The sequence below is a fragment of the Mizuhopecten yessoensis genome, unplaced genomic scaffold (assembly GCF_002113885.1).
Source record: "Mizuhopecten yessoensis strain PY_sf001 unplaced genomic scaffold, ASM211388v2 scaffold6169, whole genome shotgun sequence".
NCBI lineage: Eukaryota > Metazoa > Mollusca > Bivalvia > Pectinida > Pectinidae > Mizuhopecten > Mizuhopecten yessoensis.
The window spans coordinates 1710791-1766598 of record NW_018406415.1 but is presented as its reverse complement, the minus strand read 5'-3'; the positions used below and the strand labels follow the sequence as shown (position 1 = coordinate 1766598).

The 55808-nt window shown below is 35.3% G+C and overlaps 5 protein-coding genes across 7 annotated transcripts; 4 read left to right on the top strand and 1 right to left on the bottom strand.

The window, feature by feature from the left end:
• Nucleotides 1-4503: 4503 nt before the first annotated feature.
• On the top strand, nucleotides 4504-16444 carry LOC110451755 (synaptic vesicular amine transporter-like). The gene is made up of 15 exons (XM_021499926.1): nucleotides 4504-4534; nucleotides 4863-5072; nucleotides 7852-7935; nucleotides 8366-8458; nucleotides 9167-9256; nucleotides 10659-10699; nucleotides 11022-11085; nucleotides 11505-11600; nucleotides 12298-12376; nucleotides 12949-13000; nucleotides 13458-13521; nucleotides 13990-14109; nucleotides 14781-14826; nucleotides 15177-15264; nucleotides 16240-16444. Exons 1-15 carry the CDS (start codon nucleotides 4504-4506, stop codon nucleotides 16294-16296), a joined length of 1215 nt encoding a protein of 404 aa, XP_021355601.1. The 3' UTR covers nucleotides 16297-16444.
• A 3113-nt stretch (nucleotides 16445-19557) lies between these two features.
• On the top strand, nucleotides 19558-26400 carry LOC110451723 (peptidoglycan recognition protein 1-like). Of its 2 annotated transcripts, none has more exons than XM_021499873.1 (4): nucleotides 19558-19643; nucleotides 19987-20082; nucleotides 21722-21892; nucleotides 25177-26397. In XM_021499873.1, exons 2-4 carry the CDS (start codon nucleotides 20064-20066, stop codon nucleotides 25509-25511), a joined length of 525 nt encoding a protein of 174 aa, XP_021355548.1. In that variant the 5' UTR covers nucleotides 19558-19643; nucleotides 19987-20063; the 3' UTR covers nucleotides 25512-26397. The 2 variants fall into 2 exon arrangements, with proteins under 2 accessions (XP_021355548.1, XP_021355549.1); XM_021499874.1 differs by having other exon boundaries at nucleotides 19603-19643; nucleotides 20020-20082; nucleotides 25177-26400.
• Nucleotides 26401-27698: 1298 nt separating this feature from the next.
• Nucleotides 27699-34089, top strand: LOC110451722 (peptidoglycan recognition protein 1-like). Of its 2 annotated transcripts, none has more exons than XM_021499872.1 (4): nucleotides 27699-27777; nucleotides 28683-28778; nucleotides 30219-30389; nucleotides 33075-34089. In XM_021499872.1, exons 2-4 carry the CDS (start codon nucleotides 28760-28762, stop codon nucleotides 33413-33415), a joined length of 531 nt encoding a protein of 176 aa, XP_021355547.1. In that variant the 5' UTR covers nucleotides 27699-27777; nucleotides 28683-28759; the 3' UTR covers nucleotides 33416-34089. The 2 variants fall into 2 exon arrangements, with proteins under 2 accessions (XP_021355547.1, XP_021355546.1); XM_021499871.1 differs by lacking the exon at nucleotides 27699-27777 and adding an exon at nucleotides 28215-28339 and having other exon boundaries at nucleotides 33075-34088.
• A 1372-nt stretch (nucleotides 34090-35461) lies between these two features.
• On the bottom strand, nucleotides 35462-39083 carry LOC110451709 (purpurin-like). Its single transcript, XM_021499849.1, has 2 exons — nucleotides 38772-39083; nucleotides 35462-36080 (listed from the first exon to the last, which is right to left on the bottom strand). The coding sequence occupies exons 1-2, from the start codon at nucleotides 39028-39030 to the stop codon at nucleotides 35662-35664; spliced, it is 678 nt and encodes a 225-aa protein (XP_021355524.1). The 5' UTR covers nucleotides 39031-39083; the 3' UTR covers nucleotides 35462-35661.
• Nucleotides 39084-42076: 2993 nt separating this feature from the next.
• On the top strand, nucleotides 42077-49564 carry LOC110451765 (protein shisa-4-like). The gene is made up of 4 exons (XM_021499934.1): nucleotides 42077-42349; nucleotides 46252-46378; nucleotides 47398-47558; nucleotides 48253-49564. The coding sequence occupies exons 1-4, from the start codon at nucleotides 42307-42309 to the stop codon at nucleotides 48441-48443; spliced, it is 522 nt and encodes a 173-aa protein (XP_021355609.1). The 5' UTR covers nucleotides 42077-42306; the 3' UTR covers nucleotides 48444-49564.
• The last annotated feature ends 6244 nt before the right edge of the window (nucleotides 49565-55808 follow it).

Genomic DNA, 55808 nt, shown 5'->3' with positions numbered 1-55808 from the left:
ATGAACATAGCAAATATTTACATGGGCAGTAAGACCAGGTGTTCCGGAAGGGTAAGCGTCTTCTGCTTCATCGACGACACCCACCATGTCAGCTCCAAGTACTGTCACATCAGCACAAATCATGATTCAACTGTAAACATCTATCTGTAGAAGGATATACTTTATGTAAGCTATTCACGTTTTTTGTTGTTTTGCAGTAAACACAAGCATTCTGTTAGATGTTAATGTGAAATAGAAACGACACAAACATACCACTCACACAATTAACTTGTAGATAGGTTCATGTCATTTGCCTTTAGCAGCTGCCATTGTTTTAATTGGCATATTTGCAAATATAAGATCAAGTAACGTACATATTTTTTTCTTAAGGGTTGTTTTTTCTATATGACTCAAATCACGTGAAAAAGTTTGTCGTATATTATTGTTTTTATAGCCGACATTGATTTCGGAGGTTTGTGCAATTTACAACCAAAGAAAGTATCCATACAAAGGAAAAAGATTTATTTATTTACTGAAGTCAAGAAAACCTTACTTCAATCTGCTCAGGAAAGCTACACTAGTTCCGACTATACTTTCATTTCGTTGGATTTATTTCATAATATCCCCATCAAGATGAAGCCAACAATCGACCCCCTTCCTTGTCAGGACGGCCGTGCCGCTCGGAAGAGACACTGTGTCCTGCCGGTGATGCGTTTGACGGTTTCCTGAATTATTTCTGCATTAAGTCAATCCGATACTTTCTATCATGTCGGCTTTACACCACACTGCACACTGATATTAGTATCGACGTTGATATTTCGATATATATAAAACCCAATCAATGTCACGTCTAAATCGAAAAATTCTTAGACTAGTTTCATAAATCTCCTATAAAATTGAAAATCATGTAAAATCATATATATCGCATATTGTTCACAGTTTAATCCTTATATATATACCTTATACGCGTTATGGCAAAGCATATTACAAACTTAATTGAGTTTAAGTATATATATTAATTCTGCCTGTAAAAAGGTGTTGCTCAGTGTTAAGATTATATTTAGTAACATCAGTATTCATCAACGACACTTTTGTCTTATTATACCTTATTTACCTAAACATGCGCGCTGATGTTTTTTATAATTCGTAGAAAAGTATAAAAAGAGTTTTTTTTGTAAATACTATCATATATATATTACATCTAAAAGAAAAGATAAAAAAATATTGGCCTTTCAATAAAGAAAGTTACAGGCAGAGAATAGTTTACTGACCGAGAAACATGACAAACACAATTAACGGTAATGTATTTTTGTTCAATCATTACATTGAGAGTAGTAACAGTTGTCCTGAAACGGTTACAGGCGTATCCTGAACTATATTCCATTTTCAGAATTGCAGTTATAAAAATTGACTCGCCCAATAAACCAAATCATATTCCAATAATCTCGATAAACAACCTAAATGTTTATTCTCCCAAAAATAGGAAGGCGTCGCATACCAAAGTTCCATGTCTAATTGCCTACTAGATTGATTACAAATATAACACGTTCCAAAAATATCTCATCAGATCTGGAAATAAGCATGGATATTGAACAGTTACATTGCAAGTGAATTAACAATAACAATGGAATTATTATTCGTCGCGTATGTAGGTCATTATAAATCGCTGGATGTTTATTCCTTATCAACAGGTACTGATTCAGAATCAATATTATGATAAAAAGTTATGAACAAGACTTTTTTTTTTCGATTTTTTTTAATCTGTAGTAAACAAAAATTGATCAAATCATGGCATCATTGAATTCGAATGTTTTACTTGACTTGTCATCCAGCTGATGAGGCATGAAACAACAGATTGTTGTATTTAAAAAAACACGCCTACAAACATACTGGAATTAAAACCATTTTTTAACAAAAAACAGATTTTAAGTTTGCCTCAATGTGTCATATATATTACCTAGAACAGGGCTATACTTATATAGCTATATAATCCGGCACGTAAATTACCCATAATAAAATGATAATTATCTTATCAAAATGACGTCCAATGTGTCGATGGTCAAACTCTGCCTAATAAAAATTCTTAATGATATGAAATAAAGATAATCAGGTTAGCATACTTACATTGTATATGTGAGATATTAACTATCACATTCAATAAATCCTGATGAATCGTTTACTTTCAATACAGCTTGACGGGGATTTAACACTACCCTAACATGACGAAAAACATTTCAATTGATGGACATCAAGCTGACTGTCCTTTTAATAGCATCTATTCAATAAGGCACACTCTTATGTTACCTTGAAACTAATATAAAAGCACTGTAAGCTTACATGTACATATTTTAAAATAAGATAGTCAAACAAACACTATGAGGTTAGGGTGACAATGCTTTAAACAGCCATAATTAGATTGCTCGGAGAAGAGTTGATTTTGTAATAGAATCTCCAATTTAGATAGTTAGAACTTTCAGAACGAATGTCCGATCGCGTTTGGATTCGGTTCTGGAAATAAATCAATACCAGTTCATTAACTAAAAATGCAATAAAATATTTAACGACAGATATATTTAGACAGTGTTAAATTCCACATGTTCTAGTACTGACAATGCCTTCTTAACACAGGTTACCATGATATACCGTGGTTAAGGTGCTGAAAGCTTGGTTAGTTTGACTACAATTTTACCCAAATCTTCCATAATTTTGATATAAAAAAATATATTGAAATTGAAAAAACAACCTTCAAGTATACGGATAAAATGCAATCTTTAGACATGAAACAAACAGACATATGTGTAAAATGTTTAAAATCTTTCTCAAAATTTTCATTTTGGAAATTGACGATTTAAATCCTAGTCTACGTTTTGTAGCGTTCATTTTGTAATTTGAATCCTCATAAATTTGTGGTTGCTATTTGTAATATACCGTATGTCAGTGAGGACAATGATATATTGTTTTTGGCAATACATCTCAGAGCAAAAGGTATTGCAATTTAGAGCTAATTTATAGTGTGCTTTATTTAACCGTGCAAAACATGCATATATATGATTCAAAGCAGATGGATTTATATAAGCTTTTAGGTCGTTACCGAATACTTTTGCACATTTTTATGTACATTTGTGTCACTTTGTTTCTCAATGAAATTTGTTTAGGTCAAACTAAGATTTAAAGGGGGGGAAAACGCTGAAATGTAATAATTTCTGCTAATGCAAGTCGTTTATAGTAGGACCACAACGGAATACTGCTAACGGGTGAACCATATAGCTGGGTAAGTTTTAGAGAAAAAAGTGCATTTCCTCGAAACACATCTGACTACTATCTGATTAAATCACTTTGGGTGTGTCGTCGATGTTTCAATTTCTCAGCGAGATAATGTCTCGAGAGCTCGTATTAATTTGGAATGTGATGGAGGCATCTATCTGTAGGCATGTAATGAAGTGTCCTGCTCGACAGCAACGACACTCCACAAATATCCCATTACCACACCCAGTCAACTGTGAAATAGATAGAACGGCACCGCTATTTCTATGACACCTCGGAGAAAATTCGAGATTTTGTTTCTGTTTCTGGACAGTACTGATACTACAACACTAGGCAAGTCCGAAGATCGCCCACAGTTGGAAATCTATCTTTCGTATTTACAATGGTAAGCATTTTTATGGTATATATGTATACTTCTTAACAAAGTGAAAGTAAAGATAAATAATTAATTGAAAACATTCAAGAAAAAAATAGACAAGTCAGCCAAATGATGCAGGTATTTCCAATCTAAAACTGTATATAAAAATAATACAGAGACGAACAGATTCGAGGTATTTATCACTGTTGAATATTTCCTGGTTTCTTTATATAAATACAAATGTAATACAATATTATATGTATAACCTTAATAATTACATACTGTTGTCATACCATATGGTCAAACACAGTTCATGATTACACTTCACCAGAACAAACATAACTTGTTTAAAATTTTCAAATGTGACATGAATAAGTATAACGCTGTCTTTGATACAAATACTATAGCATTGATATCGTGTTAATATTTACATACGTTCATCAAAGAGTACTTGCAACCAACCTTTATGTTGTAACATGTTACACGTCAATTTGTTGTAACCCATGTAAAAAAGGAAAAGGAGAAAAATAACGAACATGATTTTTCTATTTTGCCCCCTGAAATTTGAACAAAATATGACAATTGTTTTGATATTTTTTATAATAGTGGAATTATTTCATTTTGTTTTATATTTACTTAAAAACGCTGATCGCGTTACTTGTATTTGCTAATGTTACAAAACCAGCATGTGATTTATAACTGAAACGTTATATTCACATGACATACAAATATATCGGTATATATCTTTGCAACTTATGAACACGTCGTTTATATGATATTATATTTCCTCTATCGTTGACCAGCCGCTATTGCAGACATCTTTAAACGAGTATGGACAATCCCTTCTTGCGCAGGCTAAATCATCGAGAGTGTCATTCCTTGTTCTGGTATTCTATACAAATATGCTCGACAACCTCCTCCTGACGGCAGTTGGTAAGATATCAGAATGTGTGATAAATATATTAATTCTTAGGAAACAGCGCCAGCCACAAACAAAATTTCAGTATTGAAACCTGAATTTTCGTCGGATGGATAAAGATAAATTAATGGATATTTACTTAAAGGAAAGAGGCAAATATGTTTTTCTTTTTGTTTTGTTGTTTCTGCTGCTTGGGTAATTATCCCTCTTTTCTTATTTTTATCCTTACATTTTTACTTTTTACTTTTTACCATAAACGAATTTCGTCTTTTCATCGATAGAATATTTAAGTATCTGACAAATGCCGGCTTTGTAAGTGAATGTGTTGTCCTCTGATTTCAGTTCCAGTTATTCCGGAGCTCCTGATTGACTTAGATAAGAAATCTTTAGAGGATACAATACGGAAAGGACATTTCCGAAATTATGATAATGTTACGGATGCAATGTTTGTGCTGAACCCGGAAGTGAAAACTCTCAGCAATGTCACATCCGAAACTGATATTGGATTAGCCAAACGGCTGCTCATGTCCTTCAGTGCTGTGGACGAGAACAGTAGAGTTGGATGGTTGCTATCATCGAAAGCTTTGATCCAAATTATCGCAAATCCAATTGTTGGGATGCTTTGCAATAGGTGAGTTCCTTAATCATGTAAGATTTTCCTAAATCACACGTTCACGTTGTTATAGTTGTTGCATAGCAAAGAACAAATAAGTGCTTTACAATTTGAAACACAAAAATATAATTAGATGCATTTTGTCCTCATCCCCATCTAACGGATTAAAGTGTCTACCAAGAATGAAGATCTTTTCATGCGTTTGCCCTTATTGTTTAGTGATGTTCATAATGTCCTTGGTTTGTTTTTGTTTTGCTCATTTTATGCCGTTTTCGTGTTTCCTGGGTGGTTACATCTTTTAGTTAAAATTCTAAGTTTATATATGTATGTAGTTTCAAAATGGAATGATGATGCAGTAAAAATGGTACATTTCGCTGAAACATGTATTACGATGTTGACGTCAGATTTTAATTCAGTTTTGTGTCTCAGCTTTTGTTATTGACTTTTTAATGTCAACAATTCAACTAAAAGTGGTTGTAGTTGTTTAAGATTTAAGCAATGAATATTTACATATATATGTATTAGTCCTGAAACACGCAATCGCAATTCTCTGTTTTGGAAGCTACTATCCTGTTTGACAATATTACAATCATCTAAATAATTAAACAAAAATCTGTATTAATGTTTATTTTTATATATCTTAGTTCATTCATATTTAATTGTTTGTTTCCATTCAAGGTTCGGTTATACAGCTCTCCTGTTTATAGGAACAAACACATTACTGCTATCTTCTATAAGTGAGTATTTACTTTTATTTAATATTATACATAATACATGCACATATTAATCCTCATTCATTCCTTCGTTTTATATTACCAAAGTCGATATTTATTTAATAATTCAATTTTATTAGCCTTTCTGTGCATGCTAGGTGATCGTCGGAAAGTACATTATTACTGGAATACGAAAACAAAACTTTCAGAGGCTCCTGTTTTTGAATATAAAATACAGCCAAACTTGTTTTAATAGACCACCTTAGGGACATGCATACAGTGGTCCCCTTAAGGGTTCAGCTAACATGATAACATGGCAATGACGAAATTCGAGAAATGGGTTCTAAATCAGGTTGTTGTATGTACAGGATTACACAAAAATATTTTTTTTCTTCAAATTTTACCAGAAAGGCATATACTTTGCATTTTTTTTCGTGCATTGTATTTCTCCGTTGTTGTCATGACAAAAAGTAATTCCGGACATTATTTTAGTTTGCCATTATCCTCCAATCAAATTAGAACTAGCTTAGTTGACTTATGTTTGTTGCTGGTATTTTTTAGATATAATCTAAAACTCTGAACGTTGTTTGTACGAACTTACTTGAGTTATTTAAAAAAAAAAAAAAAACTTTTTTTTTTTCATATATCTATATTATTAAACAACAAATACGCAATACTGACCGCTAGACCTTTCTGCCTTCTTAGGCTTCTTCAGGCGGACTGATGTTTATTAGTCAACGTTAGTCACATGACGTCATCAATAAGTTACGTAAACAATGTTTGTGACGTCATCATTAAACAATGATATTGATGTCACAAACAATACCAGGACAAAGAAAACATCTACATTTAACACATTGTTATGCATATGTTTGCTAACTTGTTAACATCTTAGTTCATTGTCCTTTATTTGTTGTCTATGTACATTCATACGTAGTCTCAATTCATATCCGGTTTGTCATATTTAAAATTCTCCACAGTATTTACATATCAAAGAGAAAATAACAGTTACAGATATATATTGATAAATATAATATTTATTTCAGTTGATGTCTGCTCTAATATTTTGGAACCATTTGCAAAAAAAACCAAGTCTTTTCATTCATTGAATTTCGTACCACACCTTATCTTCATATTATTTTTTAAATGTTTACAACAGTGACAACATTTGTGGTATTCCTATCAAGCTTAGATGTACATAGCAAACGTTTCATGTTTTTGGGTTTTCTTTTGCAGTTTATAATCGTCTTCTTTTCAAAAATACATTTCATGTTATCCCTGTTTTTCATGCAATTTACATAATGTTTAACGACAGGTAAAATGTCATAATTATTTGGATTGTACGTAGTAACAAATAGTATGATGTAAGCATCTTTGATGTCAGCTTTTTCTGATTTAAGACCGATATGACCTTTCTATTCAATTAAGAAATTCGAAAAATTGGTTCTAAATCAGGTTGTTGTATGTACAGGATTACACAAAAATAACTTTTCCTTCAAATTTTGCCCGAAAGGCATACACTTTGCATTTTTTTCGTGCATTGTATTTCTTAGATATAACCTAAAACCCTGAACGTTGTTTGTACGAACTTACTTGAATTATTTAATGTTAGTATTTTTAATTAGACTATAATCATTTAGTGTGCTAATATAATGATAATAATCAGGATTCTATATTTGAAACAACCATAAAGGTTTTTAGTCTTTGATTTAACAAATCCATTAAAAATATTAATTATTTCACCATTTGCATAACGTAACAATACACTTGCATATGTCTCATTAATTTGCTGTATTTATCCTACTGAAACAACGCCTCTGGACACAATAAAAATATAAATGTTTAATGACATACTTTCAAAAGTTTATTTTCTAGTCATTGATATTTGATATAGTGATTTTACAGAAACAATCGGAGATAAATATATTATGAAATCCCCCAAACATTTACATATTCATTGAAACGTGTATGAAATTATCTACGGTATGAACCTTTATATCACTAGTCTACATCTTCGCTGCGTCCATGGTGCCACTGCTGTTAGCCAGATGTATACAAGGGATCGGGTCTGCTGCCTCCACAATAGCAGGTACATCCAATACATGAGGAATTTGCTAGACAATTGGTGCAAGTAATCCTAGTGCCTATAGACATATTCTAGAAGAAAATCGACTCTAATTTGTGCTTGTGATAAATTTGCAATTGCTCTATATTATATTACAAAATAATTGCACAAAAACCCTGAGAATGCAATATTGATAATATAATTTTGTCCTAATTGACTGATGTACTATGAATATATACATTTCTGCGTGTTGAGATTTATGTGTCGTGACCGACAAATCGTAAGGTTGAAATAAGCAAAACATTTTGTTGCGCAACAATGTCAGCGTTACAGTGACTAAAACATTAACATAAACAGTTTCTAGCAGCGTTCTTTGAACAACGTGTTATCAATTAGTATGTTGAGCTGTTTTTAATTTTAATTGCATTTATATATTTGTTTTCACTTATGACAGGAATGTGTTTACTCGCTGATCGTTATCAAGATGACAACGAAAGAAGTCGGGCCATGGGAATGGCGATGGGTGGAAGTGCATTAGGTGTTGTGGGTAAGTCAATACGTAATTAATTTAATTAAAAAATAGTCTTTGGTCTGAACTCTACATCCCATAGGACGGACGTTTACTGTAGGTGAAATAATCGATTCATAAGCTAAGTAATTGGTGGGTGAACCATGCATCTGATCGACACGGGGGATGGAGGATTATTGTTACCAAACATCAGAAAACAGTTCATGGGTATATAGTTTTAGGGCTAGGCTAGTTTTAATCTACATTCGATTTGGTGTACGGGCGGATTTGATAACAGTTCTTTTGGTGTATATAAATAATTGCCAAGGTTGTCACATCAGCTGTTCTGCTCCAATTATATAAGAGTACATTCTGCATACCAGAGAACATGAAACTGATAGAATGTCTTTTTGGATATAATAGAACTACCTGTATTGTTACGTTTGTAAACAGGATGGTTTTCGTGGCAGTGTTTTCTTCGCATTTTAACGTAGGTCACACAACGCATTTATGTTTTTTAATAGCTAAACAGCACTACACACACAAAAACCTTCAGCACATTGTGTATTTGTATTTTAAGTTGAAATACGAAACCAAAGCCGTATACATTATATGTATTTTCAGTTGAAGCTGACTTTCAAATGAACAATAGCTGTAGAGATTCTTACGACAAGTATGCACAACCATTTTCATTACGTAACTACGGTGTAAATGACATATATTTTGTATGGTTTTGTTCATTTACAGTCGGTTATCCATTTGGTGGTTTCCTGTATTCATACAGCAGCAAATATACCCCATTCGTTACCATAGCGACGTTTGTTGCCTTGGATCTTGGTAAGACATTTTCAAAATTTTATAATCCATCACTTATTGTCTAACGGTTTTAGTCGTCAACTTTTTTGAAGCGCTGCCTTCTGATATGATTGAATCCAAACAAAAACTGTGCGTATTTCATAATATACTTTTACTTATTATTCTGTCACGCTATCGTAAAAAAGATTTCTAAAACTTCACCGAAATTGAAATGCAGCGTTTACGTAGTGTAAGATTGAAAAAATGAAAGTTACAAAACTAGTGTTTTATTGCTTTTCTGTTCTGGGGCGATCGAGTGATGGACATGACATTGCTTTGTATATATATTATCGCGAAACAAGACTGAAGGTAGGAGTGACCTTAGCAGAAGGAATTAATGGTTTAAAGATATAGCCTTACTGGTACATGTAACTGCTATAGATTACTTTAGCATCAAACAGGCTCTTGGGGAATTAGCCTGGCCTTCTGCAGCTCACTACATGATTATATAAGGTTACTTTGCAGAATCGAGGGTTTTAAATACCAATATTCTTTTGTACTTATCTTTCCCATCGATGTTGTCTCCATTGAACCTTTATGTAGCCTATTGTGAGAATAAATATCCTGTTAGCTGCGCTAAAGCTCCTGAGGCGGTGAAGAGTAACGAACGTGCGATTGCCTGGCTCTATTGAGCACTTTGTTATCAGAGTTTGATTTGGTTTGGTTTAGTATTGTTTAAAGACCTATCAACAGCTATGGTCATTTTAGGACGGCTTACTCTGTGTGCAAGATGCATGCAAGTAGTGCGTGTTTGTCTCCTTATGATAGCGCGGAACTGATGCCGACTTTATAGTGATACTTCACTGAAACATACTGCCGAAGACACCCAGCAGGACACCCCAACCGGTCACATTATACTGACAACGGCCGAACCAGTCGTCCCACTCCCAAATTGCTGAGCGCTTAGCAGTAGTAGAAACTACCATTTGTACAGTCTCTGGTGTGTCTCGGTCAGGGGACAGATCCCAAAGCCTTCCTCACATGGGAAAACGCTCAACTAAAGGCCAAATGCGAGGCATCTTCAAGGGAGACATTAGGAAGAAGAAAGTTATTTAGAAAGAAGAGAAAACATAAGATTCCAAATTTAGTCGCCTCTTACAATCAGGCAAGGGGGGCAATGGGTACAATTCTTACGCCCTACCTGCAGGGACATACAAATTATAATCTGGTCTTCTTATATGCTTGTCAGGATACTAAGGTTATGAAGTGTTTTGCCTAAAGTGTAATATATAATTGTAGGACTAAAATAGTAATGAATAATTGTTTTGATGCTATTATGTCAAAAAGCACATACTGTAGCGATATTTTTGGGACATCGACCACAATCCCTATTGCCAAAGAACCAGCATCGTTAACAAAACCTTAATTTGAATGTTTTGTTTAGTTTTGCAGATAGCGATTCTTCGACCAACTCTTCACCAGAAGGTATGAAACACATACAAATTTATTATCTACACGTAAATGTGTTCTTAATTTTTTCATATAGAAAAAATATTGTTAAATGCAGGTAAATGCGCGTTTACAGCACATTTGCGAAATCAAATGTTCGCAAAAAAAGAAATCATATTTTCTGTACTCTACTGAATTGTTTCTTAAAGGATATTTCGAATGTCATATTCCATGTTTTGGTAATAGATTTTGTATTCTAATTCATCAGATGATGATATAGAGCCTTCACAGTACATTATTAATTTCACATTCATATATATTGCTTCTTTGTTCTTCATTGACGAATGTATTCTTACAGTTAACAATGGAAGGGACACCACTCCATCGCCTGCTTAGAGACCCGTACATACTTGTGGCAGCAGGTAAGGCATCTATGAGTTTCCTCTCCTTGTTAGAAAGATGTAAATAGTCAAATGAGCAAATCATTAGAATCCGTAGAAAGGCTACAGTGCTTTGATGGGCAAAAGCATATATTACATAACCACGATGCTTATCTCCTTTTAAAACAATCCACATAAGAAATTAATTTGTTTGTTTTCATTAAGGAAAACCACAAAATAGATAATTGTAATGTGGATTTTGTCAATAAATTAACTATATATTTGACAGATTTTACAAGATTGCTTGTATTGACAATACATATACTTGGACTAAATAACGATATAATGCCAGTATTCAAATAACGGAGATAACTTACATAGAAATAATAGGTATATTGAATAAGGTAATATACAAATTAACAGTACCTTGTATAAACGCTAGTAAATACACGTATCTATAGGTGCTGTGATGTTGACGACGACGGCCATGGCGACACTTGAACCTACAGTCCCTATTTGGATCATTGATACGATGCATGCTCAAAAATGGCAGCTGGGTATGCATTTGGAGTTTTTATCAGTTTTACAAGTTGTACTCTCTTCAGTTCCAAGGTAAATGAAGATTATCTCCCTCCTGTTGTATAAAGGTAGGTGTCATCAAAACGCCATTTCATGTTAACTTTGTACTAATCCTGGTTATGTATCTGCTAAAGCCAAAACAATTTACTTTAATAAAGGAATTGTTTGGAGAATAAGACTTGAAACGCAATAGATTTACATTGCAAATAAGGTAGATGTTTTATAATTCAATCTCTGTATCTGACAATCTACAAGCATGAAGAACACACTTAGATGGACTATGTTTCCCTGATATAACATTCTATTATGACCCTGTTGTGTATTTAGTCCTCATCAATTGACGATGAGTGCAGTTTGGCCTTGTGGGATGACGCTGGATTATTTCAGGTCCTTGTTTGATGACGCCGATGCTGATGTGTATTGGTTATTTTTTCTTCTCTCGCATCCTAAATAAACTGCATAAACGTACATATTTTTGCGGTATTCTATTTTCTCGCGCTTTAAATATAGCGATAATTTATTATTACGCATATTCAGATTTCTGTATATAATTTTCTTTTGCATATATACTGAGTGCGTTTTTCCTTAAATGCTTTAATCAGTTAAAATTCGATAAAACGCTAAATTTAGAGTCCGCTAAAATAAGTACTTTGGCAGTCTATCGTATATTTACAGGTTTGGTCTTCTTGCCTGATAGCATAGGATATTTTGTCGGTGCTAACTTCTTTGGTGTTGCTGCTAAGAGAATAGGCAGGTATGCAATCTAGTATTATCATCCATCAAATTGAAGAAGGTACCAATACCTATATAATTAATTAATAATAAATATTTCAGTTCGGAAAAATCCCAATAGTATATTCCCGATATTAAAGTGAATTGTTTCACGTTTTCTACTGTGAAAAAAAGAAGCTTTTAAACAGTAAAACAAGTACCATTCAGCATTTAAGAGCGCAAATATCAATTACAACCAGATAGTAAGGGTACAATGAAGAAACCAAGGATCGAGCTGCTATTTTCTGCTGCATTTGTGTATCGTTAGAGGACCAGTGTGCGAACCCCCTTCAAGAATCGTGTCAAGTCAACATAGTGGACAATGAATAGACCTAATTGATCAGCTTCCAAAATTTTAATACTTGGAAATTGTTTCTTTTCCGATCTTGGGATATTTTTCATTTTCTATCTTTCCTACATACTCTTTATTTCTTTTCTATCTCTCTCCTTCCGGTGACAACCATCTCCATGTGGTTTTTAACGTCTACTAAGAGTTTAAGGTTTTCACTCTTAGATCTATCACCATACATCACAAGCTGTATGATTATTTTATAGGTGGGTGTGTTCATTGTGTAGTATGCTGCTAATTGGACTTTGTCTGTCATTTGTAAGTATTTACGAGCGTTTGTATAAGAATTGAAACCACCGCATACCATATTGTTGTTTGTCTGTACATATCAAATTTCTATTTGAGTAGCTCGTATATCCATTTTCTCGATATGTTTCTCATAAAAATTATTGATACATGTTTAAATCGTTTATGTTCTTTAGATTTTTATGGAAATTTATATATTTATAAGATTAATATTTTAAGATAAATGTTAAGGGATACATGAGGCACGCGGTGAAATTAATAGGCTATACACATTTGTAATTTTGTTATGTTATTAATAATATACATTATTAAACTTGATTAAAATAGAAATACTGGGTGATTTAAGAATATGTAATTTTAACATAGAAAACGTTCACGGTGTATAAGTATATGGAACACACCGCAACAACAACCGTTTGAATGGCTGTATTACAGATTTTCTGAACTGATTTGCCCATTTATGATATAGATCCCTCTTGCTACCAGTGTTGCCGAGCTTATTCTTCCTCACTTTGGTCTCGGACTTGGCCTGGGTAAGTGTAAGATACAGTGAGTTTTGTTTCCGTATTAAAACGTTGATAGTTGTACCTGTATATAAGTAACTTAAATTTCGCAATACGTATGTTTGTGTCGCGTAAGTTTTGAAAGAAGATCTAATTATGGATTTACAGTATGTTGCAAATGTTTCTGCATGCATTATCTTGTTTTTGTATCTTTGTCGTATTCTTGTATTCGCAAATATATCGTCTGAAGCTTGTCCACTCACATCAAGCATTACACAATTTTAATAGAATTTTGTAATTTATTCCTTGTAAAATTGATGACAAATACCATAAATTAACTTTGACTTAAAAAAAAACGTGAAATTTTTATTTATATTCCTTTGGTGACAGTGGACAATAATTTGTATTTGACAATAAAGAAAGATATAATGTTTTCCTGTCATCTAATTTAACCAATTTATAATTTAAAAGGTGTATTGATGCGTTAAAATGTTACAGGTATCACGGACGCCGCCATCATGCCCTTACTAGCTTTATTGGTAGACACACGTCACGTAGCCGTATATGGAAGTGTGTACGCTATAGCACAGTTAGCGGTCTGTCTGGCTTATGGGATAGGTGGGATATTCTATATATATATCATTCATTGATATTCTTTTATATATAAAGCATTTGGGGAAAACGAAGTAAAATACATAATTCCATGTTATAAATGTATGTAAACTTTAACTTTCTCTGTTCATTTTGGAATATGTACTTGGTGGAAAATAATGACTTAATATGCAAGAATGCAAGTGAGGTTTAACATTTGTACCTAAAAAAAAAACATTTTTAACACTGCGTTGTAAATGCATATTCCTCTATATTCACATTCAAATCAAACATATTATTTTGGCTGCTATATTGGCTTTTATTAAATGAGAAAATGCGAGTTCTTCCCCTTGGTACGTGATCATTTACAACTTGGCAAGGCCGGGGTTTTATGGGAATGTTTTGCTGATTGACCGATTAGAGATCAACATTAACATGCAGGGTGACATAGTATAGTCTTGTGTAAAAATATTTGTCGTTAAAAGGAGGGTAAATAATAAGCAATATAAGAAAACTGATCGATAATGATTGTATTCGGGAGTATTCCATATCCTCTCCGACTGATATGCCTGTATCTCACAAAGTAAGCTTACAAAAACGATGTAATCAACAAATTGTCCATTTTCATTATCATCATATCCAAATTAATAGATTATAACACAATTTATTTCATGTATCTGTATTTCCTTTTCGTACAGGTCCCTCAATCGCCGGCCAGATCGTGAAGCTTGTCGGATTTTCATGGTGTGTATCTACAGAAAAGATTCATAATATGGATAACTAGGACGAACAAGAAACCATCCTTGAAATATTTTTTAACAAGTAGATTTGTATCAAAAGAAAATATTATGATTATCTTTCAATGTTTTTACAATCGAAGAATTACCACACTCGTTTGATTTTTGCAGTTTTATCAATGACTCAATGTGGTGATATTTGGTATAAACAGTTTTTAGATTCGTCTTATGTCATTTTTCATACAAATCATCTCAAATAACAGTGGTTTTTTGTAAGTCGGGTACAACCAACAGTGTTCGATATGTTTTTGGAACATTTAAGTTGCATTGACCTGTGAGGTTTTGATTTTGTTTCAGGCTAATGTGGGGTATTGCTATCATCAACGTTGCCTTCAGTCCTCTGTGCATTCTTCTGAGAAATCCTCCACTGAAAGACGAAAACAAGGTTTGTGCATGTAAACTGTCCATACACATTTTACATAAATGTAAAGAGAATTATCATTGCTTCCACAAAGACGTCATCAATGAATTTTCAGTACTAATTAACATTGCGCTAAAAATGTACATAAGATACCGAAATTATATCGATATTGTTCTCGTGTGTTATAGATTCAACTTATTAAAATATTTTGTTATAATTGACATATTTGGAGAAATCGATTAACTAACAGAAAATTAGGTATAGGGCATGGTCACATTTATCATCTGGATCCCGAAACGTTGTGAATAAATGTATATACATAAAACTTTTAACATTTCAATATCTTTTGGGGGCGGGGGTGGCGAGGGGCTATGGCAGGGGCATTGTTGGATTCTTTTTTTGCATGAGGTATTTTGCTAACCTCATTTATATCCTGTGTATTAATTCGCGTACTGAAAATTGAATAATGACACCATTCGACGTTACTTTAACATTATAATCCATTATATGTTCACTGAATTGGAGTACTTTATTGAAGTTTAGTATGGTATAGATTCATACTGACTAAGCGTCGATCTGGTATTTAGTTATGCGGTTGTTTGATTGACCGCAAAATCAGGTACACATCCGAATATCAGCAACTGCATAGTAAGCGTATAATTCTTGAATGTTCTCATCAAAATGACAGTATTATATATAACATCGAATTCTGTCTGCATAATCTATGTTGTGAACTCACCTCTTCACGTCTGCATTTTAGAATCCTTGCAAAGACGTCGTGTAAATACCACCCTTTTATTTGTTCAATTATGTGTACATTGCTTGCTTAAATGTATAAAAGTGATTGTAATCCTTTGTTTTTTGTTTTCACAATTATAACCATTACTATTATCCATATGTTGGAAAGCGCTTTAGAGTAATTTTACAAATTATATAGGTCGCTATATAAATGTTGTATATTATTATGACTACCGATGACTCCATTTTGTTTCTTTCCAGCCTATACTAGAAAGCATGGAGAAAATGGCCAACTACTCAGAGAAAGAGCCGGAGTGATCAGACAGGATGATAGAGAAATCGTAACTGGACTGGGAAAAGAACACAATTAAATATAACATAAAACTGGACGAAAACAAACATTAATATATATATTTTTCATTATACCTCATCTGTATGAAGTCGATTGAATGTTTTGGCAAAATAAAACGTGTATTTCTCAAAAGAGCCTTCCCAGTCATATTTCCCTAATTCGGGGCCTCTCTTGAAAAAAAATGAGGAAGAGTTGTCACGACTGTGTTTCAAGTGACAGAAGACTAGTCATATTTCCTTTTTGTATCACTCTATTTCGGTATACTAACAAATTGCAATTGTAGTACGGAAACAGGGGACATCAATCATGTTTTAGGCGGCCATGCCGGAGTTAAACCAGATTAATCGAAGGGAAACAAGAAGCATGCTTCTCTTCCACAACACCCCTGAAGGTCGAGGACTGACCTGCTGTTATCCACTTCATGTATCGTAAGAGGCGACTAATGTTGGAACCCCCCAAATAATTTGGGTTTGCTTTTGTACCCTCTAAATGGGGACACAACCCCGACTTAAACAAATCTGCTGCACCCATTGCAATATTATGGATCTTTATATTTCTCTGTACTTTTAACTAGCTTTTATTTCCTAGTGCCTTACTTGGCAATACCTTAATTCTAGCTTCGCTGAGCGTTCGCCCAGATAAGGAAGGCAATGGGTTCTGTCCCAAGACTGGGACATACTAAAGACCTCAAAAATGGTAGTTGTTGTTCCCAACTTAACCTCCAACATTTAGGGTAATGACAACAACTGGTTCACCCGTTGTCAGTATAATGTGAATGGGCGGAATGCTGTGCTGACTGCCTTCGGCATGGTATTTCAGTGCGATATCACTATAAAATCGGCATCAGATCCGCACTATCACAAGGAGGCAATTACACCAACATACCCTGTCTCCAGCACACATACACTCATGCACTCATACACAAACCACACAGAAGCAGGTCCTTAAATTACCTTAGCTGTTAATAGAACGTTAAACAAAATAAAACTAAACAAAACAAAACTCTACCACAAGGATAATTATTTTTTCTTTTATTCTAGCACATGTGCAAACAATTTTAAGTAAAATATTACTAGTATAGCATGTTTTACACGAAAACGTTATACTGTGAAAAACTGTTGTGCAGTTTAATAACAATATAAAATAAATGTCATAAATTAGCGACAAAATCAGACGTCTCTTATAATTGGTAACTTTTTTATTTGATCGAATCAAATTTAATTTAACGAAACCTTTAGCAATTCATTTTTTCAACTAAACAAATATGCTTCTGAATCATAATGGTGAAATTATTTTTGGGATGAAAGAAAATTCAATATCCAATGTTGATCAATGAATATCATTTGTATTAGTGACCTAACTTTTTTTTTTCTTGGAAAAAAATCAAATATACCGCCAAAAAGAAATCAACATATGTTCAGAATTATTATAAACATTTCAAAACTTTTTCGAACAATAAAATTGTGCCTATTTGAAAAAGTGACGAACTTTGATATATAACTCCAATGATGCAATTGATTCTTAATGCACACGTACATTCTTCTGAACACAATTCTTTAACACCGCTCAGTACTCACGTTTCCTTTAAAGGAGGTCATCCCCGATAACTTCGACCCCCTTTTCCTGAAATTTGGTTAATATTTGATTATTATATGGTTCTAATGTGTATTTAGACACACAATATAGAGTGACATATTTTAACGGGGTGGTTTAAAAGGTCACGGTGACTATGACTATGTGCTAGTTATTCTTTTCAGTCAGTTTTATCATTTTTCGCTTTGGTATCCACTACTTTACCCCATTATATCTCGGATCGATCTGCAAAAATACCCTTAAATTCATGTCGTATCATGATGGCATGAATAAAAATTTCTTTAACGACTTCTTCTTAATTACCAAAAGGGCTAGGATGATGATATTTAACCAGGAGTATGTTAGGATAAAGGGCAACCAAGTTGGTCAAAACGAATGGCATTGACTTATATTCAAGGGCACAGGGGTCAAATATGTTGAAAACATTTAAATAACTTCTTTTCAATAACCAAATTGCCTAGGGTGTTGAAATTTGGTGAGTAGCATGCCGGCTGGAATGAAAGGCTAACCAAATTCTTCAAATAAATGATCTTCACACTTATTTGAGGTCACAGGGGTCAAATATGTTAAAATCTTCTTCTTAATAACCATTAAGCTCAGGGTGATGATATCTGGCCAGGAGCATGCTAAGATGATGGGCTAGCAAGTTTGCGAAAATGAATGACCTTGACCTGTATTCAAGGTTATAGAGTCAAATATGTTTAAAATCTTTAAACGACTTGTTCTGAATAACCAAAAGGCCAAGGATAGTGATATCTGGTCAGTAGCATGCTATCAGAAGGGGCTACCAAGTTTGTTTAAAAGAAATACCATGACGTATATTCAAGGTCACATAGGTCAAAAAATGTTTAAAACATTTAAACAACTTCTTTTTAATAACCAATAGGCCCAGGATGATGATATTTAACTAGGAGCATGCTAGGCAGAAGGGCTTCCAAGTTTGTTCAAACGAATTATATTGACTTATATTCAAGGTCACAGGGGTCAAATATGTTTAAAACCTTATATCAACTTCTTCTGAATAAAATAAAAGATCCAGGGTAATGATGTTTGACCAGAGGCATGCTGGGATAGGAGGCTATAAACTCTGTCAAACTAAATGTCTTTGTTTTGGAGACTTTGAGTTAAGACACTGATATTTGTCCTGTAGCTTTATTTTAGTCTACTTTTAGAGTTACAATTGTTTTATCTGATGCGTATTTAAGAATATGTGACGTCATCAATTTACCTCTGGAAAGACTCAGAATGTATAATAATTCAGCGCTACAAGGAACAAGATATAGACACTATTTATAACAGGCGTATAGTTCCGACTGTTCTTCTCTTTCATGTATAGTGTACAGTGTACAACTCTTCTGTAACTTATAATATAGAAACAACCCCACCCTTAACTCCTTGTGTAGGTTCAAGAACATCTTGCATTCAACATAAACGTTTTCCTATCATAAAAAGAACATAAATGTGCAATCAAGTGCTGCTCTCCTTTTTAAAAATTCAGCTATATTAATACTTTTGGACATTTAAAGTTTAAATCTCTACAAAGTCTCGGTTGAAGTACAAAACAATCATAGATGACATAACAGGAAGCTTTTAATAGATATACAAACATGGGTCTGTCAAGTCTTTTTTGCAATGAACAGAAACGTATAATTATATTGGGAAAACCCCGGAAGTTATTTCAAGATTGTCCTAGGTGTATTTACATTGACAGGTCGATAAGGTAAATAGAATTGATAATTGAACATAATTTAATTTGTATAAAGCTTATTATATTTATATAAACGTAACATGTTCTATTTTTATTTTGAACTCATTCTTCATATTTTCATACATTTAATTATTTCCTGTGAAATTAAAGGTGTCGTATGAGGAAACATTTCGATGTCATTTTGTATTCGTTTATATTATTATCAATACCTATGTTATTTGGAGTATTTTATAACACCTGTGTACCTGTGTAATTGTCATCTTGTATCTACATTGTATTGACAGGTTAACACTGTGGTATATTTGTCGATATTGTACGTTGTAAAAATTTACATTCAATGTTGTTTCATCTACAGGTCGTCCAGGCCTGACATAATTAACGAATTCAGTTCGAAAACTACACGTACACATCTCCAGGCTCCGTTGACTAAACATGGCCTACAAAAGTACAGGTATATATATATATATATATAATATGAAGCAGTATATGTGTTAGTCCGAATTATTGAATTACATGAGTGTGAAAGTGACGATTTGTTTCTAAAATATCAGTTTGAAGAGCTACCCTGGCGCGGGTTGCTTATTTCCCGCATATTATAGAGGGCCGGAGTTCTGACGTTAATCGACAACAGGCCGATATATATAAAAAAAAAAGTCGATAAAACGTCCTAATAATTCGGACTATATATGTGTATATAACTACACTGATATTATGGCATGAGGTCAATTAACAGACTTTACTCATATGAAGTTATACAGACATAATGTGAATACATAGTACTTCTGTAGTTCAAAGTACATGACGGTCATGGTGATGTAAAGGTCATGTGTGTTACACATATATAACACAAGCGATCACATTGAAGCCTCGTTGAACTTATCATCACCATTAACAACTCAAGTAGCAAGATAGTGAATTGACAGTCTGAAAAACTGCATCCGTGTTAAAAATAAAATAAATTATGTCCCTTTAAACACTGAATGAACGGATCAGTGGTGACACAACTATATACTTGCTGGCTGAATTAATTAGCAAGGTTCGTCTTTACAGTTGCTTACTTAGAGCAAGGCAAAACTAAAATCCGGTTGTTTTTCGGCAATATTTTTTTATCTGGATGAATAAAACAATCTTCTAGTTGTTTTCAGGAAACAAAGCAGTTCTTTACTGTCATCAATGCCACCAGTAAACTCGAATTTAACGATAGATAACAATTAGCCTACGTTCGTCGTTATAGAAACATTTCAGTCAATCATATGTCACACTGCTGACATCGTGTATTTGATCAAATACATTTATTGTACTTTCATGCCACCTATGAACTTACAATATACATTCTGTCATAATTTTACCTGTCCCGTTCCGCCGCATAAAAATCGGTTGGGCCTTGTACAGTTTACAACACATCAAGATGGTATTTGGCTTCATATTATATGTACTAAGATTCTCTCTTTCTAATATTTTGTACCGTTTCTGCTTAACTTAGCCCATTTCAAGCCAAATAACAAGAAAACAATAAGTGTGCTTTAATTGCAGCATATCAGTTTGAATACATCTCTAACGAATCCTATAATAACCTGAGCTTAATATTCAACACCAGATTATTATGTAGAGGTTTCCAAACGAATGATTGCTGCTTAATATGCTGATATAACTCGAGTAAGTTCATTTTTAAATTGTAGAGAGACAGGATGATTATCGAATGTATATTTAAAATTTCCAACAGTAGTTAGATAAACACTATAATCACTCATCACGAGTTTGGGTGTCCACTTTTCCCAAAAAAACGTTCTTATAAAATGTATATTACGAAAACGAAAACTATATGTTCCCTTAGAAATATAGTATTCCTCTCTCAGATTGGAGAACCTATGCCGTCACAATGGAAGATGCCAGCGCAAGGCATTGTTACTTGACTTCAAAATTAAAAGTTTGACCAATGTAAACGTAAAGGATATTACCTACTACTGAATGTGTATTGTTGCTACTTATTTCATAATAAAAAGTGGACCATTCAACTCTTATGATTGATCGTTCTCCTGATCAAAGCTTGTTTAATAGCAGCTAAGTTAATTTGATTTTGTTTCCTTCAGATATTGTGTCCAGGGCACAATGGAGAGCAAGGGATACAAAAGGGTCAGACGCTATGAAGACTCCCGTGAAAATTGTTTTCATTCATCACACAGCCGGAAAACATACTACGACACGACAGGAGGGTAGTGAAACTGTCCGAGGGATTCAGAATTTCCATATGAATGAACGAAGTAAGACTCTTTTTTTTTTACAAATAAGCGAATAGTATTGTGTAAATTTAGAACTTGTAATCATAAACTGATAGTTGAAACTGGAAAATGGAATAAAGTTGAGTACTAAAACAGCATATGTTCATATTGTATTAATTAGACATTGGTGACACGAGTTTCACTACTTGTTAAAATGTCCATTTCTGTCTACAGAAGGGAAGGTTTATTTACATAAATAATATTGGGCCATACTTAATATTGTTAAGTTCTTAGAACTAATGAATACAAACAATGTTTAAATTTTAAGAAATGTATGCAAATTTAGTATTGTTTTGGTTAAATACGTATAAAGAGTTGTCCTCCATATATTTATTACATTTCATATTGTATACTGGTGGTAGTGTTTTATCTGTATATTTATAATTTTGTAACGAGAAATAGAGTTGAAAGTTAAAATAAAACGTAGGAAGATTTTAGTAACAGTTTATTTTTCGTCCTCAGTAATAACGGCGAAATATTACAAATCATACTACTCATATACATTTCACACCTGAGGGGTGACAGTAGCATTGTGCTTATATGAATTTAACCAGGCAATGACGAATCTTTAACAAACAAACAAACAAAAAATAGTTCCTGCTATGCATTTCTGTGGTGATTAAATACAACAAAAACACGGAAATATTAACACAATAGTGATCACAATCAAAAATTCTCCTTGCCTGTTTTATGTTTTCGCCCTTTATATGAACGGGTCTTTACAAAAGTGGAATTTGTACTTCCATCAAAAGTATTTGTTAAATATGAAAATATATAATGTGTGAACGTAATGTTTAAACTTTAAAATCTTATCTTTAATTTTTGAAAAGAATTGCAAAAGTTTTGTTTTATGAAGCTAAATCAGGTGACGAAATATTTGCAAAAAATCTGCCCGAAAGATGCATTGTTCTTATATCCTTTATACACGTCTTATAAAGATACTTATATATAAATGATTATTAGATGTAGCAATAAAAGTATTGTCGAACAAACATTAACATGCTGTCCCAAAATTAGTTGTTGCTGTTGTTACTTATATACTTTATTTGCATAGAAGATTAAAAAACATTTTTTTCCATGAAATACTAATACTTGGTATGGCATCAGATAAACATGATCTTATGAACTATACAACACATGTAGGACAGTGTTCGAGTAGGATGTATACGTACATTATATATATATACCACTATTATCTATATATTCTTAACAAATATGATGTTTTAAAATCTCACCAACAAAAAAAATGAATATATCATTATAATGTTAAGAATATGCTTAAAGTATACTTAAAGTAGTTTTAGAAAAAGACAGTTGTATTACTTAGACAATTATGCCAATCTATTCTGTAAAACACCGGCTGGCTTGTAGGACAATCTGGGGCCGTATTCATGAACCCGTTCTCTTGCTCAAACACGGGTTCTGTGCTCAAGCCCATCTTCTTGTTCAGGTGATCAATTAAGAAAAAACACCTATTTTGGAAAGGATTTTTTTTTAAAAAATAAGAGACTTCAAACCGAAAATGGTGTTGAATGGTTGCACATGACATTTTGGCCCATATCACAGGATTTAAATGCGTTCAGAAAAAAATAGCTTTGAGCACAGAATCCATGCTTGAGGTAGCAGTACAGTAGCTTACGGTGGCCATTGGTGATATTTTTGTACAATGAATAACCCCTGTAATATTACATGTATCAAAAGTTGAATAAAGATCAGCTCTAAAATTGGCATATACATGATGAATTGGACTATGTGAGCTTCACATTAAAACAAAATCGAATTTGGCTTGAGACTACAATTTTGGCCATTTACGAATCTGTCTACACAACAAAAGCTAGCTTTTCATGTAGTCTATTTTTGTACTCAGCACATGTGTAAATATTGTGAAAAATCTAGTTTGACGACCTATGCTAAAACGTGAGTATCTGTGACCGAGTAGGTGATATTTAACTAAAGACAGGTTTTAAGAAAAATAATACTACTTGCGTGGGTCAAATTTTGGGTTAAAAATCATGTTTTTATTTTTATTTTTTTGTCGTTTTTTGATGTGGTAACCATGGTTTTCACAAGTCCCAAATATGGGGAAATCACTTTTTGAAAAAATATTCATTCTTCTAAAAAAAACACGTCAAAATGTAGTTTATAAATAAATATATATATATTTAGGTGTGTTGTGCAGGATGAATCCGCTATCCATGTTTATCCGAGACATACTCTTTATTTTTAGGGTCAAGCCATTTCTACCTGAGGATGATAAGGGTATCATGATACGGGTCAAGGATTTTAGTACAATTAAATTAACGAGTACAGATACCTTGAATAGTTTGTTGTTAGGCTAACTAATGAACTTGCTACATCTGCCTTTTCGAGTAAGAGACCGAAATTATAACTAATCAATCGGAAGCCACTATTCTATCAAACTGTGGACCACACGAAATGACATTATAAAATTCAGATTATCCTGACAAACTGAGAAAAATTCCTGTCTACAATTGAAATTCATTCGAATGCTTTTTCTCTTGCGGAAACGAATCATACGAATTTTATTTAGTAGGTGAATCTAGCAGATATGTAACGCAAATATCAATGCACTGTACATGTGCATTAATGTCAGCTGAACTTGCTTCAAATGAACCATCATACTAAAGATATTTTTGGGAGGTTATTTGTCAAACGGAAATATGATCTGTTTCCTAGTAATACTAACTGAAGAATTATATTCAATTACACGTGTGGGCGGAGTAATGTCATTTTTCTGCGAACTCATGTTTGACAAATTGTGTGACGACATCAACAGCAGACGTGGGCGGGGTTAATCAAGGCTTTTACATACCCTATACCTCCTTTATTAAACTGATCAAACGTTGAACAAGTTTTAAACATGAAATTATGTATCTTTTGATCAGACTTTTTTATCAAATAATAATGACGTTTTCACAGAAATAACATTGTAAATGTAAAGAATAATTTTCTATTTTGGTCAGGTGATGAGGTCATAACGTCGGTGTTCACGAGTAAATTTACCCTTATCTGCCTAAAATAGAAACATTAATCCTGTAATCACCGGCAGACAGTACGTCAATAAAGGTATCCAGTAGTTATGTTGCTACGGTGACAAAAGAACGTATTTCGAAATAAATATCAACTGATAAACTTAATTGGATTTTTTTTAAAAGAAATGTATTTTGGTAGTTTTGCAGACTATCCTTAATGTCTCTTTAAATGCGCACGCTTTCATTAACAGATTCATAATTTCTTTTCCACAGAATGGGCCGATGTAGGCTATAACTTCCTGGTTGGTGAGGGCGGTCACGTGTTTGAGGCAAGAGGCTGGGACAGAGTCGGAGCTCATACTAAGGGCTGGAACGCCGTCTCAGTTGCTTTCTCCATCATGGGGAACTTCGATGAGTCACATCCGGATCCACGGGCTCTTAAAGCAGTGCTAGGAATGATTCAGCTTGGCATTGAAATGGGGAAAATTTCTCAGGACTATAAGTTGTATGGACACCGTGATGTCGGTGCAACAGCTTGCCCAGGCAAAAACCTTTATAAAATTATCCAAACATGGGACCATTTTTCGAAAGAAAAACCAACCAAATGAACCCTGATTGACATCACGATCTGTCGTATTTTCTTTCCACGCTTCTCTGACGTAAACGCATTACGTCATGATCTGGATTAACATGTTATTACATACTGCTTGAGCATAATAACCTTTCTGCAAGGAATGTGTTGTTCTATTTCCATTAAGTTGTTAAATGTAATTAAAACATCTAACTTACAATCTCTTTGAATCACCGTCACAATCTTATAACAATGAAAAATGTAGTTAATTAATATTTGCCGTATCAATTAATACATTAAAAAACAAAACAATAACAAAAGAACAACAGAAATGAGGTTGTGTTTCTGCTATACAGTCGGACACAAGGCCAATGACGTCATTGTGAATTGCTATACGTCACAGTCTATAATATTTTTTTACTAAATGTGTACGAAGAGGAAATTTTGACCAATAAGATACGAATGTTTGTTGAACGAAGGAATGATTAAAATTGAGTTATTTTTCTGGGGTTTTTTTTGTGAGTTCTTGTTTTACGTCGATATGGGTTATTTCAATATGGCAATGTGACTTAATTTCAGAAAAAAATGTTGTCACAAAGGCATTTTTACTCTATCGTCCTTCGATTGAATACGAAATATAGTTACTCCTGTCTCTATTTAGAGCCGTATCTTAAAAATCCCTGAGCTGAATTTAGGTTCGTTCAACCCTTAGCAATGCACAATCCGGATGTTTGGTTATTTGACGGGAATCTTAGATTATTTTATGATATTGTACAATAACAACAACGGCGACATAGTGATGTGTTATATACATCAATAGGCATGTTTATTGCAGCTTTTGTCGACGTCAAATGTATTAAATCCTATACAAACAAATAAAACATAATTATGATTCAACATAAAATTAATCTTTTTGGTAGTTAGTTTGTATCTTAACACGGAAATATTTATGATTATATGCAAAGTCACCATCGCAAACCAGCACCACAGTAAACTCCATCTAAATGGGATATTAAATGTCCGAGAGTGTCACTAGGAAAAGTCATAGTTCAATAGCACGCTATATATATCACTTGAAGAGTTACGTGATGACGTTAGCTTTTACGTCACCAATTCGCTCCCATTCCGAAACCGCCCCACCTATTAATCAATTGTCTGGCTATTTACATCATTGTTGAACCGGCTCCGCCTCCTCGGTTTCCTCTTTGTAAACGCATCTGGTTGTTGAAGGCACATCCGCCATTTTGTACGTTGGGAAAGGGAGTCGATGGATACACGCAGACTGCCGTCATAACTTCGTTGATTTGGCTCATTACCTTTGGTGTGTGTCCGTTCCAATTCCTATTCAAAGTGCCACAACGGCGTCGTCGCAGGTACCGTCTGCACGCACAACATCATAACTATAACTACACACATGCATTCTGCATATTACAGATCACGTCTCCTTTTCAGGAGGTCACCTCCGCTAACTTACATCCCCGTTTCTTGAGATTTGGTAAGATTATTGTATGGTTCTAATATGTAGGCACAAAATATAAAGTATCATTGACATATAGTAAACAGGTTCATAACAAGGTCGCCATGACCTACTTATCAACTTTGTGCTAGTCTTGTCGGTCATTTTTGTTATTTGTAGTTTTATTGTTACACAATACATCCAAATTATGAAGCAAGCTTGCAACAAAAACATGTGGTGTTGTAAAATATATGCCATTTGGTCCCCCGCTTTACCCCCTAATTTCCCCGGAATAGACTGCAAGCTGACTTTATTTTCATGTCATAGCATAACGGAATTATCCCAAGGTATAAAACTATCGGTGAAAGCCACCAGAATGCCTAAATTGACACCCTTCCTTTCCTACAAATACATATAGTATCCATTGCCTGCTCATGTTTACTTTTGTTGTAATGTTTCTCTGTCAGTTTGAGAGTCACTAAATACCACAATAACATATGCTATTGTTACTAAATGTAAAATACAAAATACAAAAACACAATACAGAATATATGGGATGACCTCATTCTCAAATTATATTAAATAACGTCAACATATTTCATTAACAGTTCTAAAAAAAACACTGCCTGAAACAGACCGCAAAAAAACAATATTTAAACATATTTTTTGTAGCTGACAAATTGCAGCAAGAGCGTTTTGCGATCTTTTTCCTTGTTGTGATATTATGTACTCTTAACCTAAATTGATCTTCCGGGTTCATCCCTCTCCCACTTATTCACTTGGTAAAACAGCAATCATAATTTTGGGTAAAGCTTTGAGGTTATTGTAACCAGAAAAGGTAGCAGAGGTACGTGTGTCAATTATTTTAAATTATTGCTTTTGTAAACTATTTGTTCATTTCCAAACAGACTATGTCTAATGCGTGTTTAAAAAGATGTGACGTCATCAACTTACTTCTGGGAAGTCCCCGAATGAATAATAATTCAGCGCTTCAAGGAGCAAAATGTATGCACTATTTATGACAGATGACAAATGTAGGCGTATAGATTCTTCTAAGACATAGTGTACATTGTTTAACTCAGATATAACTTCAAATATAGAAATAACCCCACGCCACCCCATTTTGTATGTTTAAGAACATATTGACTGTCAACATGAACCTTTTCCTAACATAAAACGAACATAAATGTGCAATCAAGTGCCGTTTGAAATATTCAGATATATCAATAACGTTTGGACATTTAAAATTTAAATCTCTACAAAGTCTTGGTTAAAGTACAAAGATACAAAATAACCTGGGTCTGCTAAGTCTATTTTGCATTTGAACAGAGGCGTATATTTATATTGGGAAAAACCCGGTAGTAATTTCATGATAATCCGAGGTGTATTTAGATTGACGAGTCGATAAGGTAAGTAGCATTGATAATTGAATATAATTTAATGTGTATTAAGCTTATCACATTAATATGAACGTAACATGCTATAATTTGATTTGAACTCATTTTTCATATTTTCATACATTTAATTATTTCCTGAGAATTTAAAGGTGTCGTATGAGGTAATATTTTGGTGTCATTTTGTATTCGTTTATATTATTATCAATACCTATGTTATTTGGAGTATTTTATAACACCTGTGTACCTGTGTAATTGTCATCTTTTATCTACATTGTATTGACAGGTTAACACTATGATATATTAGTCGACATTTTACGTTGTAACAGTATACACTTTATGTTGTTTCATTTCACAGGTCGTCCGGGCCGGACATAATTCACGAATTCAGTTCGAAAACTACACGTACACATCTCCACGCTCCGTTGACTAAACATGGCCTACACAAGTACAGGTATGTATATATACAATATGAAGAAGTATATGTGTATACTAACGCACTGATGTTACGACTTGAGGTCAATTAATACACTTAACTCATATGGGTTCATATACACCCATAATGTGTATACATAGTACTTATGTAGTTCAAAGTACTTGACGGTCATGGTGGTGTAAAGGTCATGTGTGTTACACATATATAACACACGCGATCACATTGAAGCCTCGTTGAAAATAAAAACGAATATGTCCCTTTAAACACTGAATGGACGAATCAGTGGTGACACAACTGTATACTTGCTGGCTGAGTCAATTAGCAAGGTTCGACGGTACAGTCGGTTACTTCGAGCACAGCAAAACCGATTGTATGTTGGCAACATTTTTATCTGGATGAATAAAAATAGTCTCGAGTTATTTTAAGGAAACAAAGCAGTTCTTAACTGTCACCAATGCCACCAGTAAACTCAAAGTTAATGGACAAGTTCCGAAATGATAGACTCCACCGTTTATATTTAGCATTAGCGCGTTGTAAAACAAACATTGCAGTCAATCATATGTCACGTTGCTGACATTGTGGATTTGATAAACTAAATATATTGTATTATCATTTCACCTGTGGACTTAAATATAATTTTATAAATTTTATCACAAGTTTACATTAACTCATATATGTGCAAGTACACCTGTCCCGTCTCGCCGCATTGAAATCGGTTGGACCCTGTACAGGTTACACCTCGTAAAGGTGGTATCTGGGTGCATATAACACGCACGGGGATTCTCTCCTTCTAATATTTTGTACCGTTTCTGCTTAACTTCGCCCATTTCAGGTCATAAAACAAGAAAACTATTACTATACTGAAATTGCCGCAAATCAATTTAAAAACATACGTAACAAATCCTATAATAACATGAGCTTAATATTCGACACCAAATTAATATGTAGAGGTTTCCTAATGACTGCTGGCTGGTCATCATGCTTATATAACTCAGGTATTTTCGTTTTAAAATATTAGAAAGACAGGAATATTATCAAATATATTTTTAATTTTTCAACAGTAGTTAGATAACACTTGTATCACTCATCACAAGTTTGAGGGTATTTATTTTTCTAAATACCGTTCTGATTATCATTATTAAGAAAACTATATGTTCCCTTAGAAATACATTATTCCTCTCTCAGATTGGGTAAGCTACATGTATATAATGTCACAATGGAAGATGCCAGGGCAAAACATTGGTACCTGACGTCAAAATTATAAGTTTGACTAATGAAAACGTAGAGGATATTACCAACTAGTGAATAATTAAATCCTCCAACTCTAAGTCCTAAAGGGGTAGTGGAAGTAAATGTGTTTAGTTGTTACATATTTCATAATAGAATATCGACTATACCACTTTTATGATTGATCGTTCTCCTGATCAAAACGTGTTAACTTGATTCTGTTTCCTTCAGATATTGTGGCCAGGGCACAATGGAAAGCAATGGATACAAAAGGGTCAGACGCTATGAAGACTCCCGTGAAAATTGTTTTCGTTCATCACACAGCCGGAAAACATACCACGACACAACAGGAGGGTAGTGAAACCGTCCGAGCGATTCAGAATTTCCACATGGATGATCGAAGTAAGATTAATATTTTTTGTAAGAAAATATTAGTTAAAGTTTTAGTTTCGTCCGTAGTATTGAAGGCGAATAAACTTCTCGCCGACGAAATTATTACAAAACATAAAACACGTATTGAGTCCGACCCTGAGGAGTGACACTAGCATTGTGTTTATAGGGATTTTACCAGTGACTGAGGAATATGTTGGGATTTTTTCATAAAATATACAAAATGCCCTGCTATACAGTATTGCTTGATGAACACGTAAATATTTACACTATGGTTATCACAATAGAAAATTCGTTATGCCTGTATTATGTCGTCAACGCTTCGTCCTTTATGTGAACAGGTCTTTACAAAAGTGGAATTTGTACTACTATCAAAAGTAATTGTTAAATATGAAATAGTTTAATGTGTGTCCGTAATGTATACACTTAACATCAAATCTTATCTTAAATATTTATAAATTTGCAAAAGTTTAGTTTTATGAAGCTGAATCTAGTGACGGAATATTTGCAAAAAATATCTGCCCGAAAGATACATTGTTTCTTGTAATTTTATGCACGTCGTATCAATATACTAATAAATAAATAATTACAAGATGCAGCAAAATATAATCACAGTGAATAAACATTAACATCCGGTCCTGAAATTAGTTGCTGTCATTGTTACTAATACACTGTATTTGCATACAGGATTAAACACATTCTTTCCATAACATACTAATATTTGGTATGTACATCATTAGATAAACATGATCTTATGAACTATAACACACATGTAGGACAGTGTTCTATAGGGATTTTAACGTACATCCTATATACACCTCTATTATCTATAGAAAAATAAATAATATGAACTTCTTAACAAATTTGATGTTTTGAAATCTGATCTCGAATGCAAAAAATTAATATATCATTATAATGTTTAGAATAGGCATATCAATCCAAAATGTAACTTGAACGTTGCTGGTTACTAAAGCCTCAATGATTCAACCACTGTTGTTCTCAGCTAAATTAATTTTAGAATAAGACAGTTGTATTACTTGGACAATTATGCAAATCTATTCTGTAAAACACCGGCTGGCTTGTCGGACAATCTGGGCCCGTATTCGTGAAACCGTTCTCTTGCTCAAACTTCGGTTCTGTGCTCATGCCCGTTTTCTTGTTCCGGTGATCAATTAAGAAAAAACACATATTTTGGTTAGGATTTGAAGAGACTTCGAACCGAAAATGGTTTTGAATGGTTGCACATGACGTGTTGGCCCGTATCACAGGATTCAATTGCGTTCAGAAAATAAAAATGGTTTGAGCACAGAATCCATGCTTGAGCATGAGAACGGTTTCATAAATACGGGCTAAGGATTTTGGTGCAAGTATAACTAAACTAGCGAGTACAGATACCTTGAATAGCTTGTTGTTGGGCTAACAGTAACGAATTTGCTACATCTGCCTTCAGAGTAAGAGACAGAAAGTATAGCTAATCAATCAGAAGCCACTATTCTATCAAACTGTGGACAAAACAAAATGACATTATAAAGTTCAGATTATCCTGAAAAACAGAAAAAAACATCCTGTCTACAACTGAAAATCTTTCGAATGCTTTTGCTCTTGCCGAAATAATCCATACGAATTTTATTTGGTAGGTGTATCTAACACGTATGCAACGCAAGTATCAATGCACTGTACATGTACATTAATGTCAGCTGAACAAACTTCAAAGGAACCTTCTCCATAACACAGATATTTTTGGGAGCTTATTTGTCAAAAGGACTTAAAATCTGTACCCTAGTTATACTTACTGAAGAATGGTATTACAGTAAGAAAATCCACACCTCGCACACGTTTGTCTTGACTCAGGAACAGAATAACGTGTTTTTTTAACTAACAGACAAATTGATAAATTAGGGTTATCACTTCATATAACTTTTCCATAGACCGTGACAATTTTCCATGACGTCGACAAAATCTCTGCGAACAAATGCGTTTAAAATTGTGTGACGTCAACAACAGTAGGCGTGGGCGGGGTTCAGCAACGTTTTACATACTTCTAGGGCCCAGTTGTTCAAAAGATGAATAGCTTAATCACTGTTTAACGACAATTTTCAACCTTTAATAATTTCGTCAATATACAACGTAAACGCTTCGAAATTTACACATACAATAACTCTATTAAATACTTGAGATCTGGAAAGTCTTAACTCAGTTGATGGTTATATTTCAAAGTAATACAAAAATTGAAATTTGCGCTAATCACTGTTTAAGCTAATCACCCTTTGAACAACTGGGCCCAGACCTCCTTTATTAAACAGATCAAACGTTGAAAATGTTTTAAACGGGAAATTGTGTATCTTTTGATCACACTTTTTATCAAATAATTTTGACGTTTTCACAGAAATAAAGATTGTAAATATAAAAAAAGTAGTTTTCTATTTTGGTTAGGTTATGAGGTCATAACGCAGGTTATCACGAGTAAATTTATCCTTTCTACTTAAAATAAAAACATTAATCCTTTAATCACCGACAGACAGTACGTCTATGCAGGTATCACGTATTTATTTTACTACATTGTCAAAAGAAAGTATTAAACTTTATTTGAAAATGTTCTATAAAAAATATTTTTTTGGTTTTATTTTGTAAGCTTCGCCCAATGTCTCGTTAAATACGCACGGTTTACTAAACAGATTTCTAATTTCATTTCCACAGAATGGGATGATATAGGCTATAACTTCCTGGTTGGTGAGGGCGGTCACGTCTTTGAGGCAAGAGGTTGGGACAGAGTCGGAGCTCATACTAAGGGCTGGAACGGCGTCTCGGTTGCTTTCTCCATCATGGGGAACTTCGAAGAAGACGAGTCGCATCCGGATATACGGGCTCTAAAAGCAGTGCTAGGAATGATTCAGCTTGGCATTGAGATGGGCAAAATTTCTCAGGACTATAAACTGTACGGACACCGTGATGTCGGTGCAACAGCTTGCCCAGGCAAAAACCTTTATAAAGTTATCCAAACATGGGACCATTATTCACAAGAAAAACCAACCAAATAAGCCCTAATACATATCACGATCTGTCGTATTTTCTCCCCACGCTTCTCTGACGTAAACGCATCACGTCATGATCTGGATTAATATGTTTATTTAACATATACTGCTTACATGCAATTACTTTACTGTGTTGTTCTATTTCCATTTTGTTGTTTAATGTATTAAAACAGGCTACTTGCAATCACTTTGAATTTGCTGTTATAAATATGAACATGACGTGTTTTTCTGTTACAAGCTGATAGTAATGAAAACTAAATTTCATGTTATTCGTCGTAAAAACCTAATAAATTTCACAAATCAAACAGGTAAACAGAACAACAGAAATTAGCCTGTGCTTCTGGATTATATACTCTGTTATATTGTTCAGTCGGACAAACGGTCAATGACGTCATTGTGAATTGTCTTACGCCACAGTCTATACTAATTTAAACAGTCCATCGGCATTTAAGGTCGATACATTTACAATATCCACTGTTTCTGAATCGATAACCTAAGTGTGGGCAAGTCTGTTTATTTCTCAATAACTTGAGTGTAGAGCGTGAACGCGTATGGATATATGTAAATATTGGCAGACTTCTTTCCGCAAACCTCGTGTCAATGTTTACAAACAAACGCTAGCATTTAGAGTACCGTGCGTTCGAGACACCAAAATAAAAACATTTCATTTTATTTTTTGTTGTGTTTATTATTTCTCTAATTAAGATGCTTTAGTCAGCTAGTGGCAGAAGCTACAGTCGCGATTGTTTGTCGGTACAAAAACGCTCCATCAGCTCCACTCTCTCATCTATGAGTGTCGGCCGCCATGACACAGAAACGATGGCTATTGTTCCTGGAAATGTAGGGCAAATTTCTCGTCTCCCAAAAGTCACTCGGCCGACAAACGATTTATCCACATCATACATGTCATCTGTACAAACCTCTGGTATGCTTACAAGCAGCAATTTCAATAACTGCACATTCAATTTCCACCAGGCCTAGGCTAGTCACTATTGCTAGACGACATGGTAGCACTCTCTATTTCCCGCCTTTGTGCGCATCACTTTCAAACGATTGATGTACGCGGTCATTAGTATTTTCTACTTAGTATTTTGCCCCAATTCCATACAAATATAAAATTATTTATCCCATTAGCTTCTAATACAATTATGAAGATATTGTATAAAAAAAAATATGGATATTTTATGTGAATAAACATAATGAAATGGAGGAACTATTTCCTTTTGTTGTCAATGGCTGTTGCGCATGGATTAACAATGACGTCAAAATAGTTTTGAACGCAGATTACACAAGGTAAATGCTTGTATCCGACTCTTTTAATGGTGTTATTGTCATAAGAAAATATTGTAAATATAAGGATTTAACTTTTACTTTGTTCAGTTTATGAGATAATAAATCCAATGGAGCAGTCGGTAAATTTTTCGTAAACGCACAATTTACCTCGTGCTCCATTGGATTTATTATCTCTTAAACAAAACAAAATAAAAGGTTAATCCTTAGATGCCTGTTTTTCATTTCCGGTCGGCATGACTTTATAGGTTTTTTAAACTAATTGTGTAGGCTGAGGAAAATTCGACCATTTAGATGTGAGTGTTTGTTAAACGAAGGGATGATTAAAATTAAGTTACGTATCTGTCTTTTTGAGTTTCTGTTTTACGTCTTTACAATTTGGGTGATTTCAGAATGGCAACGTTATTTAAGTTCACAGAATTTTTTAGCACATAGAAATGTCCAGCGACTTGCAACGTATTTCACGCTTGATATCGTCCTGTAATTGAATACGTAAGTACTGATTATATTGTTTCTTGAGCAGTGTCTTAGAAAATCGTTGAGCTGAATTTAGGTTTGTTTAACACTTAATAACCAAAATTTTGAAATTTTATATTATTTGACGGGGTTTTAGATCTTTTTACGATAATGTGCAATAACAACAACATACAACGGCAACGAAGACGACGACGACGACGACGACGACAAGTTGATGTGTTATATACATCAACAGGCATGCTCAGTGCAGTCTAAACAGACAAATAAAACATGATTGTGATTCAACATTTAATCATATTTGTAGTTAGATCGTAAATTAACACGGAAAATAAATACTATCATACGCAAAGCCAACATCCCAAACCAGCACCAGAGTAAACTCCATCTAAATCGGATATAAAATGGCTGAGAGTGCCACTAGGAATAGTCACAGTTTAATAGTTTACGTGATGACGTCAGCTTTTACGTCACCAATTTGCTCCCATTCAGAAGCCGCGCCACCTATTCATCCATTGCCTGGCTCCGCCCCATAGGTTGCCTCCTTGTGAGCTCAAGGCACACCCGCCATTTTGGACTATGGGTAAAAGAGTCGATGGATGCACGCAGACTGCCGTCATAACTTCGTTGATTTGGCTCATTTCTTCTGGTGTGTGTCCGTTTCTATTCCTATTCAAAGTGTAAACAAATGCTTGGTCGCAAGTTCCGTCTATACGCACATAATCACAGGAGTAGATGACGGCGAACCCTGTGTAGTCGGTGCGGACGATCCACAGATTCCTACCGACCCAACGCTGTCGTACTGGTACATTGGTTTGCATTATCGTGAACTTCGTCATATTTGAATAGGGATCCGGTATAGCTGTGCTTTCAAGTCGCGTGCAACCAAACCATACACGCTGGAGATCTAAAACAAAAAAATACCCGGAGATGAAAGGTTGTTTTTTAATTATTTTGAACTTTGAAATGAATTGATTATCATCGTAGTCAAGCTCATAAAAAGCTCAGGATTACTTTTGAATAATAATAGTTAAATTGACAAGCCATATTGAATTGGTGCTCCGAATTGTATAGCAATGACACCGGCAAATATCGCCAATACATGTATATACGTGTTTAGATAAAAACAAACCGGAAACACAATATTAAATACCAAGAATAATCCCAATGAACACGAAATATGAGCATTTAAAATCCGCATTATATTGCAGCTTGTCTATATATAACGATTTTATTTATATACATATACTTTGTACGTATTTTTTGAATTGTCTGTTAGTCAACGTTCAGCCTTAGTAATACAAGCGACGTCACAGAAAGATTTGTCGTGACCACAATATGCTCCGAATTCCTAAATATATTATATTTTGTACATGTACCATATTTTACACCGCATTTCCTCAACTCTCTTCTCACTTCCAATGTAAAGCATCCCTATTCATGCCACTTTCCCATACAATGAAAGGTAACAGATTTATATAAATGTATCAATACTATTTCTTTCTTGAACAAAGTGTTGATGTTCGGGTGGAAGTTTATTCTGGTAACCACTTGTGTTAGCATCGGTCTCTGTCGTTCTGTCTCGCTCTCACCTGTCTCCTAGCTGTCTCCAACTATAATTTTTACTTTACAAACTTTAACAATAAGCATGATAGTTTCTCTTCAAAAAGGTGGGTCGATACAGAATCCAAATAAATAATCATTAAAAACAAGAGGTGAACACCTTCTCAAACATTTTGTGTATTGATACAGTAAACCGAACAAATCAAATGTAATACTTGAATTTCCATTGTAAAAAAATGGTCGCAGATAAGTTTGACTGATGAAAGATGACTATTTTTTTGTAAAGAAGAAAGAAGCGATTTGTGTAGGAAATAATCAAAATACGTCTTTATTTTTTATAACTTGATAGAGCATAAACACAAACCAGTGTAAATGGGGCTATAAACTATATAACATTATTTTTTTTTTTAACAGATTTTGGTTTGGTTTGTTTGTGTTTTACGTCCTATTAACAGCTATGGTCATTTAAGAACGTGTCATGTTTTGGTGGTTGATTGATTTTATTTTGTCTCAACACCTTTGCATTGCAATGGTATACTGAGATATATAAATATAAAGATTTCATGTACAGTAATTAGCATGCGTTGCTATATAGAGGGATACAGTATGATAGAAACGGAGATGTACTGCAGTTACATATAATAAATACTTTCATGCAGGGGAACAGACAGAATTATTTGTTTTGATAAAAGTACATATTTTTTTCAGGAATGCTTTTCTTTTAGATGACATTATAACCTTAAGCGATAATATACTATGACGTCTAATTAACATAGAGGATAGAGAAAGTTTCCTTTCATTATCTAATGACGGACATTCAAATATATAATGTAATTCATCTCCGATATCTCTTACATTACACAATTGACAAATACGTTCATGTCTTGGTATATTACTCCTAATTGCGGCTTCTACAGGTAAGTTACTATTTCTGGTTCTTAACCTACAAAGAGTATAAGCATCTTTTTTTGAGAGAATATTTAAGTAGCTTAATATCGTAAAAACTTTAGTTTTAAGTCACGTTTACTTTTAGTGTACTCGGAAATCAAACGTTCCCGTTTACCCCTGAAATAAGAGGGAAGACAGACCCAAACGGTTTCTGAATAGAAAATATTCATGTGTACAGTTTTAAAGTTTTTTGTAGTAATTGGTTAATAACTTTATACGTGTTCCTTTCAAGAGTATCTAATTGTTGCACAGCCGAAATGTAAGTTAAACAAATTATTCAAAATAGAAACAACACAAAATAACAGCGTCAGCATATTGAAATGTATTTGATAGAAATTGGGGGTGATCGGGTTGCGCTGTGAACAGCGCACTTGCCTTTCGCCAAGGCGGCTGGGGCTCGAGTCCCCGATCAGACTTGAAAAGGTTTGTGGTATGTCATCTGCCCGAACACGTGGATTTTCTCCGGGTACTCAGCTGTGAAACTTGTTTCGAAATTGTTGTAAAATAAATAAAGTTTATATTATCGAAGAGCTATGGCGGGTTGCTATGCCTATTTCCCCAACCCTGAGACCGCTAGTGCTCGCGTGTCACCGTGTAATAATAGATTAATGTAAACAGACGAATTCAAGGTCATGACGTTACCTGCTTTCTTACAAAACACACATCTTGATTTTGTTTTTCTTGCACCTATCAATGGCAAAATGATGTATATCATTTTCGAATAGCATGTCTTACACGTGTATTGCGATCCTTAATTTGTGCTGCAGTCTTCCTGCATTTCAAACAAACGAGACTGTCTACAACGATGAATTTTCCCGTATTTGAAAGTATTTTTTTTTTAAGTCTGGGAAACCCCATCACTTTCATAGATATAGTGAGTATGTCTATATTTGCAGTATCATATTAACAATACCTAATATCTCAGCAGTTCGAAAATTCATATTCAATTGGTTTTATATCGATTCTATGCATTTTCGCTGCTAGAAATTATTTACTCATTAATATTTTTTTCCGTTTTCATAAATGCCGACTTAGGGAAATATGGGCAGTTTTCCGCCATAGCTCTTTAATGTTCTCCCTTACTTACTTGTTTCAAAGGTGAGTGTTCCATAGGATCCCATCGAATACCGGTGTCGTATATTGGAATCCAATAAACCCGCACCATTCTGTGCCGTTCTTTGGTTTCGCATGGATATCACATACCATTCCCCTTGGAAAGCATCCATAGTGAAGTTCTCCTGCATTTTCAATTGATTGACCAAGCATGGCTGGCTGTGCTGTCCCGTGCACAATTTGATAAAGAAAAAAACCGCTGAGCAATAAAATGATTTCGTTCGGAATTCCATTATTGCTTCCAAGTGTATTGCTTGGTATACTGAATGGCCGATGTGTGCTCACGAAAAGGCAATGGTCAAATGAGACATGCTTGATTGTTCAGTTAAGGAGAACCCCTTTGTGTGGTTGAAGACTTAAAGATCCGCGAACCACTGCCTATACACTTAAACTACGCATCGAGGATTGTACAGTGGAATTCTCTTTTGTTTTACCGTCAGTTGGACAGGGATCCTTAACTTATGTTGTTGACACGCATCAGTCTTTGTCCAGGGCTCGTTTGCTGTCTAAGACTGACGAGACGATGAATTTGTTTATGTCAGTACGTTTTTTTTGCCGATAGCATTGTCCGATTGGCGTGATAACTTTCTCATTAACCGTCTTCTTTTCGTGGTTGTATGTTGACATTAGTTCATGCAAACTAGAAATACATGTACCACAATAAATCAATAAAAATAGTCGTTACCGTCCCGACACACCATGAAAAATGTGACCCTGGTGCGTGTGTTTGCTAAGCACAACTGCACTGAGAACAATTGTAAATACCATTAACGACCGCATTTGTCTGTATAAATAATTGTGTGTGGACAATGTTCTGTCCAAAAAGGTCTGTTATTGAAAGAAGTAAAGGCTGCTTTCCAGAGGATTCTCTAAAGGGTTCAGAAAGTATAGTCGGATCCGAGTCGTAAGCTTACTTAAGCAATTTGGGTCCCCCCCCCCCCCCCCCCCCCCCCCCCCCCCCCCCCCCCCCNCCCCCGCGCGCTATCATCCGGACAAAAAAGAGTGATTAACATAAGTTAAAATGATTTGTTTCATAATTATTGTAAAATAAATATTTTACGGAAGCCCATTGGTGTCAAATGAAATACAAAAAAATTAGATAATCAATAATATCTTATATACCTACAAGCAACATGTTTCCGATTATGTTTTTTCTTAATATCCTGTAGGGTAATATGACCTTATGTATATGAAGACTCACTATCGTTATACTTGTAGTCAAATTTGTTTTACCCGAGGTACCGGTTGTTGACTTCATGTTATATTGCACATTGCTGGAAGCGCTTGTGCAATTTAATACAACTTCCAACACCAACGGGCAAATGTTTTAGAACATGGTGCTCAATTAAGTCATTGCATGAAAGAGTATGCAAGCAAAAGTAGAAGAAGCGATTCTGATTTCAACGTCTAATTTGGCTGGAGGAGAAGTTACATTCATTTAAACTCCACGTCTTAACTATAATTTTGGGCATAGAGGTTACCTTACGAATGATGGTTAGTTCGCATGTTTATCGAACTCGAGTTAGCTAAACTTTTCAAAATCTATAAAGACAGGGGGTTTATTGAGTGTCGTTAACAATTTGAAAGTATTTTAACGAGAATTAGATAAACATGATATTCAACCATCGCGATTTTGGGGACCTTTTTCTTCCTCGACGTTCAAGCGTTTCTTGTGTGATTAAATTATTCCTGTTTCCGATCGTGGAAAAACAATTGTCATAAACTATGACATCCCAAAGCATTGTTACTTGACGTAATAGTTAGAAGATTGACAGATGAAATAACCTCCAGGGTGTTACCCACTAGACGATAACCAAAGATGTTTACCGACTCCTAGAAGGTCGGGAGTGAGGAAATATGAAATTACAAAACAAAATGCCTCGATGAATGAACAATTTTGTTTTTTGGCACATTCAGTAAAAAGCAAATCCCCCAGTCGATACTGGTGGCATTCGGTACTCAGAAAGTGTATTTGTACTTGGCTAACATACCAAACTAAAGCCTACATTAACGAAAATGTTCTTCCGAGTTCTTTTTACACTAACAGGGTTATAATTATGCTTGCAGACTTCGTTAAAAAATGGGGGGGGGTAACTTTAAATATTAATAGGAAGCAACACATCACTGACTCAATCTATTTATTAATTTTGCATTTCTCTCCAACAGAAATGGAGTTATAAGCATGTAGTTTAGTGAATGTTGCTCGTAATCTGTTCTACAGTACACTTGACTCCGTTCATTTTGTTAGAGTTACCTCCCTTGTTACATTTTTCTATCTTTTGAATAAAGTGCACATTTTGCAAAATATGGTACTATAGAAATTAAAATAAAATATTATATTATTGTTACTATAATAAGAATAACTCCCAGAAATACTTCATTGATTGAAAGATATAAATTCCCCTGTTCTTTAATTTCGTAGCAAAATATAACATCTGAGTTCCAGAAATCACGTCAACTTTCCGGAAATACAAAAAGTGAAATAAATTTAAAAAGTTAATGAATAGTTCGGCATTTGCACTCAACATTGGCCAATAGTAAGTTGTAGTAATGTAACATTTTGCTGATTTTACAATATTTATGATGTTCATTCATTTAAGTAAATAGTGTTACATACAAACATTATATATGGTAATATAAAGTTGTTCACATGTATATATATGTATGCGTGTATGTTATATATATATTATTTACATGTAGAAAGAGAGAGAGAGAGAGAAGAAGTTTCATGATGCATCGTTCATTCACTTTATATTTAGCCAATTTTGAAATATAATATCACCAAAATCACTTGGAATCCGTTCTTGTCCCATTTGATCTTTCGAATACCTGCATGTCATTGACCTGTATCACCTATAACAGAACATTCACTTAACTTTTGCATCACAATAAACATCAAAAGACAATCTATAATCCAAAGTAATACCTCACAATAAAATTAAATACGTAATTGCACGCCAGAATAACTATCGATATTAAAATCACCCAGACACAGTAGCTGTTTCGTGCACAGCGTCTATAAATTTGCATTAAGGTATTGTCGTATTCAAACGGTGCAAAAAGTATTTTATAAAGTAATTGCACAAATGAAAATGTCATTCCTTTAACACAACCCTGTCCTTTTAACTTATTTGTGGAAGAAACTCAACAACGATCGACCGTCTAGCATGATAAGATCGACACAGGTAAAGTTTACAGTTTAAAGGTAAAAGCTTTATGTTCAACAAGGCACCTATTCAACGAGCTCTCGAACAACAAATCATATCGATCTGCCAGACTTTATGTGCCCGGGCTTGTTCTGGCTTTAAAGGTTTGTTTACCTAGACATAAATACACACATATATATACTGGTAATAAACACAAACCGTGTTGGCCATTGACGGCATACTCGTCACTATGTAAAGCTTACTTAGTCACGCTGATTCGCGTTTCATAAAAAAACAAACTTTATTTACAAATATGAATTTGTGTGTTCCAAAGTCTACAGAAGTACGACAAGAGGATTAAACATGGCGCTGGAAATCCTCTTTATTTTACTCAGTCTTGCATCAGGTATGTACAACATGCATAAAGGGGAGCTGTCATGTTTCCGCATGACAGCTGTAAACATCTAATATTATTTTTTTACAAAACTTTGTTTGCCCCTCCCCCCGTCATTTTCTTCCTCCATCNATGACGGGGGGAGAGGCAAACAAAGTTTTGTAAAAAAAAAATAACACATCACATACCTGGAGATATATAAACATTTTTTACAAGTGTAAACAAAATGCAGATAAGTGATCTGTGACTGTATAATGGCGGATTTACTTTATATTTAATATTATTCACGTTTTTCCTTCAATATTTTTGTCTTTTAAAATTCATTACACTATTCATTTAATATTTGATAATTCTTTATTTATATATTTTGTTCTTAAACTAATTTTGAAGAGTTTTACACATAGTCAATATCCCAGCTCTCTAGAAACTTATCATGGAATATATATCTGTTTTCAATAGAGTTTTAGGTATGTGTGCGTGTAAACGCCGCTTATCTATACTAGTAAACTTGTGTACACGTCACAAGTACATGTGGACAAATATATGTCGTAATAGCTGTAAGTTTCTGCAATTGTATAAATTTTTGATGTTTATCTTCAATATTGTTGTACAAATAACGGTCACATGCATGTCTACAGTTCTTCGAGGAAACGATGTAAACATCTAATATTATTTTGGACAAGAATTTCAATTAATCTTTTCCCACTGAGAACGGTCAGATAAAGACCCTCCGGGTAACGTACACACTTGCTGTTACGTTGTATATTTAGTTATCAGTTATTGACCCTTTATAGAACCAGCTGGGCAGAAAGACATACTTTAGTACAGATTTTAGTTTGGTTTAGCATTGTTTAACGTCTTATCAACAGCTATGGTCATTTAAGGACGGCCTCCCATGTGTGCAAGATGCATGCGTGTAGTGTATGCGTGTGTGTTTTGGGAGGCTGTGATATGTTTGTGTTTGTCTCCTTGTGATAGCGCGGAACTGATGCCGACTTTATAGTGCTACCTCACTGAAACATACTGCCGAAGACATCCGGTAGGACATCCCACCCGGTCACATTATACTGACAACGGGCGAACCAGTCGTCCCACTCCTAAATTGCTGAGCGTTAAGCTGGAGTAGAAACTTCCATTTTTACAGACTCTAGAATGTTTCGGCCAGGGGACAGAAACCAAAGCCTTCCTCACAGGGGCGAACGCTCAACTAAAGGGACTAGTGCATAACCCCAGGTCTTAAACACACCCATCTTCGAAACTCAAGGGTCCGGTCTCGATACCTATATTAAAATATATAAACCGTGGATTGCGAGGATGGTACACATATGTCCGACCACTTTTTAAACTTTTAAACACATTTGTAACATAATAAATAAGGTAATTTGAAATTTAAGTATAGATGAACGTTTTAAAGAAAAAATCTAGCACACGTTAAACACAATAAGACTATGTTTTAAATATTTATAAGGCTGTCATTGATACCCCCATAAACTATTTGTTAAATATTTGATGATATGGAACTAGAGTCAATCAAATAATGTTGAATGAAAACGATATGCAGAATAAAAATAACGTATATATTCCTGTACCACTGTGACACGATTTGTTTACCCGTATCCATAGAAACCATGTAAATACTTACCGGTGATGTCAGTACAAACATCGTCAGCAGTTAAAAAATACTATTCCGGTTCGAGTAACACTTTATAAAATTTCCTTTTATGTAATGAAGTATGAAATAAGGTTGACATTTAAAACGGATTTAAATCAGAACGCCGCGTCATTCCGCATTTTTTTTTTAAATACACTGTATACCTATTACATGTTTCTCGAAGTGCAGAAACATTTATTGGCCCAGCTCAGTCACTTAAGCACTGGACTAGAAATATGTAGATCCGGGTTCGACTCCTAGCATAGACACCTTGGCTTGAGTTCGATACGAGCGTATTACTTTTGAAATTACATGATAAAAGCATTGTAATGCCAGAATTGTCCCAATTACTCTAATTCTTGGTATTTAATTCATGAATTTCATGACCGTATTGGTTATTCTAATTGAACTCTGTTAACCTCAGGTGATAATACCCTGGCGTATGATATTAATGAACTTATTTAAACTAATGTCCAATACTATATACATTGTAAATGGTACTGAACGATTTAAGAGATTATAATATAATAATTGAATGATTAAAATCTACTGAAGACCTCTATTGTTGTACAGTCTGGATATTATATATATATTACTATGACATATATATATGTAGTAACTTTGTAACAAGAGGTCCATTGGACCTGTATCGCTCATCTGGTTTTATATTTAAGTCATTACAACTGAATGCATTAGTACATCTTTATATGAAATTTGCTCAAATTCAGACAAGATATATGTTCTAACCCAACTGGGACCACAATATCTGACTTTCAACTAATCAGTGGCCTCCATTGAGTTGCCATGTGAACAGATTTTGAAATAAGTAATATGTCATATTACAGGGTGTAATTAGACAATACTTTAATTTTCAATAAACTATAAGCTTTTATAAACCTAGAAACCAATTTTTAACAATTTATAAAAACTACACCATAGAATATGATAATCTAGCTGTACCAATTCTTAGGACCGCAGGGGTCAAATCAACCTCAATCAATTAAGAAATGTTTGCAGGCAATTAGGGGATATTAGCGTCTTAAAGCAAAATATTAGATAATTTTCCTCTTTGGGGCCCGGTCTTCCTAGCCCCAGGGGTCAAACCAGTCTTATTTATTAAGGAAATGATTGCCCTCCCCCAATGAAGTTTCAGAGCAAATTTGGTTGAAATCTTCTCTGGCGTTTAGGAGGAGATGCGTTTTAAAGCAAATATAGCTAAGTTCCCTTTCAGGGCCCCGCCCCCCGGGCCTCAGGGCTCGACCAACCTCATTTATTTAAGAAATGATTGCCCTTCCCTAGTGATGCTTCAGACTTATTAGTACGGCTTTTGATATAGAATTTAGCGTGTTCTTATACACTTTGTCTGATTATGATTTAATTCATATATTACTTGGGGGTAGGTAGCCTTCCCAACATATTAAGCTCATCTGATTATGTAACCTTTGTACTGCATAGTGCTATTTTTATTGACAAAATGTTGCTGTTGTATCAGCGTTAATAATGAAATAACACGTACAAATGTACGTACAATAGCAATGTCTACCTAATTACTATTTTTTATCAGGCATTCTATTTTTGTATAATTTGCTGTTAACGAGACCATTCTTTCTGTACTTACTAAACTAATTCAAGATTTATTAACTTCTCTCTTCATCTCTGTAGTTAACTGATGTATTTATGTGCATTTAAGTATCAATTAATAATATTTGATTTGTATTTTGACTACACTGTACATTTTTGTAACTCTTCAATTTGGAGGAAATAAAAAAATAATAATACTGCAGATGGTCGCAAAAGTAGTATTACAATGCGTAGATAGAACTATCGACATTGTACTATATTAAAAGAGATGTTAAGTGTATGCAGAAACCATGGTCTCATATTTCATCCATGCTTGTGTTCATAATTCCTGAGCCCGAGAGCAGGTAGCCCGAGTTTACCTCTGGCCCTGACACCAGACTGAGACATTTTGACAGATATATGTCCCACACTAGACATCTACCTGGACTAGAGACCAGGGTAATATGAAATCTAGGCAGGTAATATGTACCGTTAATACATACATGCATAAAGTCTATACAGAATAAACACTATCGATTTGACATCGCTGATTTGTGCTGTAACCATACGATAGGAGTCATTGATCTTCGCACGTATATATTTACTGCCCTTGGTAGCAGAGGTAAACCATAGCGTTAGAGGTTAATAAGTGGAACTCTTTAGATATTACATGATTTTGAGGTTTTTTTTTTTTTACTTTCAGTGAGTTACGGCTGGGATTACTGTTACTATAGTTACTACAGCTACAAATATCGCAGGCACGAGACCGGATACAACTACTGTGATACTTCCTGTTGTGGTTACTCTCAAAACAGATACTGTTGTTCCTAGTAAGTATATAAATAACATCTTATACCGTAAATAGCCTGTTTCCATGTAACACTATACATCGTATATATCCTTATACTATGTAACATCTTATACCGTAAATAGCCTTGTACCATGTAACACTATACATCGTATATATCCTTATACTATGTAACATCTTATACCGTAAATAGCCTTGTACCATGTTACACGTATATCGTATATATCCTTATACTATGTAACATCTTATACCGCAAATAACCCTGTACCATGTAACACTTTACATCGTATATATCCTTATCCTATGTAACATCTTATACCGTAAATATCCTTGTACCATGTATCCTTATACTATGTAACATCTTATACCGTAAATATCCTTATACTTTGTAACACAATATACTGTAAATACCCTGATACACTATGTAACATTGTATACCGTAAATATCCTTGTACCATGTAACACCTTATACCGTAAATATTCTTATACTATGTTACACCTTATACCGTAAATATCCTTGTACTTTGTAACACCATATACCGTAAATACCCTGATAAACTATGTAACACTATATATCGTAAATATCCTTACACTTTGTAAAACATTAAACAGTCAATACCCTTATTCTTTGTTATTCCATATACCGTAAATATCCTAATACTGTGTAAATTTCATAAATATTGCCAATGCCATAGTATTGCAGCTCAAAGCACGTATTAAACTATTTACCGTGTATCTGAGAACACTGCATCTCACAATAGGAAGCACGATGCTGTAAAACCCTTACACTGTCAGTATTTGTCTATCGCCACGTTGGCGATTTAATAGCGAGATTTAGTCTACGGCGTTTTATTTTCTATACATAAATATATATATCAACGTATGAACGTTGAGTTATGTAAGAGGAGAATATCAAGTCTGTTAATATTATCTTCTGTATATATTTTTACAAAGGAAAGCTTTAAGCAGATGTTATATGATTTATAAATTAAATGAACGACAATATACACTTCTTGAATTACCACGTTTTGTTGATTTCAGTGATGGAACTAAGGCAGGAGCGATTGTGGGCGGAGTGATATGTATTGCAGTGATAATCGGAATTTTGGCGTGTTGTTTAAAGTCTCATTACTTCCGATCGAGGAGGGTGGTACGACCCCTACAATCCCAGCCCCAAGTTACATCGGGGAACATTACAATCAGTAAGTATACGGAAACGAAATTGCTATTTCCACGAAGAGGGGAATATTTTGGTCGGTTGGGTGGTGCAGTGGGTACCGCAATTGTCTTTCACCAAGGCGGCAAGGGTTCGATTCCCCGATCGGAAGTGAAAAGGTATGGGGCACCTGACCGACCACGTGGATTTTCTCCAGGTACTCCGGTTTCCTCCAACAGTAATACACCTGCGCGCTAACATCAAGGCTAACAAGATTAATTAACATAAGTTGAAATAACTTGTTTCATTATTGTTGTAAAATAAAGTTTATTTTCATGCCCCCGCACTAAAATAGGGGAGGGGGGGGGGGGGCATATAGTGTCGCCAATGTCCGTCCCGCCCCTACGCGTCCCGTCTCGTCCTGTCGCGTAGCGTCCCGTCTCGTCCTGTCGCGTCCCGTCCCGTCCCGTCCCATCCGGATCCATGAGCAGGCCCGTTGTATGCCTTACAGGCATTTGCTAGTTTATTTATATTTTGGGGATATGTGGGGAGATTTCATTACTTTCATCGCAACTAACCGAGAGATATAATATGTAATCGTTACAGTATACTTTTAAACAGAAACCACATTTGTTGTAAATCAAATTCGTAACACTATACAATAATATAGAATCAGATTTCTATAATTCAGTTTCATACCACTATTCGATAACTATGTTTCTGTGCCATTCTCTTTACAGTTCAGACACCCGGGATGATGGCAATGCCACCACCTTACTCCAGTTACCAGAGCATGCCTCATGCCCTACCCACTGGGCCAGCCCCTCCCTATCGACCTCCATCCGCGGCCCCTCCTGGTTACGTACTACAATCCGGTGATCTAGGGCCTACTGACCCTCCTCCCTACACAGGTCCACCGCCAAAATACTGAGAAGATGACGTCACTTTGATCACTGAAGTTTAAAAGTCATAAACTGCGGCAAATTTCCATCCAGTGGAGTCAATATTGGTGCTAGCGTACATCGCAGTACGTGCCGAATTAAGTTTAACACTGTTAGATACGGTGCTATTGTCCACGGCGGACACTTGGTAATTTTGAACCTGTATCAACAAACCCTGTGTATTTCTTCATGTTACGATGAATTACCTACCGTAGTTTTGTACTTTTCTCCGGCAGGCTTAGCTTCGAAAATACATATATCATCAAAGGAAATTACAGATTACAGATAACAGTTGACTAATCGGCCGCGGTCGTTCCGAATGCTTATCCGGGGTTACGTTCGGTTTACGTACAAAGTGGTTTATGGACATCAACAAACAATGTGATCTACAAACTGAAGTTGTAGGTACGAACATTTTCAGACAATTGGAGTAACGCCAAAATACTTATCAGAAAAATCAGATCCGGAAGATCAGACGATTTCTATACAATAGATGTCTGAAATAATGGTTTTGTATCGGTAGGGGAGACAACTCGTTAAGAATTAATGGTGATCATTGGTTTTCTGTGTTATGTGCCACATTAGGAATATAGGTCTTTTATAGGATTATCGCAAATAACAAAACATCTTTTCAGATAGACAATTCAAATAAACATGTCTAGAAACCGGGAATGAGTAATGATCACTATTATGTAATTTTGCACTCGGTACATATTTTCAGTGTTATTTCTCGTTTACGAAAAGTGCCGACGATTCCCGATTGATTGTAAGAATCATTAGTCAGCGATTCCGTCCATAGTCAGAAAAAAACATGTTATTTAATAAGTTTGTTTATCAAATTGTTAGATATGCAATAGATCATCAAATAAGATATGTTATCACCTCTCTAACACATTAATCATGGACTTGAGCAAAACTACTTCCTTCGCTCAAGTCCGAAACTGTAGGCGGAGGTTGAAATTGATTCAAGAATCTATGCATCAAATCATCATTTTATAAATGTTATAAAATGTCATGTTAAATTGTCAAAGCTGAATGTTGTGATATCCATTTTCAAATTATCATATGATTCTACTTTTATAAAAAGTTGATATTAAAATGTCAATTCATATACATATTACGTTTTATCTATTTTATTTTCATGGTGGCATGGATAAAAAACATCATATATAGTATTCATTTTAACATTAATTTTCAATAACCGTTAATCAATATTGCATACACGTACGGATCAATTTGATATACCCTAAACTATTGTAACGTAGGTTCTCAATAATAACAATCCACCCCGTTGCAGTTCAATGATATGTTTATTCCGTGGACAATAAACCTATATAATGAATAAACATACATAATCACTCATACATCGCTCATCCTATGTAATAATGGATATATATACAATTGATGAAATATGACGAATGATTATTATGTTTAATTATACTCTTTCATACTTACACACATACATTCTTACCAGGAACATCCAGTGTAAGGACAATGTGACTGGATTACACTCTCGATGGTTCCGTGTGTTCCCATCGAGAGGTAAAGTCAGCGTGAAGTAGGGAGAAGGCGGTGACTGGGATGTGGACGGGTGGTCCGTGCTGCACGTGCACATACACACATTCCTGAACACTGCTATTACGCGCGATGGTTTGAATAATGTATTTGAACACCTGGATACATACTCCCCCACTTTGTTAAATGTCTCCTGGCATTTCTCAAACAGTTATTACCCATCATATATGCACTGATAAAGGGTTATAATTAGAGACTATTGCTCTAGAAACAATAGTGTTCTTTAAATGGATGGTTATATGATTGACTTTATAATATTTAAGACTCATAACACCAAACAACTTGAACAAAGCACAGGTAAGAACCATCTTTGCAGGAGGAACTAATTAAACTATGCTCAAATAATCAGTTCCCTACCCTTGACAAAAATACTTTTAAATGTCAACGATGAAGGATCAAGTTCTGATTAGCATGTACAATATAATTATGGTTATATACACTCTGAATGAGATGAAAATCCAGCAATGAAATCTATATAATCACATTCGCAAGTGATAACAAGAAATCGGGAATATTAATGTAAAATGACAAACCACTGCTGACGGTTTGGGAGCCCCATACCTGACAACAGGGTAGGTCTTACAAAAACAAATGGATAGAAGGATAATGAATAAAATAAAAGATAAAAATGGGGTTGAAACACAGTATGATGTTTAAAATACAAAAACCACTCCCGTGGTACCTTCCCAGCGGTTGGGGAGCCCCCTACCAGCCGGTACTTCTATTCCGGTGAGTAAAAGTAATATAATTCATTAAAACAATACATTAAAATATATACGAATAAAATTTCACAATCGGTATGTCGATCCTCATACGAAGATCTCATCAGACTCTGTATTGGCAGCTTGCAATGAGAAAACCGGATAGCCCCAACGCTCCGGTGGCTTGGAAGGCCGAGTTGACCTCCGTAATACAGGTTGAATTTCTGTACTTGGATTGTTTATACCCTCGTCCAGTACATTGACATTTTCTGCTATAGAGATGGAATCTAAATCCACTTCCTGTACGGAATCATGGGATGGATCTATTTCATTTACCATTTCCATAACAGAATCTTGTCTCTCAGGTTCTAGTGTACCTGGCTCAACAATTGATACAGTTGTTGGTATCGTGTTTGTTGTTTTGTGGGGCTCACGGTTTTTCAACTGTCTAGTAGAGCGCCTTGTCACAACAGGAAGGAGCACAGAATCTGATCCTGAATCAGAATCCTGAGATGAGGAAGTTGGTTCTGAATCTATTCGTTCAGAAGGGATTGACTTTCTGGTTTGTCTAACCTTGCGATTATCATCCTTAGGGGGAGCATCCACAGGAATGGAGTTAAAAGGGAGCAACATGTTCCTATGAGGGTTCGTTTGGGTCTCTTCTTGGATTCAAGTGCAACCTTATAAACGGGAATATCACTATTTGGAATACCAATTACCAAATAGGGTTCCTGTTCCCACTTATCAGCCAATTTGTTCTTTCCTTTAAGACCGGTTTTTCTTACCAAAACACGATCACCAACCTCTAGTTTTGACTCCCGAACTGACCTGTCATAATGGTCTTTGTTCTGAGCAGCTTTCCTGGAGGCGGTGCGACGAGCTGTCTCGTACGCAAACTCCATACGGCCCCGAAGCTTCCCTACATAGGATGCCGGGTCTACTGCTCCCTGTTGATCAGGGGTTATTCCTAGGAATACGTCTACTGACAACCGAGGATGCCAACCAAACATCAAATAGTGAGGTGCGTATCCAGTGGCATCACTCTTTGTTGCATCGTAGGCTTGGACAAGCGGTGCCACGTAATATGTCCAGTCAGGTTTCTTGCGCTCCTCAAGGGTTGCTAGCATCCCGAGGAGTGTTCAATTTAACCTTTCTGCTGAGCCATTTCCTTGTGGGTGATATGGAGTGGTTCTAGTCTTCTGAATTCCTGCGATCTTACAGAGTTCCGTAATAACTTTGCTCTCAAAGTTACGACCTTGATCACTTTGAAGCTGCTCAGGAAAGCTGTAATAGGCTATGAACTTTTCGTTCAATGCCTTAGCTGTTGTATGTGCTGTCTGATTGCGACAAGGCACTGCCTGCGCATATCTGGTGAAGTGATCAGTTATGACCAGAATATTCTCATACCCACTCGAGGATCTCTCAAGGCTTAGAAAATCAATACAAAGTATCTGAAGTGGCCTTGAGGATTCTATTGGAACTAGCTCAGCGACTGTTTTCACTGGTGTCTTACGTCTGATACAGCGACCACAAGTCTCAACTTTCATGTTTACGTCTTTCTCAAGACCAGGCCAGTAAAAGCGTTGCCGTGCCAGCCAAAGAGTTTTCTCCCTTCCCTGATGTCCAACATCATCCTGAACACCTTTAATTGCTAGGGAATGGTAATGTTTTGGCAGAACAAGCTGGTTTACTTTCTGACCGTCGAGAGAAGCGGTTCTATAGAGAACTCTGTCGCGCAAACATAACCTGCTCCAAGCTCTCAGTAGTTCCTCTACATATGGGGACTCATTGTGTAATGGTTTCCCCCTTGGATGAAAACCGGTTCTCACAAGGTCTGAAACCCTGGCAATGTCTGGATCAACCCTTTGTTCCTTTCTCCAATCTACTAGGCTAAGAGTATCGGGTTTCGCTGTAAACTCATTGGCCACATGAGCCACAGCAACATCCGACACGCTATCCGCTAATGGAGTCACAGAGACTGCTGATTGACATATAGCCTGAACAGCATCGGGCTGAATTTGAGACATTCTAGAGAGACCATCTGCATCTGCATTGTTTCTCCCAGCTCGGTACCTCAGAGTAAAGTTATAATTGGCGAGAGCTGCCACCCACCTGTGACAGGTGGCATCCAGTTTGGCCTTACCCAGCACATAAGTAAGGGGGTTATTATCTGACAACCTCAAACGTATTACCATAGAGGTAATCATGAAGTTTTTCTGTAACCGCCCATTTCAATGCAAGAAATTCCAACTTATGCGCAGGATAATTCCGTTCACTGGCTCTCAAACCTCGACTGGCATATGCAATAACATTCTCCTTTCCATCATGCACTTGGTATAAAACTGCACCCAAGCTTGAACCACTTGCATCAGTGTGTACAAGGAAATTCTTAGAGAAGTCTGCATAGGAAAGAACAGGAGGTTGAATCAGTTTCTGTTTAACCAAATCAAAAGCTTCCTGTTGGGGTGTACCCCAAACCCACTGGGCTTTTGTTTTAGGCTTTGACTTGGACTTAGACTTTTGAGTCTTATCAGTCTTGGACTTTTTCTTCAAGTCATGGCCTTGTAATAATTGGTTAAGAGGCTGTACTATTTTTGCGTAATCCTTTATGAAACGCCTGTAATAGCCACTGAAACCAAGAAACTGACGTAAGTCCTTTACGTTCTTTGGCTCTGGCCAATCTTTAACAGCAGACACCTTTTCAGGGTCTGTCGCTATACCTTGCTCTGAAACTACATGTCCGAGATATGTTACGGAGGACTTGAACAACTCACACTTGGAGGGTTTAAGTTTCAAGCCATGCTGCACGAGTCTGGCAAAGACAGATTCTAACCTAACGAGGTGTTCGTCAAAAGTCTGTGAAAATATCAGGATGTCATCTAAGAAGATGAGACATTCCCGGAGATGCATATCACCCATGCACTTCTCCATTAATCGCTGGAATGTAGCTGGTGCATTGGTGAGACCAAACCCCATCCGGTTGGTTTCCCAGAATCCTAGGTTCCCCACAGAAAAGGCGGTCTTTTCCCTATCGGATTCCTCTACCTCGACTTGCCAATAACCTGACCCCAGGTCCAGCTTTGAAAAATACCTTGAACCACACAAGGTATCAACTGTATCGTCATATCGAGGGAGCATATATGCATCTCTACAGGTTCGAGAGTTCAGCATGCGGTAATCAATACAAAATCTGAGACTACCGTCTTTCTTGCGAACAAGAACCACATTACTGGAAAATGGGCTTTTACTCTCCTTTATAACACCGGCTTCCAGCATATCACGTATATGCTGACGGACCTCCTCATACATGCCGGGTGGTATTTTCCGGTAAGGCTGTTTGAAAGGCCTTTCATCCATGAGGTCAATCTTGTGTTTAACTATGTCTGTACATCCGATGTCAAAAGCACTGTTGGAAAAAGCATGTTTCCAATTACCCAATACTTGACGAACCCTCAACAGCTGTGCCTCAGTAAGATTTTGTGTGTCAATATTAAGACCCAGTTCCTCAGGTACAGACTCTAGAGCCTTAAATTGTAAATCCTCATTTACGAGACAAATTGTAGATCTAGGTTTGATAGTTATTGGCTTTGGAGTAATGTTACAAATTTTGATTGGTAATTTGACATTTGACACATTCTGTTTGACCTTAAGAACTCTGGGTCAGACTGTAAACTTTAGGTTAGAATTGTCAAAGTTTTCTGTTATGAGATTTGCAACGCCTGGGTTAATACCTCGTACCATACCATTAACAACTATAGACTCGTAAGGAGACACTTTTACAGTTTTCCTGTTAAAAGATTTCACAGTATAAGAACAGGTAATACTGTCATTAGCTGTTTGCCATGATGCTGGTATATTCACATCATCTGAGGCCAAGTTCCTCNCAACCCTTGAGGAGCACAAGAAACCTGACTGGACATATTACGTGGCACCGCTTGTCCAAGCCTACAATGCAACAAAGAGTGATGCCACTGGAAACGCACCTCACTATTTGATGTTCGGTTGGCATCCTCGGTTGTCAGTAGACGTATTCCTAGGAATAAACCCTGATCAACAGGAAGCAGTAGACCCGGCTTCCTATGTAGGGAAGCTACGGGGCCGTATGGAGTTTGCGTACGAGACAGCTCGTCGCACCGCCTCCAGGAAAGCTGCTCAGAACAAAGACCGTTATGACAGGTCAGTTCGGGAGTCAAAACTAGAGGTTGGTGATCGTGTTTTGGTAAGAAAAACCGGTCTTAAAGGAAAGAACAAATTGGCTGATAAGTGGGAACAGGAACCCTATTTGGTAATTGGTATTCCAAATAGTGATATTCCCGTTTATAAGGTTGCACTTGAATCCAAGAAGAGACCCAAACGAACCCTTCATAGGAACATGTTGCTCCCTTTTAACTCCATTCCTGTGGATGCTCCCCCTAAGGATGATAATCGCAAGGTTAGACAAACCAGAAAGTCAATTCCTTCTGAACGAATAGATTCAGAACCAACTTCCTCATCTCAGGATTCTGATTCAGGATCAGATTCTGTGCTCCTTCCTGTTGTGACAAGGCGCTCTACTAGACAGTTGAGAAACCGTGAGCCCCACAAAACAACAAACAAGATACCAACAACTGTATCAATTGTTGAGCCAGGTACACTAGAACCTGAGAGACATTTTCTGCTATAGAGATGGGATCTAAATCCACGTTGGGCGCCAATGTAACGTAGGTTCTCAATAATAACAATCCACGCCGTTGAAGTTCATTGATATGTTTATTCCGTGGACAATAAACCTATATAATGAATAAACATACATAATCACTCATACATCGCTCATCCTATGTAATAATGGATATATGATTATTATGTTTAATTATACTCTTTCATACTTACACACATACATTCTTACCAGGAACATCCAGTGTAAGGACAATGTGACTGGATTACACTCTCGATGGTTCCGTGTGTTCCCATCGAGAGGTAAAGTTAGCGTGAAGTAGGGAGAAGGCGGTGACTGGGATGTGGACGGGTGGTCCGTGCTGCACGTGCACATACATACATTCCTGAACACTGCTATTACGCGCGATGGTTTGAATTATGTAT

Bases quoted from the DNA above. Each gene is read 5' to 3' on its own strand.
- LOC110451755 (XM_021499926.1), top strand. From the start codon at position 4,504: ATGCTCGACAACCTCCTCCTGACGGCAGTTG. The intron at 5,073-7,851 runs GTAGAGTTGGAT...TTATATCACTAG, and splicing joins CAGTGCTGTGGACGAGAACA to TCTACATCTTCGCTGCGTCC. The intron at 14,827-15,176 runs GTGTGTATCTAC...ATTTTGTTTCAG, and splicing joins AAGCTTGTCGGATTTTCATG to GCTAATGTGGGGTATTGCTA.
- LOC110451723 (XM_021499874.1), top strand. The intron at 21,893-25,176 runs GTAAGACTCTTT...TCTTTTCCACAG, and splicing joins TTTCCATATGAATGAACGAA to AATGGGCCGATGTAGGCTAT.
- LOC110451722 (XM_021499872.1), top strand. The intron at 30,390-33,074 runs GTAAGATTAATA...TCATTTCCACAG, and splicing joins TTTCCACATGGATGATCGAA to AATGGGATGATATAGGCTAT.
- LOC110451709 (XM_021499849.1), bottom strand. From the start codon at position 39,030: ATGGAATTCCGAACGAAATCATTTTATTGCTCAGCGGTTTTTTTCTTT. The intron at 36,081-38,771 runs GTAAGTAAGGGA...TTTTTGTTTTAG, and splicing joins AACACTCACCTTTGAAACAA to ATCTCCAGCGTGTATGGTTT.
- LOC110451765 (XM_021499934.1), top strand. From the start codon at position 42,307: ATGGCGCTGGAAATCCTCTTTATTTTACTCAGTCTTGCATCAG. The intron at 42,350-46,251 runs GTATGTACAACA...TTTTACTTTCAG, and splicing joins TTTACTCAGTCTTGCATCAG to TGAGTTACGGCTGGGATTAC. The intron at 46,379-47,397 runs GTAAGTATATAA...TGTTGATTTCAG, and splicing joins AACAGATACTGTTGTTCCTA to TGATGGAACTAAGGCAGGAG.